We start from the raw sequence: 72,089 nt of genomic DNA, 5'->3' as shown, positions 1-72,089 counted from the left end.
CTTATTGCTCTTAGTACTTGAATTGTCCTGCCCTACCTTAAAAGCTCCCAACATTAGTTCCGTCTGCAGACACCGATAAAGATAAATCAGACGAATTAAATTAATTTCAAACTACTGTCGTAAGTTAATTACACTGAAGCGCCAAAGAAACTGGTATAGGCTGCGTATTCAAATACATCGAAATGTAAACAGGCAGAATACGGCGCTGCAGTCGGTACCGCCCATATAAGACAAGTGTCTGGCGCTGTTAGACCGGTTACTGCTCCTACAATGGCCGTTTATCAAGAGGTAAGTTAGTTTGAACGTGGTATTGTAGTCGCCACACGAGCGGTGGGAGATAGCATGTCCAAGGTAGCAATGAAGTGGGGATTTTCACGTACGACCATTTCACGAGTGTACCGTGAATATCAGGAATCCGGTAAAACATCGAACCTCTGACATCGCTGCTGCCGGAAAAAGATCCTGCAAGAACAGGACGAACGACTACTGAAGAGAATTGTTCAACGTCACAAAGTGCAACCCCTCCGCAAATTGCTGCTGATTACAATGATAGGCCACCAACAAGTGTTAGCGGGCGAACCATTCAACGAAACATATCGATATGGGCTTTCGGAGCCGAAAGCCCACTCGTGTACCCTTCATGACTGCATGACACAAAGCTTTGTACTGTTGATAACTGGAAACATGTTGCCTGGTCGGATGAGTCTTGACTAAGAGCAGATGGACGTATATGGGTATGGAGAGAACCTCATGAATCCATGGAACCTGAATGTCAGTAAAGGTGTGTTCAAGCTGATGAAGGCTCTGTAACGGTGTGGCGCGTGTGCAGTAGGAATGATATGGGACCCTTGATACGTCTATATACGACTCTGAAAAGTAACACCCTGTCTGATCACCTGCATCCATTCGTGTCCATTGTGCATTTCGACAGACTTGGGCAATTCCAGCAGGACAATGCGACACCCCACACGTCCAGAATTGCTACAGGGTGCTTCCTGGAACACTCTTCCTAGTTTAAACAAGCTTGCGGGGGCCATACACGATATTAGGCAGGTGTACCAGTTTCTTTGAGTCTTCAGTGCTTTTGGATTGCATAAAAAGTGGAACTGAAGATGGTCTGTCTTTATTTACGAAAACTACATTTTGCAGGAAAATTACTGCTACTTTAAGACAACAAGCCGTGTCCTAATATTGTAGATGGGTTATCAACATCAATATTAAGATTCAGGAATTGAGGAAGGTTATTTAATTTTATTCCTTATTATTCCTGATAATTCCCTTGTGCTATTTCAGCCATTTGTTCTGGCGATCGTTGCCTTCTTTCACGTTTTTAGTTATTAGTATTTACAATTTTGTAGCAGAATGCTCTTCCTACTGCCACAGTTAACCTAACGGATGAAACCTATTAAAAAATGAAAAAAAAACTTCGCAAAGGCAGAAAGTCGTTTGTGAGTCGTCTGAACTCTGTTGTGTGCTTTGTCGAATTTAACTGTTCGTGTACATTGTTTTATAGGGCGAAAACCGAGAGGCATTTGCCTCATTGATCTTCGCCAACTACTAAAAAACAACATTGGCATTCTGCACATCAGACCAATGGTCGTTTCTCCGTTGCGTTTGTTCAAGATTCGTAAGTGAACGCAGTATCCGTTAAGCTAGACGAGAAGCTGCTATGTAAACCACTGCCCGCGATGAAAGAAGTAGTGCCACCTACTGAACTAAACTGGGGCGACCGGAACAACATCCCAATATCCACAGCGATAAAGAGCCCTTTGGCGCCCGACAGAAAGAAAGAAAGTATGAAAAATTTTAAATGGCAGGGAAATGTGAAGAAATTTAAAATACTGCATGTATATACGTCTTTTCACAAGGTTTTAATTTAGAAGGCCTTGGTCAGCTAATTATCTTGATTATAAATTTACGTGGTTGACTTACCTTGTTTTTCATTACAAAAATCTCAACTGTTGATTGTAAAGATCTCCCTGGTTAAATCTCAGCAAAGTTCCTTGTGTTTTAAAATTTAATTCTGACGAATTTGTGATAATAAAATGTATTGTTATTGTAATATAGTAAAAGGAATATGGAAAATTCAGCAATCGTTGTTGAATTCCAAAGGAAGAATAAAATTTTTTATTGTCATTGTGTGTCTGTCCTTTTCCCCTAATCAGCCACTGCCAATAGGGTCTAGTCTCAATATCACCCCAGAAGGAAATGGAAAAATGGGGTGAGGTGTAGTTTTTCAATGAGAGATTTAATTTTTAAAGTAATCAGGGTATCTAATAAAAACGTAATTAGTGATATGGGTAAAAATTATACAATGTATTTCTTAGAACTTCCTTAGACACACAAGCAGTGAGAAATGGACAAATTAACCAGCGTGAGATCTAGTTTTGCAATAAGTAAATAAACAATTGAAAAGAAAAGTAAAAACTTGTTCCTAAACTTTAAGAGTATCTGAGATTCTAATTTTGCTATCGTTTATGACTACGAACATTATAACGTATTAATTAATTTAACTAGCTATTGTCCGTCCCGCCGGAGGTTCGAATCCTCCTTCGGGTATGGGTGTGTGTGTTGTCCTTAGCATAAGTTAGTTTAAGTAGTGTGTAAGTCTAGGGACCGATGACCTCAGCAGTTTGGTCCCTTAGAAATCCACACACATTAGAACATCTAGCTATTGTCTCCCACAACGCATACTACAACACATGAAAATCAGCTTCTCATACAGCAAAATAGGTCTGCCAAGAACGTAATAGAAACTTGATTCACGACATAGGGAGAAACAGTAACAGATGATTCCTTGTGTATTGTTAGTTTAAGATTTTCTTAATTTCATGTGTGTTGAGTAGCAAAGATAAGTTAATGGCTAACCCCATACACACACAGGGGTAACGTATTAAGATTGCTAATTGATCGTATTAGGGAACGGCTGTAAAATTTTGCAATAAAACTTTCAGGAACATAAAAAAATTTACAAAAGAAGCTATAGCTTTTTCTATGAGAATTAATTTATTACAAAAAATAAATAATGAGTGAAATACGAAAGTTCAGTTCTGTGAGCTGCTAGGTGATCTTGAAGACTTCAGTCCAGTGTTAAGGAAAGAATTGAACATATCGTTTTCATACTGCAAGTGATCACTCGCACTTGTTCCCACGTTCATTCACGGTGAACATACATCTGAAATGGCCCGTGTCGCATTCCTACAGTACACTATAACTTCCCGGCCACAAAAAACCGCTAGAATGATAAGAGACATTACCTACTTTGTTTTAGTTCCTTTCTCTTACGGGATCTCACGTTGCCCTTCTGAATTGTTGTCTTCACTTAGTGTTTGGCTCCGGATGGACTTGTATTACACAAACAGAAGTGACTTCTGGTTTTCCCACTGCACCTAAAGTCTCATCCCTGCAGTGCCTCTGTAACTGTCCCATTCGTTCCACAGACATGTCTTAGAGTTTTTGATCCTTTACTTCTACCATATTTGCCGTAGTCCTGTATCGTTGTGTCTGACGCGTCCGCTCAGTCACCCGATCTGAATATCATACAAATTGGAACAGCTGGGGTCGGCCGCGGTGGCCAAGCGGTTCTAGGCACTTCAGTCCGGAACCGCGCGACTGCTACGGTCGCAGGTTCGAATCCTGCCTCGAGCATGGATGTGCTTGATGTCCTTAGGTTAGTTAAGTTTACGTAGTTCTAAGTTCTAGGGTACTGATGACCTCAGATGTTAAGTCATATAGTGCTCAGAGCCATTTGAACCATTTGGAACAGCTGGTGGAATGAATTAATCAGCGTCCCTTCAACCTGGTAGCTCCACGGAATCTAACCATCAACGAACGGCTCAGCTGGATATGGTATACGTGAAGAAATTTGAGGATTCTCTTATTCGCTGAATCGAATACATTATCAGTGCTAGATGGTGTTACATGCAACGAGGGGTGTTCATAAGTAATGCTACACATTTTTTTTCTGAAAGCAGGTTCATTGTATTTACGATTGTAGTATACTATATGATTCCCCACTCTTCTGGCTACAAATCCCCACTTCCAATACAATCTACATCCAATGTGACGGCCTTATGCCGCCTTACTGAGAGGACCTGTATGCCAGCATGGTGCCACTCTGCTGCTCGACGTCGAAGCGAACGTCTTTCTGAATCAATAAACTCCCCATCGTCCACGTATTGCTTTCCACAGGGTACATCCTTCATTGGGCCAGACAGATGAATGTCCGAGGGGGCGAGATCCGGGCTGTAAGATGAGGAAGATTTGCAATCATCACTGATGCCTCGCTCAACGACTCACCGTGCTTTTGTTCACTGCGAGCTCTCCGTAGACATTCTGCAAGTGCGATGCAATGGTTTTCCGCCAAAAGAAACTCAACGGCAGCTCTCTGCTTGGAACTCATCTCCGTTACAAACACCGTATAGCGCCGCCATGTATCGGAACTTTGGGAAACTATATGGGCTAAAGCGAGAATATTCTACGATATCCCATAGAAAATGCCACATTCTTTCAACCTAAACTGGCCGAGAAAGAAAATTCCTTGAATGACTTTTTGAACGACCCTCGCATTAGCGTGATGGCTCTCGAGGTGACATTTGTCCGGTGTGTTGCTACCTTCCTTGGCCTCAACATTAATATATTTACCTTCTTCGTTTCGATCTTTGAACGGACACCAGAGATGAATCGGATAGCGTTTCAGAAGAGGAAGTGAAAGTCGAGAGACGCGCAGACGCAGTCTCGGCAGGCGGAATGCCTTTGTATTGATCGTCCGCGTGGCATGCCATGTCTATCGCGGTTTCTGACTCGCACACCGACCTCTTGGCACGGAACATGATTTATAAACCTACAAAATAGTTTTTATAACTTTAGTCACCTTTTACTAAAATCTCTTAGTACAACACATTTGAGCAAAATGCTGCTATCGTCTGGTGCATTACAGATACATATGTTTGTGACGGTATAGTAGAATCTTTCCTCACTTGCTATGCTACACTTAGATGCTTTATAATGTTGCTCCATTCGAGGGCTAATGTGAGCTATAAAGTATTACTAGCGGACAAATTAGTAACACATTCTGAGGATTCAGAGAGGACGAGGGGTAAAAGGAGGGTATGCTGGTGTTTAGTGTCTCTTCGGAAGCAAGCAAGGTCATTGTAGCAATTACATGTACTCAGTTAAAGAAGTATGTGGGAAGTAATTGCATTCAGTCCCACCAAAGTAAAGTTTTATGTTAACCACAGAAAATTAAAGCGACGAGAAGGGAGGGAAGTGACTGCAGTTGCTCCATAATTAGGATTCAGTGTTTTAATCAGCGAGGGACCTCCCTCTGTAACGCTCGGAAGTAGTTGGAGTTTCACGTCTCGTCCACACACACACACACACACACACACACACACACACACACACACACACACACACACACACAAATACATACTGGGTGTTTCAAAAATGACCGGTATATTTGTAACGGCAATAAAAACTAAACGAGCAGCGATAGAAATACACCGTTTGTTGCAATATGCTTGGGACAACAGTACATTTTCAGGCAGACAAACTTTCGAAATTACAGTAGTTACAATTTTCAACAACAGATGGCGCTGCAAGTGATGTGAAAGATATAGAAGACAACGTAGTCTGTGGGTGCGCCATTTGTACGTCGTCTTTCTGCTGTAAGCGTGTGCTGTTCACAACATGCAAGTGTGCTGTAGACAACATGGTTTATTCCTTAGAACAGAGGATTTTTCTGGTGTTGGAATTCCACCGCCTAGAACACAGTGTTGTTGCAACAAGACGAAGTTTTCAACGGAGGTTTAATGTAACCAAAGGACCGAAAAGCGATACAATAAAGGATCTGTTTGAAAAATTTCAACGGACTGGGAACGTGACGGATGAACGTGCTGGAAAGGTAGGGCGACCGCGTGCGGCATCCACAGAGGGCAACGCGCAGCTAGTGCAGCAGGTGATCCAACAGCGGCCTCGGGTTTCCATTCGCCGTGTTGCAGCTGCGGTCCAAATGACGCCAACGTCCACGTATCGTCTCATGCGACAGAGTTTACACCTCTATCCATACAAAATTCAAACGCGGCAACCCCTCAGCGCCGCTACCATTGCTGCACGAGAGACATTCACTGACGATATAGTGCACAGGATTGATGACGGCGATATGCATGTGGGCAGCATTTGGTTTACTGACGAAGCTTATTTTTACCTGGACGGCTTCGTCAATAAACAGAACTGGCGCATATGGGGAACCGAAAAGCCCCATGTTGCAGTCCCATCGTCCCCGCATCCTCAAAAAGTACTGGTCTGGGCCGCCATTTCTTCCAAAGGAATCATTGGCCCATTTTTCAGATCCGAAACGATTACTGCATCACGCTATCTGGACATTCTTCGTGGATTTGTGGCGGTACAAACTGCCTTAGACGACACTGCGAACACCTCGTGGTTTATGCAAGATGGTGCCCGGCCACATCGCACGGCCGACGTCTTTAATTTCCTGAATGAATATTTCGATGATCGTGTGATTGCTTTGGGCTATCCGAAACATACAGGAGGCGGCGTAGATTGGCCTCCCTATTCGCCAGACATGAACCCCTGTGACTTCTTTCTGTGGGGACACTTGAAAGACCAGGTGTACCACCAGAATCCAGAAACAATTGAACAGCTGAACCAGTACATCTCATCTGCATGTGAAGCCATTCCGCCAGACACGTTGTCAAAGGTTTCGGGTAAATAAAGGTTCCCAGACCGCAGCGCCATCTGTTGTTGAAAATTGTAACTGCTGTAATTTCGAAAGTTTGTCTGCTGAAAATGCACTGTTGTCCCAAGCATATTGCAACAAACGGTGTATTTCTATCGCTGCTCGTTTAGTTTTTATTGCCGTTTCAAATATACCGGTCATTTTTGAAACACCCTGTACATGCAAGTCAGCTTAGTCCACTAAGCGTTCGGAATGGGATTGGTCCTGGATCTGTAAAACGAATGATGGAATTTGCCCTAAATGCTTGAGGGAAATGGAAAGCATAATGTCCGGAAAACGACTCAAATACTTTCTTTCAGTGGCCGGCCGCGGTGGTCTCGCGGTTCTAGGCGCTCAGTCAGGAGCTGCGCGACTGCTACGGTCGCAGGTTCGAATCCTGCCTCGGGCATGGATGTGTGTGATGTCCTTAGGTTAGTTAGGTTTAAGTAGTTCTAAGTTCTAGGGGACTGATGACCACTGAGGTTAAGTCCCATAGTGCTCAGAGCCATTTGAACTTCCTTTCAGAGCAAGAGCCCAGAGTCGTCACAACAGCGAAAAGATCTCTGGTCAAGGGGTGTGAGAGAAAGCTTTTGCTTGTGGCGGCACGCTTCTCAACTGTCGCTCTGTTTATGTCGCGGTAGTAGTGTGGCCAGTAAAGGCTGATCACCTGATGCAAAATGGTTCAAATGGCTCTGAGCACTATGGGACTCAACATCTGAGGTCATCAGTCCTCTAGAACTTAGAACTACTTAAACCTAACTAACCTAAGGACATCACACACATCCATGCCCGAGGCAGGATTCGAACCTGCGACCGTAGCAGTTGCGCGGTTCCAGACTGAAGCGCCTAGAAACGCTCGGCCACTCTGGCCTGCAGATGGACTTAAATTTTTCTGTAATAAGTAGTCATTTTTTCCAGATGTATATAAAAGGGTTATATTCAGTGATAGTGTGCAGTGTTCGCCATGTGGGCGACTTATGAGTTTGTCTATATTGGAAATCACACCTAAACTCAGGTTACAACTTCGAATACATTCCGGAATTACTTGTGAATTCATGTGTGCTAATCGACTTAATACTGCCGACCTTAAAGCTTCATACATGCCCCTGAATGACTAAAAAACGACGTTGTGTCATATTATTGTTTAATATATAATGTATATACTGAATGGAGTATTGGTGTGTTATTTACAGTTAGTTTTTAATTTTTTCACATTAATTATGTGCAAAGACTTTACTAGCATTTGACACGAACGGTTACCTAACTGTTCAAATGTTCAAGTGTGTGTGAGTTCTTATGGGACTTAACTACTAAGGTCATCAGTCCCTAAGCCTACACACTACTTACCCTAAATTATCCTAAGGACAAACACACACACCGATGTCTGAGGGAGGATTCTAACCTCTGCCGGGGCCAGCCGCACAGTCCATGACTGCAGCGCCTTACCTAACTAGCGTTGTAGTCATTAACAAAATGACAAATAAATTGGATTGAATGTTTCGAATGTAACAGGGGAATTGGGCACACAACAAGTAATATCACATACTTTGCACGTAGTTAATAGACTGACGTATTGCACAAAACAATGGTCTGTAGTCCCTCCAAAGACATTCTGTCACCTCGTGAAAGTGTCCCCAACAGAGTTGAAGCCGCCATAAAGTCGAAGGGTAGACGCACCCCATATTAATGTCCGCGTATTTTTGATTAGATAGTGTACATGGGAAGAATAATTTGTATAAGCGTAAGATTCCATTTTTGCACATGGATCAGCATTCAGCTGTAAGGACCCATTCAAGTGCATTTTCTTAAGGGCGGTCTTTTCCCAATTTTAACCACATCTGCAATTCCCGTAACATCAAGGAAGTAAGTTCTATGCGCTAGACCGAGAGACCTGGGGCCGTGATTAAGTCACCGGACACGCATTCGGGAAGACAAGGGTTTTGATCTCGCTCCGCCCATCTAGATATAGGTTTTACCTAAACAGATTAAGGCAGATACGTGAATGATTTCTGTAGAAAGGCCACGATCGATTTCCTCCCGTACGATTGACCAATTCGAACTTCTTTCCGGCCGTAATTGTGTCGTCATCCGTACATTGTCAAACTCGAATTTTCTTTTCTTCTTTCTGGCTGCTAACGTAGAAAACAGTGATAACTATGGTAACATTAGTATTAATAATGTCAAACGAGTTAGTAGTTTGTACAAACATTTTTTGGATTTGATAGCAGAACAGGGCCTTCCGCATTATTTCATGTGCGACGTAGTGTTACGGAAGCGGCATTCAACTCATGTGCCTTTGCTTGAGTTGCCGGTTTTGTTCTAATAGTTGCTGATTTACTATATTTGCTTTCCCGTTATTCAGACAAGATAATTTGTAAGACCAGAATCTCTTAAAAACGTTTTCGTTAAATACGTTCGCCTCAGATAAATACAGAATCATGTATTTGCTAGCCATTTTCTTCAGCTTAACGCTACGGGGGTGGACTATATTGCTTAGCATAACAGAACTTTGAATCACTGAATCTACGTGTTTGTTGTGGGTGTCAGTCTTTTCAGGTCAAAAGGTGCTACATATAGGACAATATAATTCGCCAGGATAATAAAAGACGATCAACACCATCACTGGAAAAACCACTGTATTTAATAGGTCATAATGAGACTGTTGGAAAATTCCTAAAATAGAACTGTACAAATAAAAAACTATGTAAAAATATAAGCACAATGGGCAAATTATTACTCAGTCCTCAAAGGAGCACACCGTGGCATTGGAAGGTTGTAGATGTTTCAGAACTAGTACCAGTCACTCATGTGACCCTAGACCGGTGACGTTAGTCATGGCAATGATGTGGTTGTATGGAATCAATGTAGTAGGATGTCGTGTGGCAAGGGCCTCCCCTCGGGTACACTGTTCGCCTGGTGCAAGTCTTTCGAGTTGATGGGGATGAAATGATGATGATAAGGACAACACAACACCCAGTCCCTGAAAGGGAATCGAACGTGGGCCGTCAGGTGCGACTTTCCGTCGCGCTGACCACTCAGCTACCAGGGGGACAATGATGTGGTGTGAATGTGTCAGTTGGTTGCAGCGAATCAGTGTTGTGGGATAGTTGACGTGGAGACGTCATAGAATGAAAGAATGGAACTATCGTAATTGAACGTGTTCATGGCCACACCGCGATAGAAGTTACCTGGTTTGCTGGTATATCAACAGAGATAGACCAACTGGTCTGCTGGGGCCGCTGTACCAGTCGCAGCCAAAGAGAACTACAGGTAATAGGTAACAGGAGGCGGGTACCTCGCATAAGGTAATTGCTCACAGAGCCTCATAAAGCTCCACTTCTTCCAAGCACCAAGCAAAATACACTTCTGGACATTAAAATTGCTACACCAAGAAGATGACATCCTACAGACGCGAAGTTTAGCCGACAGGAAGAAGATGCTGTGATATGAAAATAATTAGCTTTCAGGAGCATACACACAAGGTTGGCGCCGGTGGCGACACCTACAACGTGCTGACATGAGGAAAGTTTCCAACCGATTTCTCGTACACAAACAGCAGTTGACCAGCGTTGCCTGGTGAAACGTTGTTGTGATGCCTCGTGTAAGGAAGAGAAATGCGTACCGTCACGTATCAGACTTTGATAATGGTCGGATTGTAGCCTATTGCGATTGCGGTTTATCGTGTCGCGACATTGCTGCTCGCGTTGGTCAAGATCCAATGACTGTTAGCAGAATATGGAATCCGTGTGTTCAGGACGGTAATACGGAACGCCTCGTATCACTAGCAATCGAGATGACAGGCATGTTATCCGCATGGCTGTAACGGATCTTGCAGCCACGTCTTGATCCCTGAGTCAACAGATGGGGACGTTTGCAAGACAACAACCATCTGCACGAACAGTTCGACGACGTTTGCAGCAGCATGGAGTATCAGCTTGGAGACCATCGCCGCGATTACCCTTGACGCTGCATCACAGACAGGAGCGCCTGCTATGGTGTACTCAACGACGAACCTGGGTGCACGAATGGCAAAACGACATTTTTTCGGATGAATCCAGGTTCTGACTGCAGCTTCACGATGGTCGGATCCGTGTTTGGCGACATCGTGGTGAACGCACATTGGAAGCGTGTATTCGTCATCGCCATACTGGCATATCACCCGGCGTGATGGTATGGGGTGCCATTGGTTACACGTCTCGGTCACCTCTTGTTCGCATTGACGGCACTTTTAACAGTGGACGTTACATTTCAGATGTGTTACGACCCGTGGCTCTACCCTTCATTCGATCCCTACGAAACCCTACATTTAGCAGGATAATGCACGACTGCATTTTGGAGGTCCTGTACGGGCCTTTCTGGATACAGAAAATGTTCGACTGCTGCCCTTGCCAGCACATTCTCCAGATCTCACACCAATTGAAAACGTCTGGTTAATGGTGGCCGAGCAACTGGCTTATTACAATACGCCAGTCACTACTCTTGATGAACTGTGGTATCGTGTTGAAGCAGCACGGGCAGCTGTACACGCCATCCAAGCCCTGTTTGACTCAATGCCCAGGCGCATGAAGGCCGTTATTACGGCCAGAGGTGGTTGTTCTGGGTACTGATTTCTCAGGATCTACGCACCCAAATTGCGTGAAAATGTAATCACGTGTCAGTTCTAGTATAATATATTTGTCCAATGAATACCCGTTTATCATCTGCATTTCTTCTTGGTGTAGCAATTTTAATGGCCAGTAGTGTAGAAATTGGGCAATAGACGACTGGAGGCGGGTAGCGTGGTCGAGCAAGTGGCGATGCTGCCTGCTTTCAAGTGATGCAAGACATCACGTACACCGACGGCCTAATGGGACGCTAAGCCCCCAGTATATTGATGGTATAGTTCAGCGAAGGGAATGGTTCTATGATGTTTTCGAATACTCCTCGTACCGTAATTTGGGCCCACTGATCCAATACGTTTATTTCAACATTCTCAAAGACAAAGTGTTTCCTTTTGCTCTACATCTTTGTGATGAATACGTTGCGGACAATTCCGTCTTCCAAGAGTAAAATACTCGTGTTAACAGAGCTCCACGCGTATGCTCCTGGTTTGTCGAACACTCAGGTACCCCATTCTCCAACTGGTTGTCCGCTAAATCAACAGTTAAAATCAAGCAATCTGCTCATCTTAAGTTTCTTAGTATACAGTATATGTCTGAGCAGACACCAGACACAAAGTCTGGAAACAAAATTATAGAGTGAAATTAACCGAGCAGATGCATGTTAGATAGGCGGTTATCCTTGTATTGTTAGACGGACAGCATCCGACGTATATCACGCCTTGTGATTAGCACACATGTTGCTCGGCACGACCGATATGTTCTAATTTATGGAATAATTCTTGCCACTTCAGTCACTTTTTGTAAAATCTGTTACCACGGAGCGTTTCGGCAAAATACTGCCAGCATCCCTTGCATTTAAGTTACTTTTACTTTTACATTGCTATAGCAGACTCTTCACTTTGCATATTAAACTTACATGCTTTATCATCCTGCTCTGTACAAGGTCTCATCTGCCCTATAACGCACTTGTTGCAGACTACACAGTGAAACGTGACGAGGTTTCAGAGAGGACGAGAGGTAAAAGGAGGAAACGCTAATTTTTAGCGTCTCGTTGTCAGCGGTGTTATTCGGGCTATTATACACTGAAGAGCAAAGAAACTGGTACACCTGCCTTATATCGTGTAAGGTCCCCCGCGGGCACGCACAAGTGCCGCAAAATGACGTGGCATGGACTCGACTAATGTCCGAAGTAGTGCTGGCGGGAACTGACACCATGAATCCTGCAGAGCTGCTCATAAATCAGTAAGAGTATGAGGGGATGGAGATCTCTTCTGAACAGCAAGTTGCAAGGCATCCCAGATACGCTCAATAATGTTCATGTCTGGGGAGTTTGGTGGCCAGCGGAAGTGTTTAAAATCAGGCAAGTGTTCCTGGAGCCACTCTGTACAAATTCGGGGCGTGTGGGGTATCGCATTGTTCTGATGGAATTGCGCAAGTCAGTGGGAATGCACAATGACCATGACTGGATGCAGGTGATCAGACACGATGCTAACGCAGGTGTTACCCATCAGAGTCGTATCTAGACGTATCGGGGTTCCCATATCACTCCAACTGCACACGCTGCATACCATTACAGAGCCTCCACCAAGTTGAACAGTCCCCTATTGACATGCGGGATCCATGGATTCGTGAGGTTCTCTCCATACCTGTACACGTCCATCCACTCGATACAATTTGAAACAAGACTCGTCCGACCAGGTAACATGTTTCCAGTCACCAACAGCCCAATGTCGGTGTTGACCGGCCCAGGCGAGGCGTAAAGCTTTTTGTCGTGCAGTCATCAAGGGTACACGAGTGGACCTTAGGCTCCGAAAGCCCATATCGATGATGTTTCGTTGAATGTTTCGCACGTTGACACTTGTTGATGGCCCATCATTTAAGTCTGCAGAAATTTTCGAAAGGGTTGCCCTTCTGTCACGAACGATTCTCTTCAGTCGTAGTTGGTCACGTTCTTGTAGAATCTTTTTCCGGCCGCGGAGATGTCGGAGATTTGAAGTTTTACCGGATTCCTGATATTCACAGGACACTCGTGAAATAGTCGTACGCGAAAATCCCCACTTCATCGCTACCTCGGGGTTGCTGTGTCCGACTGCACGTGCGCTGACTATAACACCACGTTCAAACTCATTGAAAACTTGATAACCTGCCATTGTAGCAGCAGTAAGCGATCTAACAACTGCGCCACACACTTTTTGTCTTATATAGGCGTTACCGACAGCAGCACAGTATTCTGCCTGTTTACAAACATCTATATTTGAATACGCATGCCTATACCAGTTCCTTTGGCGCTTCAGTGTATGTGCTGAACTGGAGAAATATGTGGGAAGTAATTGCATTTGGTCGCACCGAAATTAGGTTTCATGTTAAACACAGAAAAGTCAAAGTATCGAGGAGGGCAGAAATGTGAATCGAATTTCTTTACAATAAAGCTCCCATGATTTAAGACGTAGCTCAGCTCATCAAGCGTTGAGAAAGGAAACGTATGATGGAATCGGCTCTAAATACAGTGGGAGAAAATATAAATCAAAAACGGCCGGAAAACGGCTTCAAACGGTTTCTTTCAGAACAAGAGCGCAGTGTCGTCACGACAGTAATAAACTTCCTGGTCAAGGTATGTGGAAGAAGGCTTTCGTGAGTAGCACGCTTCTCAGTTGTCACTCTGCGAATAATATTTGTGTCAGTTTCTGTAGTGATCGCAGGGTGGCCAGTAAAGGCTGATCGCCTTATGCGGCGGCCCATTCTTTACACTAGTAGCGTCCGGAACTAGGATGACGGCCTTTCGTGGACCACTGACACACAGCTGACACTTTACATATAACAGTTCTGATAATTCCTTGGGAGAACCATCCATTCTCCAAGAGAGAAACTAAAAATGTCAATAAAAATCGGGTTAATTGTAAAAACTGCTTTCTTGTTGTGAGTCTGCAATTTTATCAAGGGAGTAGAATCTTTTAAGAAAAGTATTTCACTCTTTCAGCAATCCAAACTGCGTTACTTCTAGGAATTCAGCAACCAGATGCTTTTCATATTCAGTTAGTTCAACCAAAACGCATTTCATGCTTTTCCCTACCAGCTCTTGACGTAATTGATATGTTGAAATTTAAGTTGTTCGTAATTGTAATTCCTAGGTATTTAGTTGCATAATTATGCGTAATTAATAATTTGATGCCCTTAATTTTATTCATTAAGTAGGAGCTATTTCCTCATTTCCTTATATAACACACACTTTTAGATTCACTGATGGTGTGCTGCGTTCCCCATGTGGGCGATTTATGGATTTGTTTATATCGCAAATTGCAGCTAAAATCAATTTACAACTTTCTTATACACTCTAGAATTATTTATAAGGCATTTGTGCTTATCGAATTAATACTGTCGACCTTAAAACTTCATGCATGCCTCTGAATGACTAAAAACCGACATCGTGTCATATTACTTGCTTAACATATAATTTATATACTGTATTGTGTAGTGCTACGCTTTTTACAGTTAGTTTTTAATTTTTCACATTAACGATGTACAACGACTACACTAGCATTTTACCCGAATCCTTATCTAACTAGTTTAGCATAGAATGGCTGTCATTAACAGAACGACAAATAAATTTGACTGAATGTTTCGAAAGTGAAACGGAAATTTTACACACAACAAATAATATCATATACTCTACGTGCAGTTAATGGACTGACATACTGGAAAAAACTTCAGAATGAAGAATACAAGAGGGTTAATCATGTGACCAATGAGGTGGTACTGAGTAGAACTGTGGCGAAGGGAACTTCGTGATGGTTGTAGTAGTTATTAGGAGATGAAGACGCTTGTACAGCGTAGCGTGGAGAGCAGCTTCAAAGCGGTCTTCGGAATCGTGACAACTAAGCAGTCACTTTAGGGAGAAGAACAGAAAATTATGGCATTATTTGTTATCTATTATTATTATGTTTTTGCAAGGACTGTATTTGATGAGTAGATTTTACAAGTGATTTATAAAAATATTTTACCAATATGTTTATGGGTTTCTGAGTTTGAACCATTAGGATGCCAATTGAGATGTGCACTTGTGGGAACAAATTTCTGTCTTCCAAGGAGATTCATTCTCTTGCCATTGTTGACCAGGTGCAGGATTTCTGTCATTTGATGTCCGTCTGCAGCCACGTGAAAGGCAAAAGTCGGTTTGTTTAGACATTTTAAATGAAGAGTATCCACATGTTCGAGAAATCGTGTACTAAAATATTTTTATTTTTGGGCTATGTGCAGTGATGAGCCAAGACATTATGACCTCCTTCTTAACAGCTTGTTCGTCCGTATTTAGAACGAAATACGTCGTTGGTTCTGCGTATCAGGGATCCTACGGTTTGTGGGTAGGTTTGTGGAGATGTGAGTCATTAGATGTCTACGCACAGGTCATGTAATCAGCGGAAATACGAGCCGTTGATTTGTGTACGCGGTGATGGTGACTAATAGCGACCCACACGGGTTCCATTGGATTTGCATCAGGTGAATTTGGTTCCCAAAACATGAACGTGAGCTCACTGTAATGGTCCTAAAACCACAGTGGCACTGTTCTGGCTCCGAGACACTGAGAATTGTATTGCTGAAAGATGACATCGCCGTCGGGGAAGACAACAAGAATGACGGGATGCAGGAGGTTCGCAGCTGTCAGCGTGTCTTCGATTAATATCGGGTCCCACGCAAGCACAGGAGAATGTCTTCCACAGCATCATACTGCTCCCACCAGCCAGCGTCCGTGGCGCTCTGCACGTTTCGAGTCACCGTTCACCTCGATGACGGCGTTTGTGGAGATGACCATCGACATAGTGTAGCAAAAACATGATTCACTTGAAGAGCCGACACGTCTCTGTCGACCAATAGTCGAATACCGATTGTCCCGTGCCCACTGCATCCGTAATTGCAGATGTCGTTGGTTCAGTATGTGAACACGTAGAGATAACCTGCTGCGGAGCTCCACGTTCAACAATATACGATGAACGGTGTGCTCCGAAGCACTTATGTGTGCACCAGCATTGTGCTCTTTCGGCGGAGATGCCACAGATCAGATCGCCATCTACCCTGCTTTACAGAGCAGACGAGCCTCCGACCCCACGTTCCGTGAATAGTCGTTGATGTCCAACCACTTAGCTTGTAGTGGTAGTTTCACTGTAGTAGGTACGAGGGTTGGAACTGTAATAGTGGCAACTATTTATTTACAGCTCGTACAAAATAGATACGTGTTTCAAAGTTCGACTGACTTTCAAAGTAGTCACCAGCATTGTGTACAACCCGTTGCCAGCGATGTGGAAGTCGTAGGATACTCTTAGCAGTGCCAGTTGTGTTGACAGTTCGAGCGGCGCGGTCTATTGCCCGACGAATTTGTAGCAGTTCTGAAGCGAATACCGTGAAGTGTTTCCTTCAGTTTAGAAATCGAGTTGAACTCACGATGGCTTAAGTCAGCGGAGCGCAGTAGGTGATATAGCACTTAGCAGCCCCATCAGTCAAACAAATCAGTAACAGCTTGCACTGTTCGTGCTTGAGGATTGTCCTGCAAAATGATGGTCATGGCCTGCAGAAAGTGTCATCACCTCTGTCTCTAAGCTGGTCGTAGGTTGTGTTGTAAAAATGAACAGCATAGAGACAGAAGTGAGGACACTTTCTGCAGGACCTGAAGGAAACACTTCGCGGTATTCGCTTCAGAACTGCTACAAATTTGTCGGGCAGTAGACCGGGCCGCTCGAACTGTCAACACAATTGGCACTGCTAAGTGTATCCTACGACTTCCACATCGCTGGCAACAGGTTATACACAATGCTGGTGACTACTTTGAAGTTTAGTAAGACTTTGAAACACGTATCTATTTTGTACAAGCTGTAAATAAATAGTTGCCACTATTAAAGTTCCATCCCTCGTACTAACTACAGTAGGACGAGCTCATTCGACCAGCTTCGCCATTTTCGAGATACTCGTTCACAGGCTCTGCGTAATAATAATCTGACGTTTGTGAAAGTCGACTGTCTCAATGGACTTCCCCACTTGCAGCCCATGTCTTCGCTAGGGTGATCCCCCGTCCGTGTCTGCTCCGTCTACATACCTTTGTTACCGCGTCACGTGCCCACAACGCCACCAGGCGGCATCCAACCACACAGTGGGCAGTTCTCATAATGTTTTGGCTAATCACTGTATATCTTTGGACGTGAACTGCAGTTCAGTCTGAATATCCGTAATCTAATGTAAGGCTTGCTCTTGTTTGAATACTATGGATGATTTTCTTCTTTATTTAGTTATTAGTGTAAAAGTTAACTCGAAGATATTCCTTCCTCGTGACAGGTTTGATAATTTATATAAAACTTTTTCTGAATGTTGTATGCACACATATTTTTCTGTTAGCTGTTATACGGTGTTATTTACTGTTGGAGTTGTCACTGTTTATACAGGAACTTATTGCAATATTCAACTTATCAGTTAATTTTTTACTAACGGCCTTGCGCAGTAGTAACACCGGTTTCCGTCAGTTCACCGAAGTTAAGCGCTGTCGAGCATGGCTAGCATTTGGATGGGTGACCATCCGATCTGCCGAGCGCTGTTGGCAAGCGTGGTGCACTCAGCCCTTGTGAGGCACACTGAGGAGCTACTTGATTGAGAAATAGCGGCCCCGCTCTCGGAAACAGACATATGGCAGGTAGAGTGGTGTGCTGACCATATGCCCCTCCTTATCCTCATCCAGTGACGACTATCGGCTGAGGATGACCCGGCAGCCGGTCTGTACGGTTTGGCCTTCATGGCCTGTTCGGGGGGAGTTTAGTTTCGTTCTAATTAATTTTTTACTGTTTTTTGGTCTGTATCCATTATCAGGCATAAATCAATGCAAAATGGAGGTATTATTATGTCACTGTTTTCATGTTCACTGCGAGATTCTTACTTCATCCACATACGGCCTTTTGAATAACTACATTTGCTACCAAGAGCAATACTTAATGTAAATACTCTAATGTTGTTATACAGTTGATATCAACAACAGCTCTGAAGGTTGAAGGTGAGGAAGCTACTGAGTTACAATAAAATACAAGCTTATGTTTTTCCTCGTGTAGCTAAAATCTCTTATCCACGATTTGGATGTACGTTGTCCGAACATTTGAGTTTTCTACAAAGAAGACGGTGTTATACTTTGTTATTAATTCTATGCACTCTTCCACGCCTGGGTATAGTTTGTGTTTCACCTGACTGAGTCTTGGTGCATTTTAAAAGAGACAGGATACTTTGTTAATCTAAATATTTTGATCCATCTTTACTTTACTTTTAATTAATTACAGAATTAGTCAATTAAGACGCAGTATTTACTAGAAAATAAACTATTTGGCCTAAAAGTTACGGGTATTTCAATTAATGCTTATTTTATATCCGGCTATACATCTGATTACGTATAGAAATCTCGATATAGCCGTTAAATTTCCAACCAGGTTTTTATTTTGAGAACTTGTAGCTGCGACACTATGTAGTTCAAACGTTAGTCGAGTTTCTCACGATATAAGTAGAATTATCTACTACGTATTTTGAAGTCAGTTGGCTGAAAATATTTTAAAATTTAGGCGGCATATTCCGTTTCTCTCGTTGCGCCTAGAATGAGAATAAGAAACACATTTTTTGCAATACAATGAAACAGCGTATTCGTTCGGATCGCTCCATGTTCTTTGGTACGTGAATAATTATTCAAAACATACATAATCTAGTCCACGTGACAGCAAAGACAACGTTTCGCAGAATGATTCCTGGGTACACATTATGCACCAATTTTTAATGTAAAAGTGATGTTGCGTCAAATGACGTTCTAAGTTTGGTGCTGTTCTTGTTTTCTCACTCGCGAAGCCGCCGTTCTCTTCTTTCTGAAATTGCTTTAGTTTCATGATACACTATGTGATCATAGGTATCCGAACACCTGGCGGAAAATGACTTACAATTTCTTGGCTCCCTCCATCAGTAATGCTGGAATTCAGTATGGGGTTGGCCCAACCTTAGTCTTAATGACAGCTTTCACTGTCGCAGGCATACGTTCGGTCAGGTGCTGAAAGGTTTCTTCTTCAGAGTGCTACACTTTGGAGAGTTATCAATTTTGGTCCGTGAGGCCTGGCACGACGTCGGCGTTCCAAAACATCCGAAAGGTGTTCTAAAGGATTTAGATCAGGACTCTCAGCAGGCCTGTCCATTACAGGGATGTTTATGTCGTGGAACCACTCCACCACAGGCCGTGCATTACGAACAGGTGCTTGATCCTGTTGGAAGATGCAATCGCCATCCCCGAATTGTTCTTCAACAGTGGGAAGCAAGAAGGTGCTTAAAACATTAATGTAGGCTTGTGCTATGGTAGTGCCAAGCAAAACAACAAGGGGTGCAAGCCCCCTTCATGAAAAATATGACCACTCCATAACACCACCGCCTCCGAATTTTACTGTTGGCACTACACACGCTGGCAGATGACGTTCAATCGTCCAACATTCACGCTCCTTGCACCAAGCGAGGCGTCATTTCTCATTTACCGGCGTGATGTGTGGGATATGAGCAGCCGCTCGACCATGAAATCCAAGTTTTCCCACCTCCCACCTAACTATCATAATACTTTCAGTGGCTCCTGATGCAGTTTGGAATTCCTGTGTGATGGTCTGGATAGATGTCTGCCTATTACACATTACGACACTCTTCAACTGTCGGCGTGTCCCTTCACGTTTCCACTTCACTATTACATCGGAAACAATCGAGCTAGGGATGTTTAGGAGTGTGGCAATCTCGAGTACAGACGTACGACACAAGTGACATCCAATCACCTGACTACGTTCGAAGACTGTGAGTTCCGCCGGCCGGAGTGGCCGTGCGGTTCTAGGCGCTACAGTCTGGAGCCGAGCGACCGCTACGGTCGCAGGTTCGAATCCTGCCTCGGGCATGGATGTGTGTGATGTCCTTAGGTTAGTTAGGTTTAATTAGTTCTAAGTTCTAGGCGACTGATGACCTCAGAAGTTAAGTCGCATAGTGCTCAGAGCCATTTGAGCCGTGAGTTCCGTGGAGTGCCCCATTCTACTTCTCTCACAATGTCTAATGAATACTGAGGTCGCTGATATGGAGTACCTGGCAGTAGGTGGCAGCACAATGCACCTAATACGAAAAACGCATGTCCCTGGGGGTGTCCGGATACTTTAAATCCCATAATGTACTCTAAACATCCACTTACGAAGACCAGTAATTCGCCAGTGACTAAAGTGAATAGCTATAAAATCCTCTAATATCCTGTGTATACTCACCTAATTCAGATTAGCTCATAAACGTTGTGTTACTGGGTTATTCTAATTATTTAATTAAAATCCGGGTATGTTCGAAGAGAACTGGTGCACGGAGGGCCCCGTACGAACTTCATTATGTATATAAATAGCTCATCCACCATCAAGAGACGGCCGTGGTGACTGAGCGGTTCTAGGCGCTACAGTCTGGAACCGCGCGACCTCTACGGTTGCAGGTTTGAATCCTGCCTCGGGCTTGGATGTGTGTGATGTTCTTAGGTTGGTTAGGTTTAAGTAGTTCTAAGTTCTAGGGGACTGATGACCAAAGAAGATAAGCCCCATAGAGCTCAGAGCCATTTGAACCATTTTTGAGCCTGAGAAAAACAGTTTTCAACAGTCAGACGGACACACAGAAAAACAAATAAACACGAAGTGATCCTTTAAGGGTTACCTTATTACCAATTGAGGCAAGAAATCCTAATATGGAAATATACACACACAAATTCGACGTTTTGTCCCTCTGTTTCAACAAACTGGTTGTCTGATTTAATAATAGTGAAGTAATTCCTTCCTTTTTCCTCCACCTTCTGGACACAGTCATGTTGATCAGACACGGTTCAAATAGTTCAAATGGCTCTGAGCACTATGGGACTTAACTTCTGAGGTCATCAGCCCCATAGAACTTAGAAGTACTTAAACCTAACTAACCTAAGGACATCACACACATCCATGCCCGAGGCAGGATTCGAACCTGCGACCGTAGTGGTCGCGCGGTTCCAGACTGGATCAGACACGGATATCAGGGATAGGGGAGTGAAGAAACGTGGTGAGGACTGAACACATGAAATCGGTAACACAGAAAAATCAGAACCAAAGTACTGTACAGAGAAATAAATCTCGGAAGACGCAGGAATATGTGAATAAAAGTTTTTGCAAGACTCACGTATGAGAAATTATTGATCACCATTTCACAGTTTAAGAACCTTGCCAAATTATTTTGAAGAAATAGTCAGAGAGTTGCTACTACACTATGCGATCAAAAGTATCCGAACACCTTGCTGAAAATGACTTACAAGTTCGTGGATCCCTCAATCGGTAATGTAGCAATTCAATATGGTGTTGACCCAACCTTAGCCTTGATGACAGCTTCCATTCTCTCAGGCATGCGTTCAGTCAGGTGCTGTAAGGTTTCTTGGGAAATGGCAGCCCATTCTTCACTGAGTGCTACACCAAGGAGAGGTATCGATGTCAGTCGGTGAGGCCTGGCACGAAGTCGTCGTTCCAAAACATCCCAAAGGTGTTATATAGGATTCAGGCCAGTCCATTAAAGGGATGTTATTGTCGTGTAACCATTCCCCCACAGGTCGTGCATTATGAACAGGTGCTCGATCGTGTTGAAAGATGCAAACACCATCACCGAATTGTTCTTCAACACTGGGAGGCAAGGAGGTACATAAAACATCATTGTAGGCGTGTGCTGTGATAGTTCCACGGAAAACAACAAGGGGTGCAAGCCCACTCCATGAAAAACACGATCACACTGCAATACCACCGCCTCCGAATTTTACTGTTGGCACTACACACGCTGGCAGATGACTTTCACCAGGCATTCGCCATACCTACACCCTGCCATCGGATCGCCACATTGTGCACCATGATTCGTCACTCCTCACAACGTTTTTCCACTGTTCAATCGTCCAACATTTGCGCTCCTTACACCAAGCGAGGCGTCGTTTGGCATTTATCAGCGTGATGTGTGGCATATGACAGCCGCTCGACCAATAAATCAAAGTTTTCTCACCTACCGCCTAACTGTCAGAATACTTGAAGTGGATCCTGTGGTGTCACCGCCAGACACCACACTTGCTAGGTGGTAGCCTTTAAATCGGCCGCGGTCCGGTATTATACGTCGGACCCGCGTGTCGCCACTGTCAGTGATTGCAGACCGAGCGCCACCACACGGCAGGTCTAGAGAGACTTCCTAGCACTCGCCCCAGTTGTACAGCTGACTTTGCTAGGAAAGGTTCACTGACAAATACGCTTCCATTTGCCGAGACGATAGTTAGCATAGCCTTCAGCTACGTCATTTGCTACGACCTAGCAAGGCGCCATTACCAGTTAATATTGAGATAGTAAAACATGTACCGTCAAGAGCGATGTACACCAATTATGGATTAAAGTTAAGTATTACATCAACTACGTACTTTATTTGCTACTATTAATTCCCTTAACTGTTCCAGACCTCGCGCCAGCCTGCGTGAGCTTAAGCGCGTGCCTTTCGGCTACCAGTCATAGTGGATTGGCTGTCGGGCCAGTCCACTACAGATCCTGATGCAGTTTGGAATTCCTGTGTGATGATCTAGATAGATGTCTACCTAATACACATTACGACCCTCTTCAACTATCGACGGTCTCTGTCAGTCAACAGACGATGGCGGCCTTTACGCTTTTGTGCTGTACGTTTCCCTTCACGTTTCCATTTCACTATCACATTGGAAACAGTGGACCTAGAGATGTATAGGAGTGTGGTAATCTCGCGTGTAGACGTATGACACAAGTAACACCGAATCACCTGACCACGTTCGAAGACCGTGAGTTCCGCGGAGCGCCCCATTCTACTCTCTCACGATGTCTAATCGCTACTGAGGTCGCTGATATGGAGTACATGGCAGTAGGTGGCAGCACAATGCACCTAATATGAAAAACGTATGTTTCTTTGAGTGTCCGTATACTTTTGATGACATAGTGTACGTTTGTGTGTCTACCGTTTCTGTTGTTTCATATCGTAAGTGTGTGTCTTTTAGAGTACATAATTCTGAATTCACAGATGATTGGCTTTTAGTTTGTAATTGTTGTGTCGGTAGCTGGGCCGACACCGTGAAGTTGAGATGGCTGAAAAGGCAAGCTAGACTAACGCAGACGGGCGTGAAGTACTGGAACAGGATACGTAATTAATGTTAGGAAGAAAAGTACAGAGCGGGTTTAATACTTAACTTTACTCAATCATTGTGGTACATCGATCTTGACGATACACAGGAGACTTTAAGTACAATCACTGTATGGCTAATGGCGCCTTGCTAGTTCGTAGCCATTAACTTAGCTGATGGCTATTCTGTCTCTCGGCTAATGAGAGAGAAAGGCTTCGTACATCTGGTCGGTAGCTAGGTTCTCGTACAACTGGGGCGAGTGCTCTCTCGTATCACGAGACCTGCCTTGGTGGTGGCGCTAGGTCTGCGATTACACAGTGGCGACACGCGGGTCCGACATGTACTAAATGGACCGCGGCCGATTTAAGCTACCACCTAGCAAGTGTGGTGTCTGGCGGTGACACCACATTCCTCCCCCGCAAATCGGCGAACGGTCGTGTGATAAGGCTTCCGCCCGCCGTGGTGAGGACCACATGTTGACGTATGCGATGAGGTGGGGAGCCTAACAACAGGCGAGGCTGTGCCACCCGCACCCGGCCATTCGGTCCGAGGGGAGCTAGGAAACGCCTGAAAAACTAGTCCAGGGTGCACGTCAACATGCGGTGTATGCGCCCGTAAAGAGACAGGAGGGACCGAAGGATCAACCTCCATTGCGTCGGGGTAGCCGACGCGCGATGACGTCATGTGGTCCGGAGCGGGCGGGAGTTCCATGGCGGAGGACAGCTGGTCACGGGAAGCGATCGGCGGCGCGTGACCCTGGGAGGCGCTTGGCGGCTGCAACGAAGCGTCGAATGCGGGCGGCGCCGGCGGGAGAACAAGCGGCGGCGGCGGCGGCTGCTGCTGCTGCGGCGGCGGCGGCGCGTCGCCATGGGGCAAAACGGAAGGCATCGTCGGTAACACCTGGGGATGAGGCGAGCCCGTAGATGGGTCCCCAGGGCGCTGACCGGACGGCACCGTCGCTGAAAGCAGACGGGGAGCGGCAGAACCCGAGCGACGACAGAGGCGCAGCTGATTGAGATGCCGACGCACCTCACCAGAGGCCCCCAAAACCAAATACATCGCGCGGCCGAGGCAGCGAAGAATGCGCCCTGCGAGCCAACGCCGTGAACCTCGATAGTTGCGATAAAATACAACGTCGCCTGGAGCAAAAGCAGGAGTCTGCCGCTGCACAGGAACCTGATGCGGCGGATGCAGCAAAGACATCAAGATGCGATGAGGACGACCGTGGAGCAACTCAGCCGGCGAGCGACCATCTCGGGGCTGAGAGCGATACGAAGACAAAAAGAGCAACAATGCGTCCTCCCGAGAATGCGACTCTTTCAATTTCAACATCTGTGACTTGAAAGTCCGGACCAATCGTTCAGCGGCACCGTTGGACTGAGGCGAAAACGGCGCGGATGTCAGATGTTGAATACCATTGGCCTGGCAGAATGACTGAAATTCTGCGGACATGAATTGTGGGCCATTGTCGGAAACAATAGTCTGCGGAAGACCTTCAATGCAAAAGATAGCAGACAACGCTTGGATGGTGGCGGAGGACGTCGTGGAAGACATCCGGACAACAAAAGGAAAATTACTGAAGGCGTCGACCAGAACCAACCATCGAGCATTCCAGAATGGACCAGCAAAATCAATGTGCAAGCGTTGCCAAGGGGAAGTGGCTTTTGGCCACGCAAAGACTTTCCGCGGCGGTGCGGACTGTTGTTCGGCACACGCCGGGCACGAAGAACACATATTCGTAATCGCAGCATCGATTCCGAACCAAGTACAGTGCTGACGAGCAAGTTGTTTCGTTCGCACTATACCCCAATGTCCTTGGTGAAGAAGCCGTAAAACAGAGGACTGTAACGAACGTGGGACCACTACTCTGGACTGATCATTATCAGAACGCAACAACAAAACACCACGTCGAACAAAAAGTCTCTCCTTGTGAGCAAAAAATCGGCGAACCAACGGATCCTCGATCCGAGACTTTGACAAAGGCCATTGCGTAGCAACAAAACGTAAAACAGTAGCAAGGACAGGGTCAGCAGCTGTGGCTGTAGCGACACGACGAAAATCAATCGGAAACGATTCGACCACTTCATCGGTTTCCGAATCAATGAACATGCAAGCAAGTTCGGAAGAATCGAATGCTTTATCCTCAGCAACAGGCAAACGGGACAACGCATCGGCGTTTCCGTGCTTAGCAGTGGACCGATACAAGATATCGTAGCGGTACTGCGAGAGGAAAATAGACCAGCGAATGAATTTCTGCGCTGTACGTGGAGGTACAGGCTTGGTCGGATGAAAAAGCGATGTCAAAGGTTTGTGGTCTGTGATGATGGTAAAGTGACGACCATGCAATAAATCATGGAACTTAGTAACACCAAACACGAGAGCCAAAGCTTCTTTCTCTATCTGTGAATAATTTCTTTGCGCAGACGAGAGCAATTTGGACGCAAAGGCAATAGGGCGATCATGGGAGCCAACTTTGTGCGCAAGCACAGCACCGATCCCGAAATCCGATGCATCTACCATCAACAAAAGGGGTTTCTGGGGATCGAATGGCGTAAGGCAAGTATTAGAAAGCAACGCCGATTTCAGCTGGCGAAAGGCGCGTTCGCATTCCGTCGTCCAGAGAAACGGAACACCTGTACGGCGTAAGCGATGAAGCGGAGCTGAAAGAGAAGAGGCATTGCGCACATTCACTCACACCTCGTGAGTCTAAATTGTTCAATCTTCTTGCGACCTCATGACGCAATGCGTGAGGAACATTGCGCGATCTGAAAAAGTGCGGTTGCGCGTTTACTTGCAGTTCCAATGGTGCTTCATAGTTTTTAGCGCAACCTAAGCCCGGTGCAAAAATGTCTGCAAATTCGTCACACAGCCGAGAAACACTGTCTGTAGGCACAGTCTGATTCACTGATAGGACCTGATTTACAATAGACATGTTAAACAACTGAAATAAATCTAGACCAAACAAGTTCACTGCAGAAGAAGAACGAAGAACGTAAAATGACACAAGTTTTGTTTGTCCCTTGTATGTTGCAAGAAGGCTGCACTGTCCTAACACAGGAATCGTCTGTCCGGAATATGTAGTTTGCTTAACATTTGCGGAACGCAACGGAGGTTTGCCCAGTTGTTTGTACGTGTCGTGATTGAGCAATGAAACTGCAGCTCCGGTATCGAGCTGGAATGGTATCACTTTGCCTTCAAAGTCTAAGTCCACAAAAAGTTTATTGTCCTGCTGACGACAAAAGCGACTGTTTTGTGCAATTTGAATAGACACTGGTACAGAATCACTTGCTAATTGACGTGATTTCCGGCGACGTCGACGCACAGTTTTTGTGGGACGAACACAGTTCCTGTTAGAGAAAGTGTCACTGGACGAAGTGGAATTAACGACATGAATGTCCATAGGCGAAGGTCCACGAGCCTGAGTGTCCTTGGTTCGATTCCGGCGCGAAGCAAAGGGCCTGGAATGATTGTGATTGTCTGATCTGAGCTTTTTCTGGCAAACACTTTGAACATGTCCTTTCTTATTGCAGAAAAAGCAAATAGCTTGGCGTGACGGGCAATGTTCACGCGAATGTCTAGTAGCACACCGCGGGCACGATTTCACTACATTTGTGGGCTGGCGCGGCACACGTGGCTTAGCGCGCGGCGGCAGCTGTGCGGACGTGCGCGAGGCCCGGTTACCGGGTCGCGCAGCGCGTCCAGCGGGCCGGTTAATGTTACACACGGCTGGCGAAGTTTCAAAAGATTCCTGAGCACAGTCAAGTGTGTCCTGTCTATCCAATATGTCTATCACTTGTTGAAGGGAGGGATTAACTAGTTTCAAAATTTGCTCCCGTATGCGAACATCAGAAACGTTCTGTGCAATTGCATCACGCACCATTGTATCTGAATAAGAAAGACCACAGTCACATTCAAAGGCACAGTCCCTAGTAAGTCCTTGCAATGTTGCTACCCACTCCCTATTAGTTTGACCGGCCGTACGTTTTGTACGAAAGAACGTATACCGTTTTGCAACCACATTAACTGTTTCTTTGAAATAGGCATCTAAAGCAGACAAAATTTCCTCGTAGGACAGAGTTGCTACGTCGCGTCGGGGAAACAATTTCACTATCACACGGTATGTGGACACACCGACACAAGAAAGCAAAAACGGCTGCCGCTCATTACCTTGAATTCTGTAGGCAGCGAGGTGGAACGCCAACTGGCGGGACCACTCGTGCCAGGTTTCCTGGTTCGGGTCGTAGGGCCTAAAAGGCGGTGCAACGGCAGGTTGTGGCTGCGGTAGCGGTGAAGCGGCGGCGGCCGCATCGGTGTGCAGTGCACGTTGACCCTGGACGAGCTGTCCAAGGGCATCCAATAACGCCTGCGTCTGCTGATTCTGCAAGCGATAAAATTCGGACAGTACATCTGGAGAATGTGGCGAAGCCATGACACAATTAAATGTAAGCAATCAGAAAGAACTCTTTTCCCTCGTCGCCAATGTTGTGTCGGTAGCTGGGCCGACACCGTGAAGTTGAGATGGCTGAAAAGGCAAGCTAGATTAACGCAGACGGGCGTGAAGTACTGGAACAGGATACGTAATTAATGTTAGGAAGAAAAGTACGGAGCAGGTTTAATACTTAACTTTACTCAATCATTGTGGTACATCGATCTTGACGATACACAGGAGACTTTAAGTACAATCACTGTATGGCTAATGGCGCCTTGCTAGTTCGTAGCCATTAACTTAGCTGATGGCTATTCTGTCTCTCGGCTAATGAGAGAGAAAGGCTTCGTACATCTGGTCGGTAGCTAGGTTCTCGTACAACTGGGGCGAGTGCTCTCTCGTATCACGAGACCTGCCTTGGTGGTGGCGCTAGGTCTGCGATTACACAGTGGCGACACGCGGGTCCGACATGTACTAAATGGACCGCGGCCGATTTAAGCTACCACCTAGCAAGTGTGGTGTCTGGCGGTGACACCACAGTAATGAATGGATGGAAAGCGTTTAGGATTGAGTGAAACGAAGGAGTCAGTTATTTTCATCGCACTCTTTAGTAGCTGTATCTTTACGAACATTGTTTCAAACGCTAAGTTAACTTATAATTTTTTTTGGTTTCACTTTAATATTTTCCGGCCAGTGTGGCCGTGCGGTTCTAGGCGCTTCAGTCTGGAACCGCGGTACCACTACGGTCGCAGGTTCGAATCCTGCCTCAGGCATGGATGTGTGTGATGTCCTTAGATTAGTTAGGTTTAAGTAGTTCTAAGTTCTAGGGGACTGATGACCATAGATGTTAAGTCCCATAGTGCTCAGAGCCATTTGAACCATTTGAACTTTAATATTTTGGATTTTATTTTAAGGTTTGTAGATGCGTCTCTATTCTACTTTCGTGTCTTTATTCCTTGTTGACGTGTATCTGTGTTCCACAGATTTTCTGTGGGTATCAGTTGAGTTTTCCTTCTACAGACACCTGGAGGTTGTTTCTTGTTGATACCAAACGTTTGTACGGTTTATCCCAATATCATTGCTTAACAAACGCTGCAGTGTTTTAAAGTAACTGATTTTCTGTGTATATATCTGAGCTCCTTGAGTGCTTTTACCCTCCGAAAACATTTAGCGTATTCCCTATAAGTTCGAATCTAATCGTTATTACACAGAATTTTGTGTTGGATTCAGCTTCATTTTCTGCTTGTATTTTTCTTACCTTGTTGTTGCTCTGGTTCAAAAAAATCAAATCTGTGTGAAATCTTATGTGACTTAACTGCTAAGGTCACCAGTCCCTAAGCTTACACACTACTTAACCTAAATTATCCTAAGGACAAACACACACACACACACACACACACACACACACACACACACACACACACACACACACACACACACACACACACACACACACATGCCCGAGGGAGGATTCGAACCTCCGCCGGGAGCAGCCACACAGTCCATGACTGAAGCGCCTTAGACCCCTCGGCTAGTTGCTATGGTTCCTTGCGTATCTATTCTCGTACTTTTGGTAAATCGTGTGTCTAGTATATCTTCTCCTTTCATTTGGTTTTATATTTGGTTCGTTTTGTGACTACATTTCTTTGTAGCCATTGTTTTTGGCCATTTGCGTTATTGTGTTTTGGCATCCACTACCTGTCAAAGGAAGTAAATCACCCAGAAGACTTGATCGAATGTTAATGGAACTTTTTACATGTACACAACATCGGTGGATATGTAATTGATAAGAGTTGTAATTATCAGTGAAAAGTAGAATGGCCACCTGGCTGCCATAATATTCCTCGTGTTTAGTGTTGTTACTAGACCTGATAGAGTATGCAAGGGACGTGAACAGCGTCAGAGCCGGCCGCGGTGGCTGTGCGGTTCTAGGCGCTCCAATCCAGAGCCGCGCTGCTGCTGCGGTCGCAGGTTCGAATCCTGCCTCGGGCATGGGTGTGTGTGATGTCCTTAGGTTAGTTAGGTTTAAGTAGTTCTAAGTTCTAGGGGACTAATGACCACAGAAGTTGAGTCCCATAGTGCTCAGAGCCATTTGAACCATTTTTTTTAACAGCGTCAGATGTTGAGTGATCACAGCCGACCGATGTGGCCGAGCGGCTCTAGGCGCTTCGGTCTGGAACCGCGCGACCGCTACGGTCGCAGGTTCGAATCCTGCCTCGGACATGGATGTGTGTGATGTCCTTGGGTTAGTTAGGTTTAAGTAGTTCTAAATTCTAGGGGACTGATGACCTCAGAAGTTGAGTCCCATGGTGTTCAGTGCCATTTTTTGTCCATTAACCAGATTTGTGTAGCATTTGGGTGGGACAGTGGTCCGATGTTGGACTGTATGTGAACATAAGTTGAGGCATACTAACCGTCAAGGTTCCGATCGACGAAGTGTGACCGCCACAATGAAGGATCATAGTATCGTGGACCATGCACACCATGAACTTTTCACATCTGCACCTGCCATCCGAGAACGTGTGACGGACTTCATGCAATATTCCTCCCCACCATTTGCTGCAGAATAACGGCAGGCGGACTAGGGAACTGCCGACCCATGCTGCCGTTAACATCACAACACAAACGGCTGCGTCTGGAGTGGTGCCGTAACCGGGAACCTCTGACTGCTGATGAAATGCGTCGAATTGTGTTGAACAATGAATCGTCGTTCTGCACTACCCCAGATGACCATCATCGACAGGTATGGCGGCGACCTAAGAAGAGGTTCCATTCTTCCAATGTTTTGCAGAGGCATAGCGGTATTACTCTTGATGACTGTGACGGCTGAAGTGATTGGGGGAACTCTGACAGCTCGAATGTACGTCGCACGTCCTGCTCCCTCTTGAATTATCTCTCATACGACAGTGTAGTGGTGCAATTTTTTAACAGACCCATGTTCGTCCTCACATGGTAAGTGTCTCTATGAACTCCCTGTGTGATATTCAGATACTCCCGCGACCAGCAAGAATTCCAGATCTGTCCCCAGTAGAACAAGGCTGACACCACATTGGCCGACAACTCCGTCCCTGTGCGAGTATCATGGATAACAAGGACCAGTTACTACAATTGTAGGACCGCTTGCCTCAGGACAGGATACAATAGCTTTATGACATCCTTCGCAGCCTAATCAGTACATACATACGGAGCAGAGGGGGTGTAACGCCATACTGATTAAATGGGTTCATACCATCAGGTTCTTTGTAAACTGGACTCGTTAATGTAATCACTGAAGCAACATCACATACCCTCTCAGCCCGTCAAGTTTCATTTCTTTATGTCCTCCCCTTCTGGGTGATGCCCATTTTTTTTTTTTTTTCAGGAGGAATATCTGGTAGCTGATCATATTAAGTCGTATTGCGTTTAGTTTTTAGATCTCGTCCACGAAAGCTGTTTGTTTCTGGGAGTTCTCGAATGATTAATTTATTATTGCCTTAGTAATTAACAAATATTACATGTGGGAAGATTGTATAATTTTCTTTTTGTTATACCTAGTTAATCCATTTAATTATTTTTCTCCTTTCTACAGCGAATTTGAACTTATCGTGTGTTGTGATTGTATCAGTATTTTCGTAAAGAGGTGGAGTCCCTCCAAGCCCAAACTTGGATGGTACCATCGCAAATGTTCTACTGTCACGTTTGCGTTTGTTAATGTTAGTCGAGAAGTTCACAGGATGTGGGTCTGTGATGATGTCCGTGTGTCTGGTTGGATTTACGACTAACAAGGGCCCATCGAGAAGAGATAGAAAGTGGACGAAAACTACTGAAGAGTAACGGTTTTAAGGGCAGTGGGATAAAGTGTCAAGCAAAGCACTAAGGGAAAATTACCTCTGCGACAGTCTGGACTGGTAGTAAGAGCAGTAGCGGTTTTCATGCGACAGATGGTGCAAGGTTAAGGTTATGGTTAGCTGTTGGGTATCGTCAAAGCTCGATACCTAAGTAATAGCTTAGGTTCTTCATAAAGAGTATCAGTCTCAATCGATGAGAGGTACTACTCAGTTTGGTTACCGACGATGCCTCCTGGAGCAGCTGCAGCGTCTGCGTACCTTGTAACATGCCATGGTGCTGATGTGAGTGGTTGACTGGTCGTAAATCGATAGCACACTGTGAAGGTTTTGTGGATTTGTTTGTGTTAATGTGAAAATTGGCTTCCCTGCTTTTGCCGGCGGTGCGGCTGTGTTCATTCATCTGGTAGTTCCAGTCAGCATGATTGGGATTTATAAGTTCGCCGAAATTTGCGTTGTTTATTTTTCTTTAGTTTGCCATAGGTGGTTTAGCGTCCCTGGTAAGGAGTGTCTTGGACGATTATATTTCCACCTATGGTTGTCATCGTAGAAAAAAAAATTCAAATGTGTGTGAAATCTTATGGGAATTAACTGTTAAGGTCATCAGTCCCTAAATTATTCTAAGGACAAACACACACACCCATGCCCGAGGGAGGACTCGAACCTCCGCCGGGACCAGCCACACAGTCCAGGACTGCAGCGCCTCAGACCGCTCTGCTAATCCCGCGTGGCTGTCATCGCAGATCCTCAGAAGTGATGAAGGGATTTTACGCGTTTCTTGAGTTCCTGTGCAGACGTGTGGAGAGTTTTCTGACTCGATAGAGTCTCGAGGCGGTATTTATTGTGGAGCTCCGCTGTGCGTGTGTGTCGTGGAGCACTGTTTATGATACGTAGTGCCTTGTTCTATACAACCTGTAGGCGTCGTAGGCTTGATGGAGCTGCTAACCCCCTACAGGGGCTGTGTACGTCATAGGAGGTCTAATCACTGTCATGTGCTTGAATATCTACACCCGCCTGTCCAGTGTCCTTTGTCTTTTCAGCGCTGGATGAAGTTGTTTGAGCCTCGGGTGTGCTCGGCTGGCAAAGCATTGGTTGTGGTCCCCTCAGGTTAATTTTCGGAAACGTACTGGGCGCGACTGTAGTGTTATTTGTCTGTAGTGTTGGTGTTTGCGTAGTTGCATCGGTCTACGGGTAAACAGAACTGCTTCGCATTTGTCCACGTTTACCTTATTACACCACAGTTCCAACCAAGGCTCGCCATTACAGTTTTGTGCTGCCTGTAGTCGTGAGTTGATGTTCGATGGCCTCCAGTTTTGCGCTAGGATTACGGTTTCATCCGCGTTTTGTATAGTTGAGATATCATTAATGTAGAGGTTAAACAAGGGGCGCTTCAGGATGCTGCCCTGAAGGTACTCCATCTTGTATACCGGGCCTTGTTGAGTGTTTGCCCTAAATATTGGTGGTGATGCTTCTGTTGGCGAGGTACAAGCGTCTGAAAAGTAAGAATCCGACAGGAAAACAAGAGTCGCTGTGCCTGCGAATGAGGTCGTTTGCCAAGCGCGCATCTAGGGACTGGGGGGCAAACCGAGGTATCTGCCCCGGACATCAGTTTCAGGGGGTGCCAAATTCATATTCTTGAAGAAAAAATCTTGTTTCATAAAGAGCCTAGCTTTCGGCGCACGTTGGTCTATCGCTTATTCATGTGATTTTAAAACGCATCCCTGTTGGTTTTTGAACATTTTTAACGCATTATCAATTAATTTCTGAACGAATCATAACTTGAATTTTGAATGCATTCATAGTGTACGTGATGCCTCTGCCAAGGGAATCTCCGTTGCATCAAGAAATAAACAAGACATTTCCGCAGGCAAAAGGGGACGAGGCTGTACGAGCTGAGCAGAACAAACCTGAAAGGGTGAATACTAATCGCTGTTTGTTTATGTAGTTGATTGGGTGTGCGATTCATAAGTGTTGATATAATTATTAGCGATATCCATAGATTCAGACTATCAGAGTAGAAATAAACGACTAACAGGAATAACAAGTAAGAAAGATTACATATTAGCTTCTGGGTGTATCCAAGATAATGAAATTTTGACACAAAACGTTTGGTCAGATCGCTACACTGCTAAGGGCCAGTTGTACAGTTCCCAGTTAACAGACGCGTAAGTTCTATTCTCGGAATAGCGCGGAAAACTCGTTGTACGAACACGCAATAATGCCTAATGGGAGAATAAATTCGGGAAAACTAAACCGGTGAGTCTGACAGGGTAATGAAGTTAATCGGACAATAAATTTTGACAGTGGCAGGAATAGTTACTGAATTAGTGATGACAAGATTGATTGTTAGAACGAGGAGGGAGAAGAAACGGAGACATCACACAAATTATATGGAAGAATATGATGATTTCAAATTTCTATAGAAATTTCGTACTATTAATACTTTTAGATCTGATGCTTGAGAAACTGAAGCATATGAATGAAATGTGAAACTATTTCTTAACATGAAACTTTTTGCTTGTAATAGGCCTTATAGGCATTTGAGACTGGTACTTCGTGAATTATATTCTGTCATGTTGTTTATGTAAATGAGGTACATAAAAATGACCATTAGTGTCAGAGCAGTCTCGCTTAGTCTAGCAGACAGGGACAAAATAGACGTGATCAAATAGATAAACCACACCACTCTTGGGTACTATTTGCAGTAAAAGCGTTTTCAGTATTAGACAATGACAATTTGATTTTTCGTGTAGCAAAAAGTTTGACGCACTTCGATGAGGTAATAGATTCTTTAGCAGAAAGGAATGCACACCGTGTAAAGCTGTCGCATGATTAGAGAGAAAAAATGCTCGGACCTAAGGATTGAAGAAATGTCTACTGTCTTGCTTGTCTCTTGTATTTAATGGTTTTGTTTCCTATATTTAATTTTATGTCACACAAAAGAGAAAGTTATTAGTTAGTAGGCAATAAAGAGTGCAATTTTTCGGAAGAGTTCTTGTTCTCCCGGTCACAAATAATACCACCCTTAATTAATTGTGAGTTTTTATAAGGGTGGTAGGATATCAAACCAGTCGACTGCCAATAGGAGAGGCGCCATAGGACATTTTAATTTCCACTGACCTGAATGTAGATGTGATGCCTTCCATTACAAAATATACACGTTTGAATCCACAGAGCGTTATACAGTGACGTGCGATATCAGAAAGCTGTGTGAAGAGGCATGGCACTGCAGTTTGCCACACTTAAGACGAAATAACATATGTTACATTTCTTGAACATATATATTTTATATATCAAACCCTCCACAAAGACGTGAGAAAGAAAATTAACATATTTTCGAAAAATCTTTTTTTTTCAATTTTTGACGTCCTATATGAAACGCTCCAGTGGGATTATTGGGGGGAGGGGGGGGGTGGGAAGGGGGGGGGACACTATCAGGTTTTTGCCCCGGTTCGCAAATATTGCAGTTCCGGGGATTGCGTCGTGCCATACACGACCGAAAGTCTTTTCGATGTCTAGGAACACCCTTGTTGTTTTCTTGGAACTGTAGCCGTCTGTTACATGTTCAACGACGCGAAGGCGTTGTTCTGTTGTGGAGTGGTAATTCCCGAAGCCGAATTGCTCCGGTCTCAGGGTGTTGTTGGTGATGCAGTGCCTAGTGAGTCGTTTTAGGACTCTCTTCTTGACAGTCTCTCTCAGCGAGCACAGAAAGCTTTTGAGTCGGTAATTTTGTGGGTGGGAATGGTTTTTCTCTGGCTTCCTTAAAATCATTACTTTGGTCGCCTTCCTAGACGCAAGGAAGAGTTGTTGATGTCTTAGGATGGTGTGTGTGTGTGTGTGTGTGTGTGTGTGTGTGTGTGTGTGTGTGTGTGTGTGTGTGTATTGAACGAGGGACCTAGAAACGACGGAAGGACTTCGTCCCGCCGTAGCCCTCGGTGGTTCACAACCCTACAACAGGCCACAGCAAACCACCCACCCCTCCGCCGCCCCCACACCGAACCCAGGGTTATTGTGCGGTTCGGCCCCCAACGGACACCCCCCCCCCCTCACCCCCCAGGGAACGTCTCATACCAGACGAGAGTAATCCCAAATATTTGCATGGTAGAGTAATGATTGTATACCCGTACGTGGAGACAGTGTTTGCGCAGCAATCGCCCACGTAGTGTAACTGAGGCGGAGTAAGGCGGCCCCTCCCGCCGGAGGTTCGAGTTCTCGCTCGGGCATGGGTGTGTGTGTTGTTCTTAGCATAAGTGAGTTTCCGTAGTGTGTAAGTCTAGGGACTGATGACGTAAGCAGTTTGGACCCTTAGGAATTCACACAGATTTGAACATTTGCAGAATAAGGGGAACCAGCCTGCATTCGCCGAGGCAGGTGGAAAACCGCCTTAAAAACCATCCACGGGCTGGAAAGCACACCGGACCTCGACACTAAACCGGACCTCGACACTAATCCGCCGGGCGGATTCGTGCCAGGGACCGGCACGCCTTCCTGCTCGGGATGGTACTCTCAGCATAGTACTCGACGTCCACATCCACATAGATACTCCGCAAGCCACCCCACGGTAGGCGACGAAGGGTACCCTGCACCACTTCTGGTCATTTTCTTTCGTAATTAGTGTTAGGTTTTCTATCGCTTTGCTCGTGAATTCCTGGAGGACACGGTTCCGAAAGGCATCTGGGCCAGGGGCTTAATAGCCCATGTAATTTTTTTGTGTGCTAGTACGTCTGATTTCGTTGCGAGTGCTGGATACAAGACCTGTAACCTCGCGGTCCGTTTCAAGAATGAATACCGGGTCTGGTTTATATCTACTTGAAGAATCTATATAGCTTCTAGTGCCCCATCTATTAGGCACGTGATATAATTCGTTTGACTAACTTAGAATACGAATATAATGTAGTGGTGATTATTTTATCGTATGTGATTTATAAACTTGCACTACAGAAGCACGTCTACAAGCTTTTCCTGTTTCACATCTGTGCAAGAAGGTAATTATTATATATTGAAACAAATAACATAACTTTTTTAGTTTCAGTTGTAAATGCATCTATAAAAAGTGGGCTGAAAAATAATTTCTCCATGATAACAGTTAAGGCTTTTTAAACAAAACAAACTTTATTAACATCCTACACCTTTACTCCTCATGTCTCTGTATTTATTTCTCAGCATAATCACCCAGGCAACGCACACAATTCCCGTAATGAGAGACTAGTTTGTTGATACTGTCACTATAGAATGTTTGACTTTGTTGCCGGGCCACGACCTCACCTTTGCTTGCACCGCTTCGGCACTATCAAAATCGTCGAAGGTGCTCTATAAGTTTTTTAATCAGATGAAAATCGGATGGGCCAAGTTGGGACTGTGTGTAGGAGGATCGATAACAATGAGCCCAAGGCATATGATTGTTGCAAATATCGCAGCGCTCGTGTAGACTGGAATTTTTATGTTGAAGCAGAGGGTGCTCGATGTGTGGACGAACTCTTCGAGTTCGAAATTAGATTACAGCACGAACCTCAATAGTTACGTTACACACCGCCATGTTACATGTCACAGTTCCGAGCCCTCTAGCGGCAGAAAGCTGTAGACATGGAGAATAAAGATACAGAATGTTAAAAACGTTAGATTTATTTAAAAACCTTTCCATAAAAATTCTGTGGCCCCTCTTTCCAGCATGCCCTCGTACTAACACAATTAAGCGCCCTTCGGGTTGCAATCTTGCTACATTCTTTTATAATCACGACCTTAATATAAATGGCAAAGGTAGTGTCAATCAGAACACAGGGAGAAGTTGAGACATAAATGATAATAGATTTATTCATTCTTAACATCACAAGACAAACAAATGTCTAAAGAAATGTCACACAGATATTTTCATTTGACAAACGGTTACACTAATTTGGTATCTATGGTGGACAAAGTGATCATCTGGGGATCGACACACGACACTAACCAGAACACTAACCGCTCTGTCTGACTTCATACACGTGAGTCCGGGGTATGGCACAAAAACTACCCCACAATCAAGCATCTACAGTCTACTATTCCAAAAAAAGAAAAGTGGTTTGAAAGAATAGGGTCCTGAGAAACATATATTGAAGCCCTACGCCGTAGCAGTGAACCTTACCCTTCTGCTGGTCAGGGCGGCACACCATGATGCGTTCGGCGATTGAAGTCATGGACGTCAGCAATCTGATATTAACGGCGCGCGCCCGAAAAATGCAAGTACGCGTTCTTGTGTTCGGCTACTTCGGAATGCAGATACTTCCCTATGAGCCTCTGAAACCCCGGTGGATTACAGTGTGCAGGTGAGCCCGTTTGCTGGTCTGCCAAACCAATCTGACTCCGTCCCACGGCTATGCGTGACGTAATATGTCAAGTGCTTAGAAGGCCGACTCAAGGCAAATAAGTACACCCACGCATCACTCGTTGTGTCCGTGATGCTAGAAGCAGTACTTCTGATGGTTCAGAAGGTGACTGCCACAGGCTCTAGGTGGCACGATAGCAAAGGACACAAGTCTCACCGTTTAAGTAGAGACCTGCAGTTCTTTACTAGCGAAGCGCCAGTACAAGAGTGACTTCTTCTCCTTCTCTCTGCTTTCCTCGCCAGCTCGGTATCAATGCACATTTACATCTTAGACTACTCCCACTTTAGCACAAGCCAATCACGAATTGGAGTGCCACATTCGAAGATGGCAGACTGCTCCTTGCTCTTCGTACACCAATTTGACCAGTCAGAGACTTTAAAGTTAATTGGGAGAAAAGAAAAAAAATATTCAGCTTTGCAGCCTCTTTCTCACGCATTTACGCTGTGCCTTTTGCTAACAATATTAGCAGGATGGAACCACAGCCCTCCATAAAAAGATTGTTATCTAGCCGGCCGGAGTGGCCGATCGGTTAAAGGCGCTACAGTCTGGAACCGCACGACCGCTACGGTCGCAGGTTCGAATCCTGCCTCGGGCATGGATGTGTGTGATGTCCTTAGGTTAGTTAGGTTTAAGTAGTTCTAAGTTCTAGGGGACTTATGACCACAGCAGTTGAGTCCCATAGTGCTCAGAGCCATTTGATTGTTATCTTCCCTGTTGCATCCATTTAGAAGTTTCCAAAGAACTGCCATAAACTCGCTGAAAGCCTTGTGCCTTTACAAATATGTTTTTGTGACAACCTGGAGATCTGGGCGCCAGTGACCTCCCACGGAAATTCGCAGAACGCTTACAGTCGTCTCATCGATTTCCTGCCTAACAAGGGCCCATCCTCTGCTTTACTGCCGGTCTTTAATGCTTTTTCCATTGCAGCGGCGTCTCCTTGTCGCTAGTCAGCCTACCTGGACGCGACCGGCGAACAACCGGCGCCATCCAAACATGTCTGCACAATGAGACCTTGAAACTCGACAGTCCAGAAAAGCTTTCACCCAGGTTCCGCAGAAAAAAACGCTTTTACTGCAGTCGTTTAAATCGGCACCCTATTCCTTTAAACGCAGCTAAAGCTTACCGCCATCCCTTCACTAGAGCACACAAGCAAGAGCGTTATCTTCTGCCCACGATTTCATTTTGATATATGAATTCAGATCGTAATCAAGATCATCTTCCCTAAGCACATTAAGCGGCATGACACCGAACCAGAAGTGAGAGTGCCCTGCAATCTCTCTGTGTACTGTAGTGTGCCTCTAAAGGAGAGGTGTAGCGTAATAACATCAACATACGAGGTGTGCTTAACTATGCTAGTACGTTTATCTGCTGAGTGTATAATGTATTTTACTATTGACGGAACGTCCCAGTGTGCAAAGTGTTGCAGAATCACTTTCATTTTATTTAACTCCAGCAGTAATAATGTATACATGTACATTGTTGTAAATGACTTTACAATATCTAAACGTAATCTGAAAATTGAATCCATTAAAAAATAAAGAATTATTCATCAGCATCTCTTGGCATTTGGAGTATAACATTTTTTTTAATAATAGAGAATGAAGAAGATATATTACATAAAAATCGTACTGATCCAAGCTGAAGGCAGTATTTACATCTACATCTACATCTACATTCATACTCCGCAAGCCACCCAACGGTGTGTGGCGGAGGGCACTTTACGTGCCACTGTCATTACCTCCCTTTCCTGTTCCAGTCGCGTATGGTTCACGGGATGAACGACTACCGGAAAGCCTTCGTGCGCACTCGAGTCTCTCTAATTCTACATTTGTGTTCTCCTCGGGAGGTATAAGTAGGGGGAAGCAATATATTCGATACCTCATCCAGAAACGCCCCCTCTCGAAACCCGGACAGCAATCTACACCGCGATGCAGAGCGTCTCTCTTGCAGAGTCTGCCACTTGAGTTTGCTAAACATCTCTGTAACGCTGTCACGCTTACCAAATAACCCAGTGACGAAACCGCCGCTCTTCTTTGGATCTTCTCTATCTCCTCTGTGAACCCGACCTGGTGCGGATTCCAAGATGTCTAAGGGTTTGTATTCCGTGTATATTATGCGTAAGTACACCAAAGATCACACTGAAGAAAGCTGGTCAGGTACGAAGGTGCAAAGGCTAACATGTTTCTTTTCCTGTTTCTTTTTTGCGCTTTCTTCGGAATTTACATATTATCTAAAGGTTAGTCTCTCTCTCTCTCTCTCTCTCTCTCTCTCTCTCTCTCTCTCTCTCTCTCTCTCTCTCTCTCTCTATGTGTGTGTGTGTATATGTATACAGGGTGGTCCATTGATCCATTGATAGTGACCGGGCCAGATATCTCACGAAATAAGCATCAAATGAAAAAAACTACAAAGAACGAAACTCGTCTAGCTTGAAGGGGGAAACCAGATGGCGCTATGGTTGGCCTGCTAGATGGCGCTGCCATAGGTCAAACGGATATCAACTGCGTTTTTTTAAATAGGAACCCCCATTTTTTATTACATATTCGTGTGGCACGTAAAGAAATATGAATGTTTTAGTTGGACCACTTTTTTCGCTTTGTGATAGATGGCGCTGTAATAGTCTCAAACATATAAGTACGTGGTATCACGTAACATTCTGCCAGTGCGGACGGAATTTGCTTCGTGATACACTACCCGTGTTAAAATGGACCGTTTACCAATTGCGGAAAAAGTTGATATCGTGTTGATGCATGGCTATTGTGATCAAAATGCCCAACGGGAGTGTGCTATGTATGCTGCTCGGTATCCTGGACGACATCATTCAAGTGTCCAGACCGTTCGCCGGATAGTTACGGTATTTAAGGAAACAGGACTTGTTCAGCCACGACCTGCAACAAATGATGATGCCCAAGTAGGTGTTTTAGCTGCTGTGGTGGCTAATCGGCACACCAGTAGCAGACAAATTGTGCGAGAATCGGGAATTTCAGAAACGTCGGCGCTGAGAATGCTACATCGACATCGATTGCACCCATACCATATTTCTATGCACCAGGAATTGCATGGCGACGACTTTGAACGCCGTGTACAGTTTTGCCACTGGGCACGAGAGAAATTACGGGACGATGACAGATTTTTTGCACGCGTTCTATTTAGCGACGACGCGTCATTCACCAACAGCGGTAACGTAAACCGGCATAATATGTACTATTGGGCAACTGAAAATCCACGATGGCTGCGACAAGAGGAATATCAGCGACCTTGGCGGTTTAATGTATGGTTCGGCATTATCGGAGGAAGGATAATTGGCCCCCATTTTATCGATGGCAATCTAAATGGTGCAATGTATGCTGGTTTCCTAAGCAATTTTCTACCGATGTTACTGCAAGATGTTTCACTGCATGACAGAATGGCGATATACTTCCAACATGATGGATGTCCGGCACATAGGTCGCGTGCGGTTGAAGCGGTATTGAATAGCATATTTCATGACAGGTGGATCGGTCGTCGAAGCATCATACCATGGCCCGCACGTTCACCGGATCTGACGTCCCCCGGATTTTTTTCTGTGGGGAAAGTTGAAGGATATACGCCTGACAACATTCGTCAGCGCATTGTCAATGCACGTGCAAACATTACGGCGAACTACTCGTTGTTGAGAGGAATGTCGTTACACGTATTGCCAAATGCATTGAGGTTGACGGACATCATTTTGAGCATTTATTTCATTAATGTGGTATTTACAGCTAATCACGCTGTAACAGTATGCGTTCTCAGAAATGATATGTTCACAAAGATACATGTATCACATTGGAACAACCGAAATGAAATGATCAAACATACCTACGTTCTGTGTTTTAATTAAAGAAACCTACATGTTACCAGCTGTTCATCTAAAATTGTCAGCCATATGTTTGTGACTACTACAGCACCATCTATTACAACGCGAAAAAAGTGGTCCAACTAAAACATTCATATTTATTTACGTACTACACGAATATGTGATAAAAAATGGGGGTTCCTATTTTTAAAAAAAGCAGTTGATATCCGTTTGACCCATGGCAGCACCATCTAGAGGATCAACCATAGCTTCATCTGGTTTCTCCCTTCAAGCTAGACAAGTTTCATTCTTTGTAGTTTTTTCGTTTGGCGCTTACTTCGTGAGGTATATTGGCCCGCTCACGATCAATGGACCACCCTGCAGATATATATATATATATATATATATATATATATATATATATATATATATATATATATATATACAGGGCTATTACAAGTGATTGAAGCGATTTCATAAATTCACTGTAGCTCCATTCATTGACATATGGTCACGACACACTACAGATACGCAGAAAAACTCATGAAGTTTTGTTCGGCTGAAGCCGCACTTCAGGTTTCTGCCGTCAGAGCGCTAGAGAGCGCAGTGAGACAAAATGGCGACAGGAGCCGAGAAAGCGAATGTCGTGCTTGAAATGCACTCACATCAGTCAGTCATAACAGTGCAACGACACTTCAGGACGAAGTTCAACAAAGATCCACCAGCTGCTAACTCCATTCGGCGATGGTATGGGCAGTTTAAAGCTTCTGGATGCCTCTGTAAGGGGAAATCAACGGGTCGGCCTGCAGTGAGCGAAGAAACGGTTGAACGCGTGCGGGCAAGTTTCACGCGTAGCCCGCGGAAGTCGACGAATAAAGCAAGCAGGGAGCTAAACGTACCACAGCCGACGGTTTGGAAAATCTTACGGAAAAGGCTAAAGCAGAAGCCTTACCGTTTAGAATTGCTACAAGCCCTGATACCCAATGACAAAGTCAAACGCTTTGAATTTTCGGCGCGGTTGCAACAGCTCATGGAAGAGGATGCGTTCGGTGCGAAACTTGTTTTCAGTGATAAAGCAACATTTTTTCTTAATGGTGAAGTGAACAGACACAATGTGCGAATCTGGGCGGTAGAGAATCCTCACGCATTCGTGCAGCAAATTCGCAATTCACCAAAAGTTAACGTGTTTTGTGCAATCTCGGGGTTTAAAGTTTACAGCCCCTTTTTCTTCTGCGAAAAAAACGTTACAGGATACGTGTATCTGAACATGCTGGAAAATTGGCTCATGCCACAACTGGAGACCGACAGCGCCGACTTCATCTTTCAACAGGATGGTGCTCCACCGCACTTCCATCATGAAGTTCGGTATTTCTTAAACAGGAGATTGGAAAACCGATGAATCGGTCGTGGTGGAGATCATGATCAGCAATTCATGTCATGACCTCCACGCTCTCCCGACTTAACCCCATGCAATTTCTTTCTGTGGGGTTATGTGAAAGATTCAGTGTTTAAACCTCCTCTACCAAGAAACGTGCCAGAACTGCGAGCTCGCATCAACGATGCTTTCGAACTCATTGATGGGGACATGTTGCGCCGAGTGTGGGAGGAAGTTGATTATCGGCTTGATGTCTGCCAAATCACTAAAGGGGCACATATCGAACATTTGTGAATGCCTAAAAAAACTTTTTGAGTTTTTGTATGTGTGTGCAAAGCATTGTGAAAATATCTCAAATAATAAAGTTATTGTAGAGCTGTGAAATCGCTTCAATCATTTGTAATAACCCTATATATATATATCAGTCACACACACACACACACTTCACAGGTACACACCATTTTACAAATTTACTTGTAATACTGGACGAAACTGTAGTCATTAACAGCTGGGAGCGTCACTTAATTATTCCAACATCTATTGATGAACAACACAGGCTCTGTAGAGAATTTATATCTGTTCAGAATTTAGGTTTATTGAGGAAATTTTTTATCAAACCAGATACAAAGGGATTTGAGGACTCTGCCTCTCGAACGTACAGGTACGTGCCGAGTAAAACTGTGAGGGACGGGAAAAACCCACCGTGGTACAACAACAAAGTTAGGAAACTACTGCGAAAGCAAAGAGAGCTCCACTCCAAGTTTAAACGCAGCCAAAACCTCTCAGACAAACAGAAGCTAAACGATGTCAAAGTTAGCGTAAGAAGGGCTATGCGTGAAGCGTTCATTGAATTCGAAAGTAAAATTCTATGTACCGACTTGACAGAAAATCCTAGGAAGTTCTGGTCTTACGTTAAATCAGTAAGTGGCTCGAAACAGCATATCCAGACACTACGGGATGATGATGGCATTGAAACAGAGGATGACATGCGTAAAGCTGAAATACTAAACACCTTTTTCCAAAGCTGTTTCACAGAGGAAGACCGCACTGCAGTTCCTTCTCTAAATCACCGCACAAACGAAAAAATGGCTGACATCGAAATAAGTGTCCAAGGAATAGAAAAGCAACTGGAATCACTCAATAGAGGAAAGTCCACTGGACCTGACGGGATACCAATTCGATTCTACACAGAGTACGCGAAAGAACTTGCCCCCCTTCTAACAGCCGTGTACCGCAAGTCTCTAGAGGAACGGAGGGTTCCAAATGATTGGAAAAGAGCACAGATAGTGCCAGTCTTCAAGAAGGGTCGTCGAGCAGATGCGCAAAACTATAGACCTATATCTCTTACGTCGATCTCTTGTAGAATTTTAGAACATGTTTTTTGCTCGCGTATCATGTCATTTCTGGAAACCCAGAATCTACTATGTAGGAATCAACATGGATTCCGGAAACAGCGATCGTGTGAGACCCAACTCGCCTTATTTGTTCATGAGACCCAGAAAATATTAGATACAGGCTCCCAGGTAGATGCTATTTTTCTTGACTTCCGGAAGGCGTTCGATACAGTTCCACACTGTCGCCTGATAAACAAAGTAAGAGCCTACGGAATATCAGACCAGTTGTGTGGCTGGATTGAAGAGTTTTTAGCAAACAGAACACAGCATGTTGTTATCAATGGAGAGACGTCTACAGACGTTAAAGTAACCTCTGGCGTGCCACAGGGGAGTGTTATGGGACCATTGCTTTTCACAATATATATAAATGACTTAGTAGATAGTGTCGGAAGTTCCATGCGGCTTTTCGCGGATGATGCTGTAGTATACAGAGAAGTTGCAGCATTAGAAAATTGTAGCGAAATGCAGGAAGATCTGCAGCGGATAGGCACTTGGTGCAGGGAGTGGCAACTGACCCTTAACATAGACAAATGTAATGTATTGCGAATACATAGAAAGAAGGATCCTTTATTGTATGATTATATGATAGCGGAACAAACACTGGTAGCAGTTACTTCTGTAAAATATCTGGGAGTATGCGTGCGGAACGATTTGAAGTGGAATGATCATATAAAATTAATTGTTGGTAAGGCGGGTACCAGGTTGAGATTCATTGGGAGAGTGCTTAGAAAATGTAGTCCATCAACAAAGGAGGTGGCTTACAAAACACTCGTTCGACCTATACTTGAGTATTGCTCATCAGTGTGGGATCCGTACCAGATTGGTCTGACGGAGGAGATAGAGAAGATCCAAAGAAGAGCGGCGCGTTTCGTCACAGGGTTATTTGGTAACCGTGATAGCGTTACGGAGATGTTTAATAAACTCAAGTGGCAGACTCTGCAAGAGAGGCGCTCTGCATCGCGGTGTAGCTTGCTCGCCAGGTTTCGAGAGGGTGCGTTTCTGGATGAGGTATCGAATATATTGCCTCCCCCTACTTATACCTCCCGAGGAGATCACGAATGTAAAATTAGGGAGATTAGAGCGCGCACGGAGGCTTTCAGACAGTCGTTCTTCCCGCGAACCATACGCGACTGGAACGGGAAAGGGAGGTAATGACAGTGGCACGTAAAGTTCCATCCGCCACACACCGTTGGGTGGCTTGCGGAGTATCAATGTAGATGTAGATGTAGATGTATTTTAGCCGTTAAATCGTTTGGTTTCCATCACGTGGAGGAGATAGAGGATCCACCCTCCAGACGTCTTGTTAGGGAATTACAGACGCTTCTTCAAGCCTATTCACATAACCATAGCGTGGTTTCATACCACATCACATCACAACATCATGTTACAAGATGTAGATTTCAGAAAATACATCAGTAACGATGGACACTACTCGTCATCTTTTGTGTGTTAATATGTAAACGTCAATTTACTGCATTTGATAAGGGTGTTTTCTGCCTGTATTTTAATTGAATATCATAGGACCACTTCCCGTTTATTTGAGATGACCTTTCCTGAATAAATATTGTTCATTATGATCCTCTGTCACCTACATCAGCTACAGAGGTTAGAATAGAACTTTTGTTATTAAATTGTTCATTTAACTTTTAGCTTATATTTTTATGTATTTTATTAACTCTCAGTTCTCGGCAATGCAAAGACTACTTGACTGTAGGATCATAGCCACAAGTTATTGTTTGCAGTGAATTAGCTGTGTGGTATGAAAACAGACGTCTGCAGCTCACCACTATATCTAAACCGAGCTATCCTTTTTAAACAGAGCCGCGCGTAGCCCAAGTACCTAAAGTACAAGTAACGGCACGTAAAGACGCAACTGATGTTCTTGTATGAGATGCTGTTTAGAAGAGCAACTGCACTAGCAGCAGCCGTTTCGTACACTCAAAATTGTGGTTTTTTCGTCTTGGATATGAATGTAATCCCTTTAGAATTATAACTGTAACTCTTAACACTTCGACATATTCTGTGCTCCAGGCTCCAAATCTATTGCATGATAGGCAATTTGCGTGGGGGCTCTTAGCATAAGATTTTGCAGGTTGAGATCGTTGTTTCATACCACTCTGTAACAACTAACTTCTTGACGCGGAAGGGTAGTGGACTCATCAAGGGCTGCTTTTGGGTGGGGCGGGGGGGGGGGAGTGGGGGGGGGGGGGAGGGAGCCATCCGTTTTCCACTCAGCGGAATGCGAGAAACAAACGGTAGCTATGAACATCATCATCAGGTAATGGAGAGACAGGCTGTCTGCATCATCTGACTAACCATGAGAGAATCCGAAGTAACCTGTTTCTCCACCATATCAGAATGAGGAAAGGACAGGATTGCATTAGAACACTGTAAAGGCAGAGCAGCAGACGATGTCTCCGTTAAATGACCGGAACCCACAGGAACAGCTGTTTTTACGGATAGAGGAGAGGACGCAGATGTAACATTCATTTCAACAATAGGAGAAACAGCCAATTCATCCTGCCGAAACAAAAACCGCAATTCAGTATTCAAAGCATCACCACGGGAAGAAACACTGTCCACCATCACCTTCTCGGAGAGGGGAGATTGGGGAGGATGACTTCAAGACCTTCACCACCTAAGACCGCTGGATTTTAAATTGTGCTACCGGTGCCGTCGCCTTAACGGCAGCAGGGGCCGCATCTGAACGTTCCGTTGACGGGAAAAGTCGCGCTGAGAACTATTGACAGCAGATTGCGGAGACACTAACTCAGCTAATGTCAACGGACGACGTTATCCATAGGACGACTTTAAAACCCTAACACCACGTGGGCAGTTGGATCTGAGATGGTTGCTTCATCGCAAAGGAAGGAGGTTCCTTCCTGCCCTGCGTACGTAACCAGTAAGATTTAGGTGTGAACGAATATTCGATTGAACACACATATCAGCGGTTCGGATACCACTGTAAAATACGGCGAGTTGAAAAAAGAGATGGAGAGAGAGGGTGTTATATACATGTGTATGATAAACCCTTTTCTCGAAAACTTCTGTCCTTCATACCTCCTCTGTGTTGCCACAGATGACGTGCCATTTATCACACTTGTACTAAGATGGCAGAACACGTGAGGTCTTAGCGACGAACTGATATTGGGTAAATAAAATTTTTTTCAGTTAGTTTGTTTATACGGGATGTCATACACTTTTTATTAGCAGAATACAAGGAACTACACCATTATTCCGCTTTATGAATCACAAATAATTTCTAATCTTCACACTTTCATAAGAACAAAACAACGAACTGCGAATTTACGTAATTACTGTGAAATTTTTCTCAAAAAATGGCTCTTAGCACTATGGGACTTAACTTCTGAGGTCATCAGTCCCCTAGAACTTGGAACTACTTAATGAAACGTCCCCTTAGAACAATTGTACAGGTCATGCAATCTTGAAGAAGTAGTGTTGTCCTTCCAACGGAAAGACAGTCCTGACTCTTGACATGCAGACAGGTATTGGTCCACAACAGAGCAAACCCACAGCAGAGTCAGTCGAAATTTTGAAGAATATTGGTAGGTAGGTCATCACAGAGTAGACCCACTGTAGTCCTGGTAGAGATTACGCTATTGGTGGGCCACCAGAGGTGCAGACCGACTGCAGTCCTTGTAGAAATATTGGTAATGGTTGGCCATCAAAAATGCAGACCCACTGTAGTCCTTGTAGAGACGGCCAGCAGCCAGCAGCCATCTGTTGCAACTGTGCAGGTGCACATTCACCATCGAAGAGTCTTGCGGAGAATATAGCAAGTCCATAAACCACCACTTGTGCACTCACAAAGTTTTTTTTTTTTAATCCTTAGAACCAGCAATGCTGTTAACCAGTCCCTTGCTGAATTATTAACACACGTGCAAACACTATCAGTCCCTACTTCTCACATATTGTCCATATACTATGATCAACAGAAACGTGTGCAGTGAAATGTAACTTACAAGTTACTTAATTTGATGAACTGGTGTCAATTACAATTTTATAACATGAGAATACAATTACAAAGGTACAAAATACATCATTAAAAACGTAACAATACAGATAACATTTGTAGTACAGGCTTTACAAAAGAATCGAAATAACATATACATCAGTGTTACAGAAATTATGACATGAGTACATACATAAAAGATCAGAATAACTTTTGAAACACCAACTTCACACATAACATGAAAACAAAACAGAATTAATAATGTCTAACATCTTTACAAAGTAAATAAGATATTATTAATGTCAGTTATATTTGAGGATAACAGTATTCCTCATCATAGTGAATGTAGCTTAGTATTAGAAGAGAAAAAAATTCTATGAAACAGTACACAGAGACAGGAAGAAAACAAATACACAAGGGTACACAAACACATAGCATAATAATACAAAAGCAAAGGACAGGGTTTGTTTTACTGCAGTATTTTGCAAACAAAACTTTCTTTACTACTTGGAGATCTCCCTTCGTTCTTCATTATTTCAAAAAGTGCTATCTATACCTGCTTTCTGTATTCTATTCATATTTCTTTCAAAATAATTATTTCTCAGTGTACAATACTCATTTTGGCCCAAATCTTTTTCATTTAACTTCTCAATGCATTTTTTTCCTATTGTCCATAGTCAGTTTCTTATGTAGTCTACCCCCACTTAAGCTAACTTAAATCTACTGAGCTCAGATGCTAAACTAAGGGATGAGGCAATGCAGCAGCACAAAACAATTAACACAAACATCAATGACAAAAAATTCAAACTGGCAAAGCAATTGCAATATTACCACTAATATAAGGCACTGTGCAGCAAACAAGAAAAATAATTGCCTAGTAAACTGGCTTAATAGCGTAATACAAAGTCAAATTCAGTAACATTATGCCTGGCAAACAGCAGCAGCAAATAAAAAAAACATATATCTAAACATGACATAGCTCAAGCAGAAAAAAATAGTACACTAAAAATGGCCATGTCTAATACCTATGTCACATCTTAACACTAGAGTGATGCATCACAATTTATTCTACAAAAGAAATTACCAAGTACTTGAAAAGAAAATTATGAATGCAGTTCCTGTGAAGGTAAATGTCTTTTTGTGCTCCCTCATTTTTTTGAAAAAATTATTATTTACTCGATCTGTAGACAGAAAATATTTATATTAGTACATATATAAAATTTTATTTTAACCAATGCTGCAGTGCCGCTAGAAACTAGATATCAAATGAAATAAGCAACTATGTACAAAGCAAAGCATAAGAACATCGTTCAATAGCCATGTGGCATTTCATAAGTAGTAAAAAATTCTCTCAACTAGCAAGACAATAGACATAAAATGTTTCTCATCATTTCATTTCAGTAAACATCATAAATTAAGAACTCCACAGTGTAATCATATGTTTTCAAGTTCGAGCGTGTCGTATTTGCAATGCTTTCTACAAAGGAATGTCAATAGCGAGGATATGGCCTCCTTTTTTTTTTCCACCTAATGGATTTCTTTTGTCAGGCGACAACCTCTCAGCTGGGCGCCCAAAACGCATTACATCAAGGTCACTTACCTTTCTTACTTAAATATTTACGACAGCAGTTTCCACTACAGTGACAGTCTCATATAAAAATTTCACAGGTCGAAAATTTGATTACAAATGTGTAGATACAAAATCCTGTAAATATAACAGCGTCCAAAAAATTTTCGCCAGCATTGTGATACATTCATGCATATACACACATTTCATAACTCTTAAAGTACGATTCTTGGTTTCCAACATCCTTTTTCACAAACCAGAGTCCCTAACCACTACTCATTATTCCTTACCTTATTACACATATACATATTCGTCGTCGTAAAAATAACTTCAAAACACCTCAGTCAAATCTCAAAAACGTCGTAGCTTTATGCAATAATTTCAAAACCTAAAGAAAATTCTCTGCTCATTTCAATAGTGTCATCTACCTCATACGTACTTTTAAAATCATGCTCCCTTACCAAATACATCATTCAAAGCTCTCATAGTATCACAATGGTTCCGAAAAAATATGAACAGTTCACAAAGTACAGACAAAATACAATTTCATAAGTGTGAAGTTACCCAACTGTGTAATTGCGTAAACATGTGTCACAGATGTAGTAAAAAAAGTTTCTTTCCCTGTTAAGTGATCAGATAGCTGTGTAATTCTGTGTTAGAGAAATATGGTACCGATGTGTAAAGTTGTATAAGCAAATACCATATTAGCTAGGGCTCTTTGTGCTTGCCAAACACATGATACACAAAGTAAGCGTGTACCCCCTGAGGATTAATGTAATTATACCCTCAGGTGTTACAGATCACAACAATGGAATGAAATGTATTACGGAAAACCTTTGTATCATTGTACTTCAAATATCTTTAAAAATAAATGATTTAAGTACAAAATTAATCACTCAAATACGTGTCCTGTAGCACTAAATGTGCGTCTTGCTGTAAGATAATCTCTGTGGAAGTGTCGTAGTTATTGTCCTCCGAAAGCTAAGTTCTGCAGAAGCCAATGTACTTACCTCATGATAAATAAAAGTTAAATGTTTTGAGTATAGGTATCTTAGTTATTACGCTTATTGCCGTGATGATGAAAGTACTGTGCTGTAACGCATTGTTGTGCTACGGAAAAGGCAGCCTCATTGTAGCTATACCATATAAGTTACTACTAAAACATGTTTTACTTTCCAGAATAATTCAGAAAAACTGTGCAGATACAAAACAGATACACCGCGAAAGCAACATTGTAAATTGTCACTCGTTAGTAGCGTCGTGATAAAATCGTGTAGCTGTCACATAGACTAACCACTGTGTCATCTGGTATCTCACAGAAAGTACTTTAAATCCACAATGTATTTTCAAGTAAACCAAAATGTTGCATTAAAATCTCATTAACAGTATATGTTCTAAGTATGTAAGCTGTATATTCGTTACGTAATCGTGCAACTAACAAGCAAGAATGTACAAATAACAACACTGTGTCGTCTGTTCACTATAACAATGCATTCGTAATTTCTGTTTAAATAAGTTCTCTTGGTTCTTGACTGGATATTTAACTTCAAACATTGTTGCATGTTAACAGATTCTAAGTCTGACAAAGCATACCAGAAATGTGAAGTGAAAAATTTTATGGCAAAGACAAAGTTAAAAAGCAGATTATCTTTCAATAAACGGTTTTACATGTGAAATGTGGTGTAAACCTTTACTCTTCCTAGTACGCAGAGGTTCACCTTGAACGGAATTATCATGCGGTATACGTCGGTGAGGAATGCTAAAATTTTTCTCAAGGTTAGCGTCTATGTTATTTTTCTCTGAGCCAGCTGGTGCATGCGGCTGCCTGCGGTGCGAATCATTGTCTGTTCCTTTGTTGGCACGCGTCGTTATTGGGATTAGGAGACCTAGCTTCTACAAATTCACATTGTCGAAAGTGCCTTGCTCTGATTGAATCCCGCCAGTTCTGATGAAATTCAGATCTGTCGTTATGATTATCTCGTCTGTCGTCATGTCGGTAGATTTCATAATTTCTTTCTTGTCGGTCATGTGGTGGGGAATTTCTTCCTGAATCATAATCGCATGCTGAACTGTTGCGTCTGAAGTTATTCTGTCTCCTTTGATAATAATTGTTTTGGTTCCCATATTGTCTGTTTTTAAGGTAATCTCTGTCATATTCATTACTACGGAAATGCGATCTTTCTCTGTAACTATTATTACTCTGCCAATGTTTTGGTCACGATATGTGTTGTGAGAATAGCCTTGTCGTGTCCAGTTATTATTTCTTTCATCGCGGAATTGTGACAGATGTGACCTGCAATTGTTGTGTTCCTGTTTTCGCGTTCCGCGTGTCAATTTCCAGTTCTTGTAACAGTCCCTGAAAAGCTTCAATGTCATCTTTGCAACGTCCTGCTAAAATAATATGTCGTAAATGTTCAGGCAATTTGAGTAAGCAAATGCGGATGAGTTCTGAGGGGCTGTATGGGTTTGAAAGATACTGATTCTTATGCAACATGTCTTCAAAATATTTGACAAGACCGGAAAATTCAGATTGTTGAAAGTGTTTCATCATCATGATGCCATGTTTTAATCGGTCTTGTGTGGCTTGAGACCAATATGCTGAGAGGAAGGCATGGTAAAATTCTCCTTCACTGTGGCAATCGTGAATGACCGATCGCATTCTTACAGCTGGTTCATTCTCTAAGTAGCCACACATAAATTCTAATCTGTGCTCCAATGACCAGTTGGGAGGAAAACAATGAGAGAATTGATGGAGCCATGCTTGTGGATGAATGTCGTTGCCAGAATTCTTAAATGTTTTGAATTTACGTGTAGTAATGAACAGCTTATAGTCAAAATCATCGTGTCGGCGAGTCGCGTATCGGTCATTGTTACGTCGTGTCGGCGGCTCCACCTCAAAATTCGGTGCACATCGCCAATTTCTTTCATAATTTCCGAAATGCCGTGTGTTATTATTTTGCGGCTTTTCCGTATTTCTAAGTCCCTCTTCCCGTGTTGGAGCGCGAGTGTCCTCTGAAATATGTAATTCTTGTATTACCTGCGTCAACTGATCTTGTACTTCCCGGATTTCTCTTTTGTACTGTGTATTGATTTGATTTTGATTTTGTTTGAATTTTCTAATTTGTTCATACTCTTCTGTGTCAGTGAAGGCTACAGGTCTTGTGTCATTCAGATCATCATCTACCTTTGTAGATAAGTTAGTGACCTGATCCGAAAGTTCAACTACTTTCTCTGATAATGTACTAATTTCCTCCATGTGTCTTTCTACAGTGTCCTTTAAGTTTTCCTGAGTTTTTGCAAGTTGCGTAACCGAATCGGTAGATGCAACTGAGTCAATTTTAGCTTGCAAGTTCTCATGATTTTCATGAACAATAATTTGCAGTTCTTTTATGGCTGCTTCGTGATTCTGTAATGCATTTTCATGCCGCGAAAAAATAGGTTGAAAATGCTCACAAATTTGTGTTTTTACGTCGTTACAGACTTTTTGACATTTCGATTCGATTTTATGTAACTCAGTAGTTAAATCTTCACGTGTTTGTTCAAGTGTGGTGTCTAACTTTTGAAGATTTTGTTCCATTGTGTCTAACTTTTGAAGCTTTTTCTGTGTTTGTCTCTGATTTTGTTCCATTGTGTCTAACTTTTGAAGATTTTGTTCCATTATGTCTAACTTTTGAAGATTTTGTTCCATTATGTCTAACTTTTGAAGCTTTTGTCCCATTTGTTACATTAATTGTAATAACAATGCACTGGTGTCTGAAACATGTTCCTCAGTGCTATTTGGCAATGCATTGACCCGGCAATATTCACATTTTGACAAGCAGAAAATGTGTCTTGACTTATTTGAGAAAACAGTGAGGACGCAAAACCTGAATCTACAGTATTTGCAAGATTGTGTCCTGTCATTTCGGATTTCTGAGGCGAGCTGTTGCCGACCGATCGATCGATAATGCTTCCCTGTTCACTAATTGTTTCACTGCCTACGCCATTGTTTGCCGCCCGCTCCATTTCCTTATGCACAATTACCAAATTACTATGTTGAACATTAGTTAATTCATTACACAGTGGCGCTAACACACTGCTTTCGTCTTCACTTTCATTTCTCAGTTTACTTTGGAGCCTAGTGTTACGTTTTTCACACGCCATTATTGTCACAATATTTCACACGATAATACAGAAAAGCACAATTTCAAGAGCAAAATAAGATAACACATTAACATGGAAATGGAAATAATGCCTACTTAAATACTTGGTGCAAATCTACATGCATGTCACAACTGTTTTACTGTACAACAATGAAAGACTGCAACTACAAAGGAGATTCTCTCTACAATTATGCACTAGCCATATACAATAGCTACACTAATTACACAAACTACAAGAAAAAATCAGAAGATTCCAGTTAGGTATCCTCGGCTAAGGGTCGACATATGAAACGTCCCCTTAGAACAATTGTACAGGACTGTGCTTAACCTGACACACAATATTTTTAGCGCAACGCAATCTGACTTTCAGAAATCCCTACAAAATAATTGCCCTGACTAACATTAACCTATGCATTTCACAAATCACTTACCTCACAAAAATCTTGGTTACTCGAACTACTGCAATACAGCGAGCGCCACTACTGCCAGCTAAATAAAAGATTCAAACTATGGAAGGCACTAACTACTGATAGGGATAGTTAGCAAATGAAAGATATTAATAGAGAACCAACAATGTATTTACCTTAATATCATCAAAAGTCATAATATATATAGCAGTTCATGACAAATTACGAAACTCCACCATCTCTCTCCCCACATCCACCACTGCTGGCGGCTCACCTCCAACTGCGCAACGCTACGCGCTGTTAACATCCAGCTGCCGCTGCCCAACACTACAATGGCAGACAACAATGCAAACTAGCAACAGACTGCACACAGCACAGCCAGTGATTTTCATACGGAGCGCTACGTAACGTTGCCAATAAGAAAACATAAACAGCCTACTTACATTAAACCTAACTAACCAAAGGACATCACACACATCCATGCCCAAGGCAGGATTCGAACCTACGACCGCAGCCGTCGCGCAGTTCCAGATTGTAGCGCCTAGAACCGCTCGGCCACTCCGGCCATTGAAATTTTTCCCAATTACATATCCAAATAACCAGAGGTTGCTACTTAAGTCCTTAAACGATACCGACCCCGGCAGACAACATGTCTGTACTCCGAGACTGCCGAACCGCTTCGCCCACCATTCAAGTTAGGCGCGATCCGAAAGCCTCCAAAGAGCTTCGTCTGTCTTTTCATTTAGCAATTGTTTACTATCCTATTGGTAATTAACACTTTTCAAGTAAATGAATGACAGCCTGCTACTGAGAGATGTTTTTACATGTAATGCAAGTAAATACATTGTTTAGTTTTTCTAATATTAATAACAGAAGGTTATCATTTTGGCGCGCAAATTTCGAATGCAACAGCCGATCGCGGACTATCACGATCGAACAAACCGTCTGTCATCGGTAACTCACACCAAATTACGTCATCATGCCACAGCTGCCTTCTCAACTTCATAAGAAGACCTTCTTGTAGCCGAATATGACAGCTGTCCCGCGCACGGGGTCCCGGGTTCGATTCCCGGCGGGGTCAGGGATTTTCTCTGCCTCGAGATGACTGGGTGTTGTTTGTCTTTCATCATCATTTCATCCTCATTCACTCGCAAGTCGCCGTAGTGGCGCTAAAGGACTTGTGGAGCGGCTGCCGAACCGCCTCGTGAAGGTTCACCGGCCACCAATGCCATACGCTCATTATTATTGTAGCTGTAAAGCCAGAAAACATACAGGCATGGCAAACGATATTGTAGTAACCAACGTTCCAGCCGGATACGTCGAATGCCTTCAAAAGAAGCAACGCAGCCTTAAGAAATGAATCGGTCACTTCAGGAAGATTGTGAGCTCTAACTGGAATATACTCAATCGATGCATCTGCGAGAACTACTGGACTAATGGAACCATCAAGATGTGTAAACATCAGTTGAAAACCAACTCGAGACAGAAGCAGGTCCACTTGCGAGGTATGTTGACACTTTGCAAAAAATACATATACGAGTGGATCAGAATTATCATAAGCAGTATTTACCTGATATGGTGCAATGCGAATCGTATCGACCAACAAATCGTGAATGTCTATAGGGCCTCGTTGAACAGGACGAGCACTCTTGTCAAAACTGAAACTAACAGTACACCGGCAAAGAATATTTTTGTGAGACTCGTCAGACTGATGTCTGCTAGGGCGTAGAAGTCTGCTACCAGAGAACGTACCAGCAACAATCTCTGTTAGGCAAGAACGAGGCGACACCGACCGATACACACACACACACACACACACACACACACACACACACACACACACACACACACACACACACACACACACACACACACAAACTCGCCCGATACGCAATGCTGAACTAGCGCTAGACCACTACATCATACGCTAACTGTGTTACGTAATGTGTTCCCTCAAGGAGCTGTGCTTTCTCCAATTCTGGCGGCTGCTCGCTAGGTGGCAATGGCGTAGCTTTCACAACTAAAATTTAATTCATCAAAATTCAGACAATTCGTACGAAATATTTGTAAATTATATACAAAAACTTTCCTCGTGAATCAGTGCAATTATTAGTGAAAACCGAATCAAAATCCCTACAGCAGCTACTGAAATTAGTCTGCGTACACAGCAAGCCACGAAATTAATTATTTTCAGCATCTTGAATTGGACACCAGAACGATTACTTGTTTGTTACACATCAGATTGCAACAGAATCCACTGGAGTTTGAAGTTCTTTGCATTGTATGTGAGTAATGAATGTAAAATACTATGAAAATTGTTTATTACATTAAATAATTCTCTCATGACATTTTGTATTTAAAATATTTGTGTGTATAAATAGTTCATGCTGATGTAAATTTCACAGTTGTAAGAAATGGTCACGTTTAGGAACAACGTAAGGAATAGGTGTTATGTAAAAGCCAGTATGCATTTGTTTGAAACGAAAGGGGCTCTGAGGATTGGAAAAGGTGGTAAGGTCGAAGTGGCGTCAGTAACTTACTAAAATAAATAATTCTTTACACCCTATCTTATAACAATCAGTCGTAAGTATTATAGATCTGTGAAAGTTAATAGCTTCGAGGCAAACTATTACAAAACACATTTATGTCTAAATCGTAGTAAGATGAATTTGTAAAAGATTTTTGTATAACATGTTTTCAAAACAAGTTATTTCTGAATCAGATAAATGTGTTAAATGAAATATTGTGAACTTGAAAACAGGTTCATCCTGAGGGCATTAGAGTTATATAGGTGAAATGTACAGGAGGTCATGGTTCCCATCTGAAATGGATTAGGATGGAGTGAAAATGAGAAGGTGGAATGATTTGGCTCGCTGCAGCTAAATAGATCAAAGAAGAGTGAAATCAGACTGTAAGCAGCAGTGATAGAGGCAAAATATTGAGAGTGACTTACACATCAGTCACTGTCAATATATCCTCAGGTGGAGACTTCTGTTTTGTAGTAGAATGTCATATATATATATCTCGATGACAAGAAGATTTTGTTAAGCCCTAAAATTGCAAGAGCTACAGCTGCTAATGCGTAGGTTCTGTAGCCGCCACAATGAAAAGACATGCCTATCGCCTACAGCAAAAGATTAGGAAGTTTATTTAGAACTGTAACAACAGCTTTAACCAGTAATTTTGGGAAACTGTAATTATATTAATACCTTCAGGTGCTCACGGGCGTTGATATATATAAATGGGGACAGGTGAAAATGTGTGCAACAACCGGGACTCGAACCTGGGATCTCCTGCTTACATGGCAGACACTGTATCCAACTTTTTTTTTGTTGTGTTTGGTCGTTGCGGATGTTACATGACATCAGTTCAAGTTAGTTGTTGATCCTTTCAATCAGTTTTTTATTACAGAGGCCAACCAGCTCTCTGACGAAACACGCTGATCTACCATGCCAGCATCCATCTGAGAAACTGAGGGCACAGAGGAGAGTGCGACTGCAGGGACTATCTCGCATACTCCTCCCGCTGGACCCACATTCTCAACTTACCTTGTATGTCCACACACTACATTCATACTGATGATATGTGTACATCAGCACAGAAGTAGAAGGTCATGGCCAGTATTAGCAGAACTATACACTTATATGGATATGGTGTCTGTTCTTTTGGACATATCCATATAAGTGTATAGTCATTTTATGTGTGTTTTTAGAAATAAAAATTTGTTGCTACCGTAAACTGGTTCAAAGAAGTTCATTGTAGGGTGGCTATAATTTCGAAACTTACAAGAACTCATCTACTTACTTTGCATGATTTACAATCGGAATTAGGTACTATTTGACAGGTTGTACATCATATATGTGAACATTTAAAGAAGACATACACCTTTCAAATAGTTGTTAGCGCTTATTGCATGAAAGGTGCTGAATTGCCTTTATTATCGAAATGGCGTAGTGAATGATTGCTTATACTAGCTAAGGTTCGAACGTCAGTAGGAACGAAATGGAAGGTGTAACTCAGACCCTGGGAACGCCAGTAGAAATGAAACGGAAGGTGTAACTAAGACCCTGGGTGAAAAACCTTACACAGGTGTGTTGGTCCAGCTTGACACAGGTTGAGTGTCAAAAAATGGCTGGTGTGACATCCTGGCTACATAACACAGGAAGTAGCCGAAGTTGGATGGTCGAGACACCTGAGCACTGAAGCACAATAGAGCAGCAGCCGGCCAGTTTTGTAGCGAAAATTAACAGGAATAGGTACTTCCTCGCAAACTCTCCTTGCTGGACGACAAAACACTAAAATATGGTTGGCTGGCGTTCAGAAGAATCCGTAAGGAGAGAGAATATTCCATAGTTTCGAGAATATGATTCGCTTTCTGTAGTTGTGAGGGAGCGGAGCTGAGCATTGCTGGGAAGCCAGAGGTGGAGAGAAAGAGGTCTGACAGTAGATACATTTTGCTGGTTTTGGCACACTAACGCAATTTAAAATAAATTCTGTATTTTATAAGTAAAACAACTGATTTTTCAAAATTCAGTATCTTTAATTAACTAAACCGAATTTATATCATTAACTAAGTACCTATTTTTTACGATACTAGTAAATACAATAAACAACTAATTTCTGACTTCACTATTTCATTTACAATGTGATTGTAACACAATAACAGGTATTAGTTACCAAAAGTAAGTTAACATTAAACTCTTACATTATGAAATGTAATAAGTAAATAAATTAAATAAATAAAAGTAAGTAAATTAAAATGTGTTAGTTAACAAATTCTGTATTTTATAAGTAAAACAACTGAATTTTAAAAATTCTGATTATTTAATTAAGTAAACCGATTTTATAATGTTAACTAAATACCTATTTTTTACAATAATACAACTTAATACAATAAACAACTGATTTCTGACTTTATTATTTGATTTACAACGTAATTGTAACACAATAACATGTATTAATTAACAAAAGTAAGTAACTTTAAAAATTTTACATGGTGAACATAAGTAAATTAATTAAAATTTAATACTTAACAAAGTACATTATTTTACAACATAACATTGTGAACATTAGTAAATAAATAAAATGTATTAGTAGACAAAGTATGTTATTTTAAAGAATAACATTGTGAACATAAGTTAATTAATTAAAAATATATTAGTTAACAAAAGTAAATTATAAAAATTTACATCGTGATTGCAAGATAATAAAATGTATTAGTTAAAACAAAAGTACATTATTTTAAAAATTTTACATTGGGAACTATATATCATGAAATTCATTATCCCTATTTTTAAGTTTCTTCATACTTGTATATTTGAGTTTCGTTTGTCCTTTTTTAAATATTTCAAAATCAAAATCATCAATTAATTTAGAAATTCTATTTGGTAAAATAATTTTAAAATCATTATTGAATTCTAGACAAAGTTGTTCTCCATATCTAGTATTTAAATATTCACAGTTCATAATACTATATAAAACATTTATCTCTAGCTCACTTACTTTTTTAATTTCTTTAGAACTATTTACATTGTTTTGCTTCTTGAATAAAATAGTTTCCATTTACAAAGAAAAAATTTTTATTTGTTTTTCAAAAATAAATTTGAAGTTTGTATTCAACATATTTTTAAAAAGTTGTTATTTTGAACTTGTAGCTAAATGATTCATTGAAAATTGTTCTTTTTTATTTTTTATAAATCTAATAAAAATTATTTCTTGTAAATGGAAAACATGAAGGAAATGCAAACTAAACTAAAAGAAAGTTATGAACTAATTGAGCAATCTGAAAATGTTATTGATTGTCCTATTTCTTTAAGTAATGAAAATAATAATCAATTTGTTAAAACAAATTGCAATCATATTTTTCATAAAAAATGTAGTGATGAATGGTTAAAGGAAAAAGAAAATTGTCCACATTGTACAATTATTATTAAAAATAAAGCACCAGAAACAGTTAAAATAATTGATATTTTTCCTATCTTTGATGATCAAGATGAGGCGGCGTATTATTTTTTTAATAAAATTGCAGCCAAATAGCCACATACAGTAACTTTACTTAACATTTTACATTTACCTTTACATTTTACAGTTTTCCATATTCATTTATCGATTTCACTCTTTTCCAGCACAGTTCTATATGATATCATTCACAGGCTTTGTTACACAGTGCACGTACACATGTTGTGGTTGGGTTATGATAAGTTTTTTTTGCAAATTGGATGATGAAAGCTGTGAATAGATAGTCTAGTTATGACACGTCACAGCTCGAAGATTGGTGCTGCACATGAGCGGTTCGTCATTGCTTCGGTGCCATAGACCTCTGGCCATACTTTTTCTCGTTTGTCCTCCATGATCTTCAGTTGCCTTCAGGAAGTCCTGGTGTGTGACATCATATATCAAAGTTTGATGTCTTCAATTACGAATATCTCTCTCGGTGGAAGTTACACTAGTTTAGATTTTGTTGCCCTTGAGAGACCTACGGCTCATTTTAGATAAGTTGGTTTTACCTTTCCTAGTGTTTCTAGATTTTGTCTTTCAGATTGTCCCATAAAACCTCCATCCCATAGGCCACGATTGGCAAGATTTTTGCATTGAATAATTTCATGGCTGTTTCTAGACTGAGCAGGCGGATGTTTTTGATGCCCTGTATTTCTATTATTGCTTGGGCTGCACATTCTATTGTATGTTTTGTGAAGCATTTAGATGTTGGTTGCAATGTCACCCCTAGGTATTTAATGTCTGATGGGATTTTTATTTTTTGTCCTCTGATGTTGATTTCCGCATTCTTGGGTGTTTTGCCTTCTTTTATGAAAATCAACATTTCTGTCTTTGTTATGTTTATGTGTAGTTCGCGTTCACTGCACCATTTGTCTGTTTTCTCAGCTTCTGTATATCTGTTGAACCTACAGCTATGTTGTCAGCATTTGTATATACATATACATCTTTTTCATTTTCTCCAATTTGGAGTCCTTCTTCAGTGCCAAGAATGTACAGCAAAGGGCCCATTGGGTCACCCAGTAAGACTCCATTCGATTGAAGAATGATGTTTGAAAACGGGGGGTTGTCTGATGTTGTGATTAAGCTGTATTCGAGGATTGACTTTATTGTTCTTACCCATACACTATCATCTCCCATTTTGTTTTCGTTTTCAGACTATGAGATCTCTTTCAAGTAAGTCAAAGGTTTTGGCAAAATCTATGAACACTGTGTAGAAAACTTCTTTCTTTTGTTGCACTTCAGCGATGTTGTTTAGAAGAAGCCTGACTGCCATAAGTGCTGATCTTCCAGATCTAAAACCCATTTGTCGTTCTGGGAGATGACTATCCACAGAGGCTTTCGTATTTTGTGTAATTAACTTTGACAACATCTGGAACTGAGTATTTTCCGGGGCTATGCCTCTCTACTTGTTTGGGTCCATTGGGTCTCCTCCACCTTTGAAGAGCACTTTTATTATCGAGTGTCTCCATTGTGTCGGAATTCTTCCAAGTTCCAGGCGTTTGTGAAAAAGTTTGATGCACACATGTTGGAGGGCCTCTTTTGCATCTTTTATATGTTCATTATATATATTATTGGGTCCTGCAGCTTTCTTCTTCTTCAGTGCCTTTTTTACTTATTTTACATCTTCTTCATTTAGAGGTTCCAATACATTGTCTTTTTCCTTAGTTTGATGTTGCTTCGCTTTCTTTGGGGGTGTTTTGATTCCTCATTTGTTAAGTATATTACTGAAGTGGTCTTTCCATTCCTTTGTGTCAATATTTGGTGTATGAGCCAGTTTTCTTGGTTTTGCTGCTATGTATGGCTCTTTCTCTGCTTCATCCGTTTCTCATTTTGCCTCTCTTTCTATGTATTCTTTTTTCTTCTCCTGTCTTCTGCATACAGTTTGTATGTTTCCTCGTCCTGCTGGTTTCTTAATGTGTTGAGCATTCTTAAGACAGTGTTCCTTTTGCTGTAGCTTTCAGCATCGAACCATCTTTTAACCATCCTTGTTCTTGGGTTTGTTTGTATCACTGAATTTTTTAGTAGGTCTTCTATTTGGTCTGTTGCTTTTTCAATGTCACCTTTCTCTATTATAGTTTCTGTTTGTGTTATTTGTTCTTGCTGGTTTGTTAATTTCTCTATATCTCTTTTTCTTTGTGTGATTTGGTGGGTCTTTTGTGCTGGCGGTGACGTGACATTATTTATTTTTATCTTCATTGGAATGTGCTTTCGTATAGGAGTAATGGAGTCATGCCATATTGGTTGAATATGTCCTCTTATTTCTCCTCTTGTTAATGTGATATCAATGGTGCTTTTCCCATTGTAGCATATGTATGTAGGTATCTGTCTATCATTTAGTAGGGTGAAACCATCTTCTTCTAGGGTTTCGATGTTTAGTTTTGTTTTGTAGTTCTCCATGTCTATTCTGCAATTGAGATCGCCTGAAATAATGGTGGGTTTGATGTCGCACTGTTTGGTGAGTGTGATTACTTTGTCAATTATTTCTACAGCATACGTGTGACGTTTAACATAGGCTATAATATATTTATGTTTCCTGCTTCTACTAGCATACTATTTTCTTGTTTTATGTGGCTTCATATTATGGTGATTATTTATATACTTAAATTGTAAAATTATAAAAATTACAGAAATTTAAAAAAATACTTTTTTACAAATCTAATAAATATTTTATATTAAAATGGAGCAAGTTCAACAAAAATCTTCTGTGAAATCTAAATTCTGTAAATTTTAGAATACAGAGGAATCAATTGATTGTTTTACTTTACAAAAATACACAAAAGATGGTTATAAAACTATATGGATGCCTTGTATAAATAAATATCACGTAAAAAATTACAATAAAAATTGAATTCCTTGTGTGGGTGGAAAAAGTGTTCCTAAAATTATTTTAAGGAACATTTACAACGAAATCCAACTGAAGAGGATTGAAAAATATTATTATCAATGAATAAGGAAGAAAAATCTACATCTACAATGTATAATGAAGATGTCGTAACTGAAGAAAAATCTACATCTACAAAGAAATGTAAAAGTTGTTGAGGTTAAAGATTTCAATTATTTTTATATAAATCCTACATATAAAGGTATACATAATTAGAAAGGTAAGAAGTGTACTATAGAATATATTAAGAATAAGAAAGCTATAACTTTACTATTTATAATGTATTACATAGTTTCCCTTTATTATTAATTAAATAAATTACTAAAACTAATTGATTCTAACACTTAATAGTAAACTAATAGATTAATAAAATAAATAGTAAGGTAATTTTTTAAAAAACTAATTGTTTAAAAACTAATTGATTGTCAAACAAAATAATATACTAATTCTCCTTTCAATTAATTATATATTAAACAATAATCTATATCCCTCTATTAAATGATTATCATTTTGTTAAAATATATTTTTTACAAATCTGATGAATTTTTTATGTAATAAATAAAATTGCAAAACGGAAACATAAATTCCTTATGAACTACAACAATTAAAAGTTACAAGTCCTTGTGATTTTATAATGTAAAGCATTTGGAAAAAGATTACAAATTATAAATTTTGAAAATAGTATAGATATAATTGATCCTAATCATTTCTTATCTGCAGTAAAAACAAAATCTCATTTAAATTCTTAAAGAATATTTGAAAGTACATCATGGTTTAAAGATAAATTTTAATTTATATTGTGAATATAGACTACAGACAAATGAATAAAATGAAAAAGTTCAAGTATTTGAGCAACAAACACGAATCAAGAAAAATTATTTAATAAAATATTTAAAAGACAAAAGAGACATTTTAGAAAAAATATCTAACTCTTAAGGCAAGGATCAGGATGGACATTAAAAAGAGTTATTGGTTTGCAACTAGCAATTAATAAATATATTTCACTAAAAAGATAATCTTAATAAGATTAAACAAAAATAATAAGAACAAAAAAGCTTGCATTCAAGTAAAAAGGAATGTTGAAAAATGATTTTTACAGTCTGTAAAAGCAGCATTGTTTCCTGTACATAAAAATGCTTCAAAATTAATAAAAATAATAATTTTGTTCTTGATCTTGATATTTCATTATAAGTTAGTAAAACTGTAAAAAAATTTTTTGTTTATAAGGTTAGTAAAATTATTTCTATATAAAATCAAAAAAATACTTAAATATATAAAAATTTTCTTTACAGATGGAAACTTTTTACAAAGATCTAATAAAACACAAAGATTTTTGTATTCAAAAAACTAAAAACTTTCAATAAAATAAACAATGAAATAGTTGAAATAAAAGATAATAGAATTAATTTGAAAGATGAAAGTATCAAAGTGAACGAGGACAGAATTAAAGCAAAAGATGAAATAATTAAATCAAATGATGTTCAAATTCAAAAATTTGATGGAAATATTTGATACTTCTTTAAAAAATAATTTATTGATAGACTACATAGTTAACTAATTTTTTTTAAAAGACTGGGTGATTGTAAAACTAATCATTGTTAAACTTAATAGTAAACTTTTTAATTGTTGAACTAAATCATGCACAAAATCCTTTTGAAAAACTAATTGATTGCTAAACTAGATAGAAAACTAATTCTTTTAAAACTAAAAAAAAAATTAATTTTAAACTAAATAGCAAACTAAAAGTAAGCAAATTGTCTTAAAAACTATTGGTTTAAAACCTAATTGATTGTGAAACTAATTGTTTAATAAGTAATTGATTGTTAATGTAATTGATAGCAGAAATAATTGTTTAAATACTAATTGATTGTTAAAACTAATTGTTTGTTAAACTAAATGGTAAACTAATTCTCTTAAAAAAACTAATTGTTTGAATACTAAATGATTATATACAATGTTACTAAATTATAATTTTTTTACTAACTTCTATTGATGTCATTTGTATTATAGAATGTTTTGTATTATTGTACTCATCAATTACATTTTTAACTAAATTAAACCACTTATAATTTCGTTGCTAAACAAATTTCTTCCACATTTTTTTTAAGTGTTCTGTTAAAATTTTCTACAACAGATTTTTTAATTCTGATAAAGTTGAATAATGGTTAATGTTATATTTCTTCATTAATTCATTAAATTCTTGGTTATAGAATTCTTTACCATTATCTGTTGTAATATGGGTTATATTTTTAGATTTTTCATCTTTAAAAGGAAAAGAAGTGCATATTTTAAAGAAACACCAATTATTGTTAATAAATATTTATATCCTTTATATAATTATGACAATCCTTTAAATTACCTGAATACATTTCAATTAGAGAACTTGCCATAAATCATCTAAACCAAAGAAACAACATTTCTTTGTTTGAAATTTTTTCAAATTGGTTTATGTAATTCATTAATTCAATAATTTTCAGATTTTATTATGAATCTCTTCTTTTTAGATTTACAAATTGTACAAATACCTTCAATTCTATATCTTCCATATTTTGTTGTTATTCTATGTGGATTATGTGTTTCTGTAAATTTTTTACATTTCTAACAATAAATACAACCGTCATTAAGAACTAAATTTGAACTATGATTTTCCATTGATATACATATGTATATATATATATTTATATATAAAATTTATATAAGTTAAAAATTTAAATAGTTAACTAATTTCACCAAATACAATTATATTTTCGTCTACAGGAACATCTATAACAGAATCTTTAAAAGTTATATTTATGAAATTTTATTTGTGTACCAATATTGATTGATTATTATTATTTATTTGATATAGCTTATCAGCTACACATACTGTTATATCAAAACCATCGAAGCTTAAATATCTATTTATAATTTTACTAATAGTCGTTTTAAGTATTAAATCATATTCAATATTGTACATAAATTTGTTCACCAGATGATATAAAAGTAAATTGAATTATTTGTTTATCATATATATTTTCTTTAAGTTTACCTAACTGTTCTCAGTACGAAGTTCAATCCGTTTTTCAGAAATAATCTGAAAAAGCTATTTTTAATTCTTTTTTTGTAAAATAATCATTGAACTGTGTTGAAAAGCTTGTGTGTTCAGGTTTTGTAATGTATTCTGTTTGTAATTATTGTGTGTTAACTACATCTTTTGCATCAATTGGATCATTTACATTAGCTTGTCTTCAATTTTAGAAACCAATATTACCTTTAGTTACTTTAAAAATAGCACTATATTCTTTTTGCAACTGTTTCATTGCATTAGTTATCTTTGGATCTATTGATAATTGAAGTTGTTTAATAATATTTTCAGTTTTTCAATTTTTTCAAACTTTTCTAAATTATATATAGGTTTATTGTATCTAATCCGAAAAATGTCCATTTATTAAATCTAAAATAACATTAAAATTATAATTCTCACAAAGCAAAACAAATAAACGTAAATAACCACATATTACTTCATCAACATTTTCTATTCCTTCTGCATTGCATTATAGTTCACTTTTCCCCAAATAGTTCACTAATTGTTTTGTTATATTACCACCACAGGAATCAGAAACAAATTTTTCATCCTTATTTTTATAATAAGAAATTCAAAGAGTACCAGAATTATCAGATGTAAATAAATTTAGGATGACACATTCAGTATTTAATGGTTTATTTACTAATTTGTTAATCATATATTCACCACAAAAGTGTTTAATTTTTAATTGCTTAGTAAGCTCTTACATATCAAAATTACTTAATGCATTAATATATTTATCCATTACTTTTTGATTTTTTTGTTTTCTTTGTAACTGTACCACATTTTTTCTCCATTTCCAAGTTGTGTCTTTTTTGCTTTTCTAATTCTTTACCATTTTTCTTTTTGTTTGCAATTGTTGCAGATCCTCCAGATAATGAACCAGTTTTTGCAAAGTAAGGTAATACAACTAATTATAATGGACGAAATCCACCTTCATGTTGTGTTAATCTTTACCATCTTTCACTTTTGTTCAATATTTAAAAATTTTTTACAACAGGAATAGCTAATGTAACAAGTAAATTTCCACTACCTTTGTTTTCTTTTTTTCTTCTTTGAATATCTGTTAAAAACGGTTTAAGTGAATTTATTTGTCCATTATTTAACTTTAATTTAGGACAATTTGGTTTAGTTTTACCACTAGGTAGGAAAGGATAATCAATTGTAAAGTTATTCATTTATTAGTTAAAATTAATTAAAATATTTCATATCGTTAAAAATCTTGTATAGTTAACAATGTATTAAGATTTTTTATGTAGATTAAAAATTTATATACATAAAACAATTTATGAACACTTTTGATTTAGTTAAAAATTATAAAGATTTTATATATAGTTTCAATATGATGACAGATTTTTTTATATAGTTTAAAAATTAATAATCCCCAACCATTTTCATCACTATTAATTCCTATACATAATTTTCTTCTTCACACATTATTCCGCTAACAGATGTTGCAGCAATTTCTTACCAAATGAAGCATCATTTGCATACATTCTAAAATTAATTGAAGTGTTTACTAATCCTCTTCCATATTTATCACTTTTCTAAAATGTATGTGGAAGATTATTCAAAATTCGAATCAAATATTAAATTCCTTTTGGCTTTTCTATTATAAAATCACTAAATTTATTTGTTAACATTTGTGCAATACTAACTTTTTCATAACAATAATTTTTATATCCAGCTAGTTCTTCACCATGAATTACTGCTAATCTTTAATCTTTCAAGTAACTTACTAACATCAATCGTCCAAACGTTATTGGATGATTTGGATTTTGGATTATCAGAATATAATGTTCCTAAATTTAATAATAGATCCATATAGTTTGATAAATCTTCACCATTAAACTTTTTATATAAATCTTCTACAATTATTTGCTTTTCAGTTAAAAGTCTCAGTAATCCATCTGTACCTTCATATGTTTCTTTACCAACTGTTAATTTACCACCATTAAATTCTACAGGTAAATTACCAACATATTTCAACATACCAACAGGTTTTGAACTTAATACTTTATCTTCACTGTTATTAATACACTTTAACATTCTTTCACTAACATTTGTCTTTTTACTTTAATTTATCTTTCTAGATTTATTTTCTTCTTCATACTCATTCAGGACATATTTAATTTCTGTTTCACTTAGTGTATAATCGTATTTTCCAGGAATATCATCAGACCAATCATCTAATGATTTAATTGGTGATAAATCTTCAAAATTTTCTATATGATGGCTACATGGAGGTATTTGGTTTTGAACTTCCATATTTTCTTCAATTGCTTTACATTTGCAATAGCATCAGTAACAGGATCATCTTCCTTTCCATATTTCTTATATTCTGTTCTTGGTTGCTTTTTCCAAAACTTAAATTGTTCTTCTAATTCTTCACATTTCTTTCAATTTTGTTTCACTTGTTAACAACTTTATCATCAACTTTGCAAACATTTATTAATGAAGAAAAAACATTAATTATGTTTATGTTTAATGTTAATATTTATGTTTAACATTTAATGTTTATGTTTGTGTTTTTGTTTATAATTGTATTTATGTTTATGTTTTTGTTTAGGTTAAACTTAATGTTAAATTTGAAGTTGAACTTAAACTTAATGTTAAAGTTAATGTTAATGTTAAAGTAAATGTTTTATGCTTAATGTTTAACATGTTTTTGTTTAATGTTTTTAGTTAAGTTTATGTTGTATTTTATTTTAATCTTCCCTTCATTTGGTTTTCTTGACGTACCTATTTACTACACATTTCTTTAAAATTATCAAACTGTAAATCTCCACCATCAAACTCATGGTAAATATGATTTAAATTTGTATCATCTTGTCTAAAAATATTTTAAAAAATTAAATTTTCTCTTGCCAGTTACTTTGGCATTTTTGAATATGTTTGAGCTCAATAAAAGCAATCTATACCTTTGTGTCTACCTTGAGTGAAATAATTTCTGACAATATCTTGAATTTCTAGTATAAAGTCATCAAATCAACCACTGAATTATCCTTACATTCATCTAATGGAATAATTCCTGCATTATTTTTAATAAAACTAACAATATCTTTATTTATTTCATCTTCAATTTCTTACATTGTTTTATAAATTCTTGATTTTCTGGTTATTCTAAGCTTTTTGAATAAACATACAAATGTTTAAATTTATTCCAATTCAACCATCCTTTAGCTATAATGTAATTATCAATCATGAATGTCGTTTTACCATAGCCCCTTGGTCCAATTATTGCACATCTTACAGAATTTGGTAGAAGTTTCCCTTGTTTGTTTTTTAACTTTTTCCTGGAATTCTTACTTTAGGTTCCCAATCTGTTTTGTTCATTTATTAATAAATTTTTCATTTATTAATAATATTATTTTCATTCATAATTAATTTATCATTTCTTCTGTCTATACTCACATTGAGACATTATCTGAATTCTGTCCTTGTAGCTGGGTGTCTGCGTATTAGATTCTACTAGTCAGGGGACTGCTTTCTGCCATCCTAGTGTCTGAATAAGTTTTTTTAATATTTTGTGGCTGGAGTTCTTCCATCGTTGCAGACGTGTATGAGATTCATCACTCTGACATACTGGATGCATTACAAATGGTGATATTGCTAATCGTTTTGGCTTATTAGGGCTGTAAAGCTAAATAGCTGTGATCACGTAACTTTATTTCCACCGAGGTTGCACCCCACTGTAGATCATCTATGAAGGTAGTGTCTTCTAGTATTTCGTACCTAAATGATTTCAGTCATCTATCATTATTTATACCAGATCACATATCCATAAAAAGATCAGATTTGGGCAGTTGATCGGTAATATGTCCATTGGACATTGGTATACAAAAATTTGTGATATATTAACAGCTTTTTAATCTACAGTGAATGCATAAGCTGAAACAACATTTATTATTTTGTAATTACCAGATCCCCTAATTGTTCATTTATGTTTCATGTTGTAATTTATATGTTAATGAGTAACAAAGAGGAAAAAATATTACCATTAAGAGATCCTAAGATCTTCTTCAGGGGGTGGTCAGACAGATCCAAATCTTCATTTTCACGTTCAGTATTTTCCATTGTGTGCTTTAATTTTACACCCTTGTTGAGTAGCATCTTGGATCATTTTCCTATGACATATACCCAGAAAGAGTCTTATCCTAGTGAGGGTGGGGTTGTTTATGGGGAGGATACCCAACTGAGAGGTCATCAGTCACATTGGATTTGAAAAGGATTGGGAAGGAAATCAGTCAGGCCCTTTCAAAGGAACCATCATGGCATTTGCCTCAAGTGATTTATGGAAAACATGGTAAACTTAAATCAGGATGGCCGGACATGGGATTAAACTATTGTTCTCCCAAATACGTGTGCTAACCACTGTGCCACCTTGCTCGGTCATACACACACCCATGCCCGAGGGAGTACTCCAAGCTCCGACAGTGGAGAGCTGCGCAAACCATTACAAGGCGCCTCTGACTGAAGGGCTACCCCGCACAGCTGTCCTAGTGAAAACTGTTCTGGGTATTCTAAAATGACAAAGAACTATGATTCTGCAAACTTAATCTAGTAAAGTATCTTGAAATTTTTTGTATAATCAATAAATGTTATTTGTGTTGAATTAAATTGTTAGTGTTCTGGATGTTATGCTGTTGCTGAACTCTACACATTAGTTATGAAATGAAAGGAAAGACTGCTTAGTGAAACAAATATAGCAATGAAAATTATTTACTTATGAGTAAATGATCTTGCTATTTTGATAAATAATTTGTGTGGCATATTATGATAATATAAAGAACAGTAATATACTGAAATAGTTACATTAAAATATGCTAATCTGTTGTATAAAAGATTAAACTGCTGAAATCCAGTGATATAAACAAAATAGAAGTTAATCAGTTAGATCTGTCTTCTTTTTGGAACAGTGTTTAGTGGAGATTTAATAAGAGCTGAAAGCTTGTATCATTATCAGACGAAGTACAGTTTAAGGACCACCCTTAGGTTAATTACTGAGAATGATAAATTCTAAGTATGTGTTAATATTGTGTTAGTATCATAATAATGTAAATTTGCCTTAACTAACTTATAATAATAACGTGTTCGACAAATCTCAGTTGTAGAGACATCTCAAGGTCGATTTTTTTGCTTGCATTTGAATAATATTATCTACACAAAGAACAGTGAAAGCATTAATGTACCTGGGTGCTGTACTGTAATTTCTCTGGATCTGGTATAGTAATAGTAAAGATTAGTAGTTGTACTGTACATGAGAAACTGATTCTACTTTCCTAATTACATTAAGGTACAGTATATTCAAAATAGCAAATCACAATTACACTTTAAAATAA

This window comes from Schistocerca serialis, chromosome 3 (genome assembly GCF_023864345.2).
Source record: "Schistocerca serialis cubense isolate TAMUIC-IGC-003099 chromosome 3, iqSchSeri2.2, whole genome shotgun sequence".
Classification (NCBI taxonomy): Eukaryota; Metazoa; Arthropoda; class Insecta; order Orthoptera; family Acrididae; genus Schistocerca; species Schistocerca serialis.
Note: the sequence above shows the minus strand (reverse complement) of the source record.